At 34.9% G+C, this 72,089-nt stretch overlaps 3 protein-coding genes across 4 annotated transcripts; 2 read left to right on the top strand and 1 right to left on the bottom strand.

The window, feature by feature from the left end:
- Positions 1–26,427: 26,427 nt before the first annotated feature.
- LOC140744010 (uncharacterized) lies at positions 26,428–36,148 on the top strand. Its single transcript, XM_073075444.1, has 4 exons — positions 26,428–26,601; positions 34,070–34,149; positions 34,304–34,381; positions 35,310–36,148. The coding sequence occupies exons 2-4, from the start codon at positions 34,092–34,094 to the stop codon at positions 35,825–35,827; spliced, it is 654 nt and encodes a 217-aa protein (XP_072931545.1). The 5' UTR covers positions 26,428–26,601; positions 34,070–34,091; the 3' UTR covers positions 35,828–36,148.
- A 5,394-nt stretch (positions 36,149–41,542) lies between these two features.
- LOC140744009 (dynein intermediate chain 3, ciliary) lies at positions 41,543–43,682 on the top strand. The gene has a single exon (XM_073075443.1). The coding sequence runs from the start codon at positions 41,682–41,684 to the stop codon at positions 43,431–43,433; it is 1,752 nt and encodes a 583-aa protein (XP_072931544.1). The 5' UTR covers positions 41,543–41,681; the 3' UTR covers positions 43,434–43,682.
- A 9,517-nt stretch (positions 43,683–53,199) lies between these two features.
- Positions 53,200–70,016, bottom strand: LOC140744008 (outer dynein arm-docking complex subunit 4). 2 transcript variants are annotated; one of them, XM_073075441.1, is made up of 14 exons: positions 69,864–70,016; positions 69,140–69,209; positions 67,677–67,770; positions 66,376–66,533; positions 63,566–63,718; positions 61,909–62,115; positions 60,851–61,153; positions 58,795–58,931; positions 57,974–57,998; positions 57,617–57,711; positions 57,337–57,361; positions 54,795–54,962; positions 54,099–54,250; positions 53,200–53,376 (listed from the first exon to the last, which is right to left on the bottom strand). In XM_073075441.1, the coding sequence occupies exons 1-14, from the start codon at positions 69,929–69,931 to the stop codon at positions 53,226–53,228; spliced, it is 1,806 nt and encodes a 601-aa protein (XP_072931542.1). In that variant the 5' UTR covers positions 69,932–70,016; the 3' UTR covers positions 53,200–53,225. The 2 variants fall into 2 exon arrangements, with proteins under 2 accessions (XP_072931542.1, XP_072931543.1); XM_073075442.1 differs by lacking the exons at positions 66,376–66,533; positions 67,677–67,770.
- Positions 70,017–72,089: the final 2,073 nt, after the last annotated feature.

Raw genomic sequence — 72,089 nt, 5'->3', positions numbered from 1 at the left:
CGTGGTTAAATTTACACGGACCACATTTTGCGATCCAAATCGATGCACGAAACGGACCACATCACGAACAGAACGCAAGTATTAGCGACACATCATATCAGAGAGCACTATCTGTAAATATAATACACGATTTTGTAGTTACCACAACTCAGCTATTAGTAGCTGCAGCGTTGCTCTTCAGACGTAAGCACTGTTTGTCGACATTTTGTCGTTGCCCCGTTTGTGGTACGTGTGAATAGAAATTTAATATAATTCAACTTGCTAATACCATCTTATTGAGTTGTAACAATGTTTTCATTGTCTCCGCCAAAATAAGTTTTGGAATTTTATAAGGTAAAGTCAAAAAAAGTAATTATCTTGTTAGGCAAGTTGTATGGAATCTTTTGAGAAAAACAAGAAAGTTGAAAATTGTAATGTGATTGAATGCATAATAATTTGTCTAATTTACTGGTCAGTAAGTCTTTTTTATTATTATAATACCATCATCTTTATTATTAACAACGATGTATTTTTCATTATAATTAAATTAATTTTGAAGGTGGTAGACCCCTTTGTGGTTCGACTCCGGTGGCACCATCGCCACACCTATTTCTACCTAATAACAGCAGTGTTACGCGCTGCTGTGTTCCGTTTCGAAGGGCGTGGTAAGGGAAACATACTTTTTCGAGGCGTTCCAGTTTAGTCCTCAGGGGTAGCGGCGCATCTGTGGCCGACCTGTGTGTAGGAATATCTAATCCTATCTGGGGTTGATTACATATGTCCATGGGCGGAAGGAGCCACTTACCATCAGGTGGACTGCTTGCTCGTCTGCTACTCCTATATTATATAAAAAAATACTTGTTACATAATACCAATTTCAGTAGGTACTAAATTACATTTAGTACAAATATGTTATGAATTTTATGATTAAAAAAAAAAAATAATAAATCCGAATTCACATAAATTAAAAAATTCTTGCGTGAATTCGCATAAAAGATTCTAGATAAAATTCGCAATTCACAAATTCTAGATAAAATTAATTTTAAAATTATATCATAAGGCGCAGGTGTAAAAATTGATATTAATGACACTTTTCGTATCTTACATAAATTATCAAGTCGCTAATTTATGAGGGTCATACTCTCCGCAAGGCTACCTTTAATATTCTATGCCTCTATACTTATACCCACTTGACTAGGAATACTCCTTGTCGTATGTTGACCTAGTACCTCGGTCGAATTTCGCACATTGTAAATCATTATTTCCTAACGTTTCTGTATGGATATTAGGGTGGAGCGAAATTCCTTTTTTTTATTTTTGGAAATGTAATAGTGACGAAAAGATGTCTTGATGGTTAAAACTAAAGTGTGTAAAATATTATTCCGATCAGATACGGGTAAGAGCCTCCGCCAGGTCAATGAACTTTTAAAAATATACATTTTTGGTGTATACTTTGCAGATTACAGCTGAAGGTGTCTATAACTTTTTTAAACATTTATTATATTTTATTCACTTTATTTTATAGAGGATTAACAAATAAAAAAATAATAATTTTGAATAGTGTCATTATAAAAATACAGAGGGAGAGCATTTGTTGAGCAAAACTTACAGAGTAAGTCAATTTAATCGTTTACTTACGCCGGTGACTCATGTTTTCATGTCTTCTTTTTTCATTAAAATATGTTTGCATTATTACTATAATATCTTCTTCTCTCAGTACAAATACGTAACTGATGTATTTATATATTCATTTTTTGTTGAAATCGTTAAAATAAAGAAGGAATATTATGCCTGCGTACAAAGATGTTATGAAATTTTATCAATGGAAGAGACGCCGATTAAATTCACGACAAGAAATTCTTGCGAATCATCATGTACGGATATTGGAGGCGTAGTTGTTTCCAGCATATAATAAAGCTGACACGTAGACTCAATTGCTACTGAAAGTCGAACAAAAGTGAAGCAAAAGTTAAAAGCTTGCATGCAAAATACCTTAAACGAAATATCTTGTTAAAATATATTACAATACTTTCCAAAGAACTATTATAGAATTTTCGGACTGCAAGATAAGTTCCCTTTAATATACCTCCTTACAAATGCTAATATTTCGATCCATCTGGTTGTCCAAAAGAGAGAGAGGTACCCGGAAAGGAATTAAAGCTTTTTGTTGGATCAAAGAACGTCGCTGCCAATGATCATTGGAAAAGTAGATATCTCTACAACAAAAGTTTACAAAACACCTTAGAAACCAACTTGCCAACTTGGTACAGATATACTGTGTTCTTTAAAACATTGTTTTGTATAATATAATAGCAGATATTTCTGTTATAGACCGTCATAGGTTGCGTGGTGACAGGATAAATACACGAAAGAGTATTGAGAAGAAAGCTTTTGCTTCAGATATCGGCATAGCATTTTGACAGAAGGAAAGATTACTTTTTAAAATATTGGATAAAATATGGAAAAAATATAGGCAAACAGTCCTTAAAGAACGTATCTTGCTAGTAAGAGAACCCAGATCTGTTTACACCACTTACGCAGCTCTGATTCTGGTTTAACCAAAGGAATAGAGTGTGCCATCGTCGGCTATTTTGCCCATGCAATAATTCCTCAAGAGAATAATGTAACTATTGACTTTGGGGTAACTATCTATAATACCGATAATTATGGTGGGAGTTACTATTACAAGAGCGACTATACATCATTTGCTTTTCCACCATAACGGTTGCACTTCTGGACCGGGGTATACGCTGCCATATCACATCCAAACAATATGTGAAGTTATCGAGAGAGCTGTAAATGATGACAACAGATTCATCTACATTATTGTGCCCGAAATTAATCCATTAATTTAATAAAAAGAAAACTAGAGTCTCGATCAAAAATTACCAAATTTGAGGCAAAAACAGATTTTGGGGTATAATTATAATTTTTTTGTACCTACTTCAAAGCTTTTTGTTTATATGTTAATGGTCAATAAAGTTGAATCATATTTTCTTACCTTTGCACCTTTTTTGCAATTATTAAAAAAATATTTCCAATATTTTTGCAGCCTTTGTAAGTAAATAGCATTTTTTTACTTTTTATCAATTATTGACAGCGAGGCGGAGGCATAAGATGACATCCAAAAAATAAAAAAAAAATCACCGTTTAATCTCTTAGTATGATACATATTTCCCGCACTATTAGAACTCCAACGGAAAAAGAAAAAAAAATCCCATATAACGTCGCTCCACCCTAATGGATATGCTGACCTCTATTATTTATTGGCTTAGAATCCATAATTCTACAAAATAGTTTGACAGACAGTGTTGCTATTTACAGTACTCGTAGCACTACCATGAGTTGGCATAGAAACGCCACTATAGAAATTGTAAATAGAAAACTATTGTCATTTTGCTAGTGAATAACATAACTACTATCGTTACGGTATTTCTTGACAACGTCTGTCAAATTAATGACTCATGGGACCGAATTTGTATGGCAATAGATCATAATGACATTCGCTAGCGATTTGATTTCGATAGGTTTTTTACGTTACGAGTGGCTCACACTACGGAATTTAGTTCTACGAGTAACCACCAGAGGCGCTGTACAATTTTTCATACATTTATTTTACGCAGTCGCTAGCGAGTAATACTTTTGTAAACTCATGGTAATGCTACAGATGAAATTAAGTACACGAATCCCGTTAATTATGTAGACATCTAAATCTAAATCTAAATCTAAATCTATGACGTTACGTCCATGTTGTTTTTATTTAAAGAATATGCAAAATATTTTATGAGAATAAAATATTGTAAAAAGTTTAATATAAATGGAAAGCAAAGCAGTAAATTTTATTAGCAACTAGCTGACCCGGCAAACGTTGTGTTGCGATATAGGTAAATAAAAAAAAAGTGTGTGTGTGTCCAGCTACGACGCACGATTGGAGTTTACTCCTTACGAATGATAATTATGATATATATCGAATAGAAAAAAGGGTAGGTAAATGAACGCATCTGCTAAAATGATAAGAGAAACAAACATATATCTGTAATTATTCGGATTATTTATATTACTTCAATAATGCGTATTACATAAAGTATGTTACAAAATAATATAAAATAGCGCCATCTAGTGGCAAGTTTTATAAATTGTAAGTTTGCAAGTTTATCAATCTATGTATTTTGGTTCCAAATATTATAATGGTAACTTAATATAATTGTTTATATTAAAGTAAATTTTAATATAATATAATTATTTATATTTAAAACAATGTTAAACGTTTTATAACTTAAAACTTAATAATTATAATTTCTTTGCCATCTATAAAAAAAATATCCTTGTTGCAATTTACGGATGAAATTTATATGAGACTCAATAAACATGTTATTATATGTAATTTGGATTGTTTCTGAATGTTTTATAATTCTAGAATTCATTTAAAACGTATTGCTAATTTTATATAACTTATTTTGAACATAATTCATTAGCAATAATTCTGTAATAAATATTAAATAATACTGTTTTGATTTTGCCCGTTTATCGTTGATAGATGGTGCTGATCAATAATGCATCCATTTTTATAAGTTAAATTAATATATCAGTAACTTACAAAAGCCTCTTTATGTTAAAAACTTATTTTGCTAATATTATATCTTATTCAATTGCTTACTGATTTTATATGTTACTCTTCTTTAAAAACGTTCATAAAAGATTGTTAATCATATTATGGCGCCAATGTTCATATTTTTCACAGTGTTTATAAATGATCAAACCTATAACTTAATTTATGCAAAAATGTAAACAAATTAGTTAATGACGTTTTAATGTTTTATATATTGCTAATTATTTTTATTGTAATAATTACTTTCATATGGGATTTGAACTTACTGTATTTTAAATTAATAAAAGCACTCTTGATTCATATTTTGGTTTCCGTTACGCCTCAACTTTTCGTGTTACACTTGATTTTACTCCTCATAAAATTTCCGTACCGGGCCTTATAACTCAAATCGTTTCTTAAGGAGTAAACTCCAATAAACTCCAAAAAATGTTAAGGCTGAACAACCCTTATCACTTAGGGGTATGAAAAATAGATAGTAGCCGATTCTCAGACCTACTAAATATGCATATAAAATTTGGTGAAAATCGGTAAAGCCGTTTCGGAGGAGTACGGTAACTAACATTGTGACACGAGAATATTGTATATAAGATTTAACAATGACACAAAAGCTCTATGCGACCTGTACCCTTACCACGAGTTTTTACGTTTTGACAAATATGACTGTTTTGGTATTCGTTTACGTATTGGCCCATACTATTTCAAAGTCAAAACGTAAAAACTCCTGGTAAGGGTACTGAGTTAGCTGTCTAACTAGTACGCTAAATTGCGTACCTATGGAATAATAAGTGTATTTATTCTTAAAAATTATAATAATTGGATTTCAGTAAAAGGTCTTTAAAATTTCGTTTAAAAGTTCGAGACATTCGAAATAAACGAGTTAGCAATGTCATGTAATATATCATACTCCGCAATGTTGCGTACTTATACAACCATGAAGAAATCCCTCGGTACCTCATTTGAGCGGCATCATGCTTATCAGGAAACTTCTCGTGAGTAGAATTTCGCACATTATAAATCATTATTTCCTGACAAGCACGCGACGAGGGTATCGTTATCTATTTTCGTCCCAAATTAGCAGGTATAAATACATTTACATTCATATTTACACGTAAGATTGACTATTTCAGTCGTGTGAAAAGAAAGTGATAATTATAAACAAGACACTTTAAAAAAATATATATCACTTGCTTAAACGGTGAAGGAAAACATCGTGAGGAAACCTGCACACCTGATAGATTTATATAAAAAAAGTGTGTGTGTGTCAGCTACGACGCACGATTGGAGTTTACTCCTTACGAACGATAATTATGATATATATCGAATAGAAAAAAAGGGTAAATGAACGCATCTGCTAAAATGATAAGAGAAACAAACATATACCTGTAATTATTCGGATTATTTATATTACTTCAATAATGCGTATTACATAAAATATGTTACAAAATAATATAAATAATAATAATAATTGTGTTCAATGTACAGGCCAAAAAATCCAATTTTAGGATGATTGATTTCTTTCACTTTGAATTATAAGTTGTGGCAGAACTTCGTAATACGCAGGCGCGCAACACACACGTACAAACATACGCACACATTCAACTCTCAGACTGGAGGTGTAGTGAACTATACAGTGAGACTACGAAGTATCGCGCAAAGAGGAGACCCCGAGAATGAGATACGCTGTGTAATGTATTCCATCTCATTCTTTTACACGTTCAATACTACAGATCGGTTTGTCTCTTTCTACGTTACGCCTCAACGTGTTACACTTGATTTTACTCCTCATAAAATTTCCGTACCGGGCCTTATAACTCAAATCGTTTCTTAAGGAGTAAACTCCAAAAAAATCTCGAAAGGTATGTGAAGTCTACCAATACGCACTTGGCCAGCGCGGTGGACTATGGCCTTATCCTTCTCAATCTGAGAGGAGACCCGTGCCCAGCTGTGGGACAATAATGGGTTGATGATGATGATAAAACAGGAAACATTATGTATGCTGTTAGCTTTCGACTTTAAGTAGCACATACTAATCTCTTTATGCTTAAGGAGGCGAATAAGGTAATCTTGAGATAGGCAGAATTTGTAACTCCCGCCCGTTACGTACCGATTTTTGGTAAATACGAAATGGATAGACTAATTGGGCGTAACACATATGGTATAATTTTCTAGCATTGGACTTATAAAAACTGAGTTATAGAAATAATACCGAAAGTTTTCTATTTTTATATAAGTACACCTAACGATATGGCAGACGGGTTACCTGGTGAAAAGCAGTCACCATCTCCCATGGACATTTGCAACACCAGAATTGCAAAAGCATCGCCGACTTAAAAAGTAAAATAACTCAAATACTACTTAGTTAGTGGAGTTAGAATTTTATTTGTAATACTTTGTATTTACTTTATTCAGCTATATAAGTTAACCCTTCACGTAACAACATTACTCTCCAACGAAATTGCGAACAAGTCACAAAAAAACAATTTCTTCTGAAATAAGCCACCCTAAAGTTTCTGTCGCGTATCATCTGGTGTCTTATATAAGTTATAAGTTCTTGTCGCATTAAGACGAAAGACGACAACTTCGCTGGGACCTATTTCGACGCCATCTGTCTTACTATCGCGTTTTAGCACGCCATTTAAGTTTTGGTATAATATCTATTTTATGTCTTCGGAACTGACAATAAACGTTCAGAATAGTTTTGTTTCCATTTAAAGGGATGATTATAAATATTCCAATGAACAATTACTTTAATAAAAAAATAACAAAGTCAATATATTTTAATGAAACACTTTGTTCTTATTGTATGTTTATTCTAAAACATAATATTATTTTTTTCGAATGAATACAAATGAATCCAGAGAAGAACTGTTAAAATACGAGTAGTTTACGAATAATAATAGAAATGGTCAAATTTTGAACGAAACACGGATTTCATGCCTATGCCGTACAAACTTGCATAAGTTGCATAAGTCAGAACCACCTAGATGAAAATATTTGCGCTATTCTAATAAAATAATGTCTCCAAAATAGTGTGAATAGATATCTACGAATGGTCAGGGTATGACCGTAAAACTATTTGGACATTTTAAAGGTGGTAGAACCATTTGTGGTTCGACTCCAGCGGCACCACCGCCACACCTATTTCTACCTAATAACAGCAGTGTTAGGCGCTGCTGTGTTCCGGTTTGAAGCGTGTGGTAAGGGAGACAGACTTTTCCGAGGCGTTCCAGCTTAGTCCTTAGGGGTAGCGCCGCATCTGTGGCCGATCGCAGGTAGGAATATCTAATCCTATCTGGGGTTGATTACAGATGTCCATGGGCGGCAGTAGCCACTTACCATCAGGTGGACTGCATACTCGTCTGCTACTCTTATATTATATAAAAAAAAACATATATACAACATACGACATCTTCAAATTTAAAATTACCCTTAACATTTCGAAAGTTGATCTCAATAACAATTTTTTGATTAAATCTAGGATCTGGCTAATTGAGGTTGTACCGGTCTCGTCGATTATTACGTTCGTTTTACAAGAACCCTCTTGTAAAGTACCCCTTCTTTTATAATTTCCTGCCTAACCCTTGACTTATATAGAAGGCAAAGCCGACAATTCGTGACGATTCCTTTAGCCTGTTTAATGAATTAATTAAAAGAATTTAGTCATATAAAAGGAAATGGAAAAGGAAATTGGAAAATGTACATTAAATTGTCCATAAACACTTAAGCGTTAGAATGTAGTTAATTATTTCTTTGTCTTAGTATTTCTTAGTCTTTCTGTTTTACCGAGTAAAGATTAAAATTTGAACTTCTGCCACGTAGAAATTGACATTGACATTGAATTGAAATTGAATTTCGATATTTAATAAGCAAAACATTGGAGAGACTGATTTATTTATCAATAATTAGCGTTAGGCATTTGATTAAGCCCTCTTCACGAACGACGATCACGAAGTGCTACGAAAACAAAAACCGACCGCTTAAACATAAGTAGAAAAGGGGAGTAAAGTAGCCTATGCCATTCCCACAAATGAGACGAATTTAACGACACCTCGTATGTTATCCCTGAAGCTGTACATACCATACATACGCTCGAAAAACATTACCTTTCGCAGGCGGGTAAAAACAAAATAATAGAGCCCGAGTGCTACAATAGAAATGTCCAGTACTGTCCGATATTTTTAGTTGTACTCTTTTGGCGTATGCGTCAAAGTCCGCTTTAGTCCACGTGTCAATCTATTTCGTAACTTCGTTTTCACACCAGAAATACAAGGATCTGCATCCGAGCGAATATTGCTTCATAAAAATGCAATGATACACGGTAAAGCAATTACCGTAGTTTTGTGAACGTCCAAAATAGATCCCGTTCGAAACAGAGGAGTTTTTCATCGGAGACAAAGCTTGCATTTTTCAGTTTAATTTTATGAACTAAGTCGAATAAAATTAACTGTTTATTTATAGAATTTGGTGGACTTACAGCTGTGCGACTATATTTACCAAAGTTTAGTGTTGGTTTCTAAATTATTTTAAATATTATTAATAATGTTTTAAATAATTTAGAAACTGTTAAATTAGAAAATGTTAATAAAACTGTTACAGTAAACGTTATTGCAAGAATTTAAGTATAACTGTAAAATATTAATAATGTACTTAATTCTATTTGCATATAATAAATGGATTTATTGTTTGCTCATAGAAAAATATGAAATCATACTTAACCAACGTTAGTTATCTGCCAAGGTGGACGTGGGTGTGGGGTCTAATCTAATTATTATTTATTCAGGTCATATTGATATTATTTATAGTTTAGTCCAAAGTTATCTAGCGGACAAAGAATATTTTAACTTAGTTTGGGGGCATTTTAATAAAAGTGTCAATGATTCATGCCTATTTATAGACGTAAATTTTATAGTCTAATGTAATGTTTTCATTTAATTATTTAATACTTGCTCATATAAATAACTTAATGCCATAAAAGAAAAACAAAGACTCATAATGTGATTGTAATATTTAATTTTTCGTTCAAAATTGTTGTCAGTACTACCGTTGCGAAAATGCGAGTTCATTACGATCTCATAAGTTATGTAAGCTTACGTGCATACTCGTATACCTATATGTTTGAATCAGTAAAATATACGTATTTTTTAATTTTGGCAAATACATACACACCTATTTCTACCTATTAACCGCAGTGTTAGGCGCTGCTGTGTTCCGGTTTGAAGGGTGTGGTAAGGGAGACAGGCTTTTCCGAGGCGTTCCAGCTTAGTCCTCAGGGGTAGCGGCGCATCTGTGGCCGACCTCAGGTAGGTATATCTAATCCTATCTGGGGTTGATTACAGATGTCCATGGGCGGCAGTAGCCACTTACCATCAGGTGGACTGCATGCTCGCCTGCTACTCCTATGTTATAAAAAAAAAAAAAACATACCTTGATACGTTATCGTCGTCTCATTAAAACCACACTACTTAGAGTGTCTCTTTCCAATTATAAGAATGTCATTATAAATATTCTAGTTATTAGTATTTTACTTTTTATAAGGTAATGATTTAAATGTAGTGTTGTTTCATTAAGAAGCCTACGTTGAGTATTAGTATACTTAATATCGTTTTATTTTGTATAGAATAGAATATAAAAGGCGGTTTTGCATTTTTTTCTCTCATTATAAAGATCAATAAAGTTTATATAGTTCATTTTTAACTTACAACAAAAAATATTCTCAATTATATTCCTAACAAACCAGATTCTGTAAAGATTCTAATTTAACAAGATTACGCTAAACATAATTCACTTTGAAGAATCGAGGACATGTCCCGCGACGCTACACAATAGCCGAATGGTCCGCTGCACAAAAACGACATTCATTTTCTTATTCGAGATAATATTTTTCTTTACAAAAAGAACAAAAAATTGTTTAGTCGTTTACTAGGTATGCTGAAAATGTACTTACCGAAATTTATGAAAGGGATCTAAAAAGACCCTTCTCATATACATTTATAAAAAAACTTTTTGAAATACTCTGCGTACTTGTATATTACCGAGTACTTACATCAATGCAGTCCATCTGAATTGAAATGGTCATTGCCGCCCTAGCATAAAATCATGGACAAGTAAGACTGCAATACTAAGTCTGTTTGGTCATATGAACCTAAATGGTTTGCGACTTCTAAGGCTAAAAGGCTAAGTTTTAACGCTTCATTAGTATCTATCATATTTAAATAAGAACACGTAGCAGAACTTAACGTTGTTGTTATGAGGCAGATGGGATATAGTGGTTTAAATTAAGACATGTAAAGTTTCAAAACGATAGGACAATAAGTGCTTAGTAGGATAAAATATATTGTTTATATTTATTTAGATACTTCATCATCAACCCATTGATAAGGATTAGGTCATAGTCCACCGCACCGGCCAAGTGCGTATTGGTACACTTCAGATACCTTTTAGCTGATCAGAGAGACAGAGCCCTGTGACAGACAGCGAATAGCAATAGGGTTTCGTTTTTACCTTTTGAGTACGGAACCCTAATAAAAGCAACCGAAAACAATCTAAACAAGGTTACGACAATCCACTTATAATCCAGTACGATTACGAAAGACACAATTCTTCGTGTACAATCGGGGACAATACGGCTCTTAATGGTCCACTACACAAAAACATTCATTTTATTACTTGAAAACATTTATTTTATTCCCAGAAAACAATATAGAGATATTGTTTATGCCAATCTCAAAAGGCCTTCGTAATAAGGTATTTGTATCGCAAGGTATTTTAAATGAAATACAAATGTTATTTTGACTGTATATCTTCTGAATATATATAACTCAAAGGTGACTGACTGACATAGTGATCTATCAACGCACAGCACAAACGAGGACGGATCGGGCTGAAATTTGGCATGCAGAAAAAAAGGTAGATGTTATGACGTAGGCATCCGCTAAGAGAGGATTTTGATCAATTCTACCCCCAAGGGGATAAAAGAGGGGATGAAAATATTACTTCGTAACGCGAGCGAAGCCGCGGGCAAAAGCTCGTTTAATATAAAAAGAATAATATATCAGTTGAATAATATGACTATTTATTTTTAATAAGAGGTGGGTTTAACCGCTAAGAGATCTAAGACACATCTTATAAACGATAAATTTTTAATAGTCGGTTTTAAAACATTGTACTTTTAGACGGTCTTTGTTTGTTCATCTTTGAACATTTTTTTATGTATTTCATATTTTTAGATGGTACTATTTTTATTTGTTGAATCTTTGAACCTTTTTTATACGAGAATACATTAAAGCATTTAAATCAAGTAGGTAGATTAATTTGATACATATCTGAATAATATGGCTTGAAGAATACCTACAAAAATCTCTTCGACACAGTATTCTAAAAGAACAAATGTTTTGTGCTTATAAAGAAACAAGATAGCGTGTCTAATGAAAAGTTAATTGCAAGTCCCTCTGTCATGGAGGTACGTCCTCCGGGTGACGTAAGATTAGCATAAGTAAATTCGCTGTTTCGAGTAAGAATTCAAGAGTACCTATTCTGCTCGGACGCAATATTTACAAATGGCTATCTATAGCCCACAATGTGGTTGTAGCGTATGACTTTGATTGTTCAGAAAATCATATTTCAGAAAAAAATCTAAAAAAAAAACGTAGACAGCGTGCCTGCTAAAATTAGTGAAAACCTGTGTGAAAAACTATGAAAAACAGTGTTCTCTTTCATTTTATTTTAGTAACAGTACTAGGTATTAAAAAAATTAAAAAAATGTAAATCAAAATGATTAAAATATTTAATAAGTATAATTATTTATGAAATATGTGTCTTAATTGATGACTAAGTGCAACATATAATATTCATAGCGACTTATTAACATTAGTATGTTAATGACGCGAACCTAAATTATGCCCTACAAAATAGTCCAACGCGCTTCAAGCTTGAAAAACGTGTGTAGAAATATAAATGCAGTGAAAGGTGCATCAGTCTTGTCGCCGAAGTCGAAATATGAGCTTATTGTAGGAGGTGGCATGGGGTCTAGAAAGGAAACAAAATGTTATGCGTGTTGATGATCCTAGATCATCATTTTATACTAAAATAAAATGCGTGTTGATAATCTTAGATCATCATTTTATTTTAGTATAAAATGATGATCTAGGATCATCAACACGCATAAAATTTTGTTTCCTTTCTAGCCTTCATAGCCTAGCGCTGTGAATAAAGGAAAATAAACCCTTTCTACTCCTATGTCGTGTAGATAACTTAAAGACTCGTTGGATAAATATGCGACTGAAAGAGATACGAGTGTGTAGTTATTACAACTTTCCTCATTATTCCTTCACAGATAGCGTATTTCGATTAAGGAAATGAGTGAAGTCTAATAAAATTGTAAGAACAAGTTCTGAACGGTAACAGCTTGACGCAGAATTGCCGATACCTTTATTGCAAGCTTAATGAATTGAACTTGTTTAAAGTTTTGTATCTCGGCCGGATATCGGCATCAGATTCAAACGAGGGTCGGCTTAATGACAAAGAAGTTTGGCTTCGTTTTCCATTCCGAGTAGCTTTAATTAAAAACGGCTACAATCGTTCCAATGGAATGGAATTGCGAAGATATGAAGCTTAAGTGCTGGGATTTAATTTGACTTTGCTTCATCATCTGTTTGTAATTATCCCACTGCTGGGGAAAGATCTTATTCTTTTATGGAAGTGACATTTCCGAGGCCTTCTAGCTTAGTCCTTAGGGGTAGCGGCGCATCTGTGGTCGACCTCAGGTAGGAATTTGTAATCCTATCTGGGGTTGATTACAGATGTCCATGGGCGGTAGTAGCCATTTGCCACTAGGTGGACTGTATTCTCGCCACACCTTTCGAACCAGAACACAGCAGTGCTTAACACTGCTGTTATAAAGCAGAAATAGAAGGTGGTGCAGCCGGAGTCGAACCACGAAGGGTTCTACCACCTTCCAAAGAGGCTCAAGGTTACATTGTAACATGCTGTCGTAGCCTCAAGATAATATATTTATATATAATAATTTTAACTATTAATACAATTGATAATTATTTTTAATATGTATCTTAAATCTTAAAAGTCTATTTGTACGAATAAAATATGATTTGGATTAAATATTCATAGAGTCTCTATATAATCCAATTGTTCATAAAATAACTTTAATACAATACCATGAATAATTTATCAAGCAAAAGAAACGGATTTTTCTTTCATAATAGCATAAAATGTATACGTTTCGATAAATTGAAACAAATTACAAAAAGATCAAAGTTTGATATTTATTATTTTATTTCGCAAAGAGAACAAAATAATGTTGTTCTCAGAATTGTGCGAAATTTTTTCGCGAAATTGATAAGGGCGACAATAATTGACATTCACATTATTGCTTTTGACCTTTTAAAAGCAATCTGATCGAATATTAGGAATGAAAATCAAACGAAACAATCGAAAAATGGACTTGGTAAAAGCTTTTGTGGAAAGTTTGTCTGTTTTTAGTTAATTCTAAGTAAACGAGCATAATATTACGAGTTTTACTTTTACGTTTTCTGTTCTTTTAGGAATTCTAATTGGGGCACAAGGGACAAGTCCTATTTGAAGATGACCTCCATAGTATCACTTTATGCAATATATGCGAGCATAAAAAGCCAGTAGGGGTGACCCAACTAACTCTCGACCGCGCAAAACATTTCTTGGTTTAGTAGATCACATACACAAGTCGCGGGGCTATGCGGTCTTCGTAGTAAATATTAAACAATATACTAATAGTAATACTTTATTTTAATAATTATATCGGGACCTAATCATTTCACGAACAATAATACGCTTGATGATGTGTTTGTGTGTTATGGCGTAATATTTTTAAAACATTTGTTTTTTTATCTTGGAATGTATAATTTCTTGCGATTTAGTTTAGTTTTATTTGAGATCATTAAAATGGAATGTTAAGTTGCTATGCGCGGAATCTCGTCCAATAGTAATGCAAAATTGACAATTTGAATAAATCTTTCGAGTCGAAAGCGAGTTTTCAACTAAACAGATGCAAATAACAAGGAAGAATCCACTATTCAAGAATCAGTTGTTGTATTATAAAATGAATTAAAAAAAATGGCGAGAACTAAGTTGCCAGTTAGCTTTCTGCGCTTAGTATTTACTACTTAAAACAGCTTGCATTGAAAAAGAATGAAGCATTAATTAAAAGATTTGTTTCAAAGGCTTTTAATTGAATTTCAATGCAAAGTTCTGGAGTTAAAGATCTCCATTATTCTGCCAGAGAGCGCTTTCTGTTCCAACTGTTTGTTCTATTATGACGATAAATAATACCAGTGCCTCAAGATGCGCGGCTCTTTATTTGTCCAGAATATAAGAGAAGCGACACATTTTATCTATTACTAGCGTGGATAATGTAGCTTTTGAATGGTGAAAGAATTTTTAAAACCGGTCCAGTAGTTTTTGAGCCTATTCGTTACAACCAAACAAACAAAATTTTCCTCTTTATATATATTATAGTGAAGATCAACATTCCTAACGCTAAACGCTTTTTACACTCACAGCCCCTCACTGGGGTTCCCTGTATCGTGGGTATCGTGAACATATACAAATACTTAAACCCAGAACAGATATATAAATTTACCATCCAAATATCTATCAGGCCGGAGATCGAACCCGAAACCCTTTGCGTGTTTGACCGGTAAGGTGACCGCTTCGCTTCGCGGGTCGTCAACATTTTGTTACAATGTGGCTTATTTTCAATATTTTTAATATTTTTCTTAGAATTACATTTGGAAATGAGCATCCCGCTGATGACTACTGATTACTACTATAAGCATTTGTAATGAGCCCAAAATAGAAAACGTGCGCTGCCTAATGCGTCGCCGAGCATTGAGCGATGCGGCACCCAGTCTCAATGCTTGTCGCTACAGAGACCAGTTTTCAAAGAAACGGATTTCACGACGCAAATTACTATGTACCTACGGCGACGCCGATGTTTGCGGTGCGGCACCACGACGCCTATATACGTCGACTCTAACAATTTGACATCTGTTAATAGCAGAAATAGAATATCGATATACCAAACATGCTGTTTAAATAACTCTACATTTTAAAGGCTTTAAAACTACAGATGTGTATTAAAGATATTGTAATCCGTATAGTGTGGCGATGGCTTAACGAAACCCCAGTTGCCCGCCGTATTGTTTTCTCAAAAGGTTTCGTTAATGGTTGTCTTTGTTTAAGATCAATGATACGTACATTTGTTAACAATATCGATACTAAAGACGTTTAAAATAACAATTAGGTATTGAAGATGCCAGAGCTCTAGTTCAACTCCACCTTTATATAATTTGTATAACAGTATTGTAATGCGTTCAGTCTGATTTGTGTAGTAGTAGACTCAGACACTAATTTAATCTCCCAAGTTAGACCTCACGTAGGATTCTGGTCCTAATTGAGGTCCATTATAGATGTCTATGAGTATAGCATTGTCTACATAATATTAGGAAAGTTGCATACTTGTTTGCTAGATTCTACAAAATAAATAATAAAATATGTACAGTAACCTTACCATGAGTTTTACGTTTTGTCAAATATGACTGTTTTGGTAATTGTTTACGTATTTGCCCATACAATTTCCAATCAGCGCCCCTAGCGGATCGTATCAGAACTATAGTGCCTGTAACGTAACATTAAATGTCTAAATTGACAAAATTGCGCTTTATGTTTTGTCTCTCTTTTTTACGAACGATACGTTTACCCAGTCTACTGAAGCAAACGGAACAGATCGAGTAAATGTAACGTAATATTGTGGTATGTTTTGAAAACTCATAGTAAAGGTACAGGTTTGCTTAAGTCAATCTTAAAGGTTATGGAACTCTTTGCTTTGAACCATCGTTTGCCGTCTGCAGTATTAAGCGCTACTGTGTCACTGTTAAAAGGTCTGGTAAGGGAGACAAACTTTTACGAGGCGTATCAATTTAGTCTTCAAGAATACGTAAGCATATGACACGCAAATAAAACATCTATCGTGAGCCAAAGCTTACTATTTATGTTGAATTATACATTGTAATCATAACAAAATTGCAATTTCGATTAATTCTCTTTGTAATAATACAATACAATTCTTTACAGCTAACTTAATGCCTTTGTTACATAGTTTGCCTGTAATAGACTGAAGGTACTTGTACCATAAAGACGTCTATTCACTAGAGAACCTTCAAATGAATGAAACCTACCAGATACTATTAATAAAGCATTTATTCGCTATCTTTGTATGGGTTTTAGGACAACTATTGTCTGTTATCATTTACCAAGGACAATCCGTACTTGTAATATTAATTGAGATACAAATGTTAAAATTACGAAATGTTTAGTTATCCTTTGTTCTGTAATTGTGAAAGGACTGGAAATGTAAGTAATACTTAATTTGTGTAAATATATCGTGTCAATTAAGGATTGACACGATATATTTACACAAATAATATTATAAACCCGAAAGTAACTCAGTTTGTCTGTCTGTCTGTATGTCTGTCTCTTCTTCACGCCTAAACCACTGAACCGATTTTAATGAAATTTTGTACAAAGATAGTCTGAGACCCGAGAAAGGACATAGGATAGTTTTTATCCCGGAAATCCCACGGGAACTAGGGATGGCGATCTAAGATCGATTAATCGGAGAATCGATCTTTTGGACCAAAATTCGATTATTTTAATAGATATTAGTAAGGATTGAATCGTACACTATGCATTTAATTTTGTGATGATCTTTAGCAAAGTTGTTGTTCATGAGCCCACGAAGGTTTCAGAGTTGGTACGACCAATATTCACCAGATGGCGCCACTGTCATTCCAATGAAGGTACGAATTTTCAGTTTTATGTATGTTAGTATGTCATATTATTTTGTTTTAAACGCGGGAGAAGCCGCGGGCAAAAACTAGTTCTTATATATTATCGAATTTATTCCCTCAAGCAAAATACCTACAATGCATACTAATGGTAGTTTATTTTACAAATGCAGTATTAAAGAAATAGTACTTACAAAGGAGCATACAGTCCACTCGGTTAGTGGTCACTATTGCCCGTTGGTACCTATGTGTTATCAACCCTTAGTAGGATTGAAATCCCAATTAAGGCTAGCCATAGATGTGTTGCTACTTGAAGACTCTTTTTTATAATATAGGAGTAGCAGACGAGCATGCAGTCCACTTGATGGTAAGTGGCTGCCGCCGCCCATGGACATCTGTAATCAACCCCAGATAGGATTAGATATTCCTACCTGAGGTCGGTCACAGATGCGCCGCTACCCCTGAGGACTAAGCTGGTACGCCTCGGAAAAGTCTGTCTCCCTTACCGCATCCTTTAAACCGGAACACAGCAGCACCTAACTCTGTTTTTATTAGGTAGGTGTGGCGGTCGTGCCGCCGTAGTTGAACCACAAAGGGTTCTACCTTAACCTTAACTTTAACACTGTTAACATCCCTATAATAATATAGTGTTACTGAATAAAATTGTGTATAAACTTTAAAAAATAATAAGATTTAAAAACAGCTGTACTAGGAAAGTGATGCACAGGCGCCCCTGGTGGAATAAAATGTACATAATATCTATAGATATAGAAATACCTAATGCCGTGCATGTAAGAGATAAAATTTAATCTTGCGGCGAAGAAGCTTATTAAACTCCGATGTGGCTTCTTTAAACACCATTGAGGTCAAGAGTTACCCGAGATTATATTATACTCGTATTAGGCGCTTGTAACTTAAGCACTTTGTATCTATTTTAAAATAAAAATGCTTAAGAAAATTATACCTTTTTTAAGCATTTTTATTTTAAAATAGTTTTACTTTACTTACGTTACGTTTTACTTTAATTATAATTATTTCTGGAAAATAAAAATGATATTATTTTCAAAGCCATCGTTAGGTGAGGTTAGGTTTTACACATTTTTATGTAAGAAACATTAGCATCATGTCATCGAACTTGCCATGCTACCTCACAGACATATGGCTTCAAGTGTTCCTAGAACAAGTCTTGTATATCCCTGTAGTTCCGGGTCTAGAATAGGGCTATGGTATCGCCTGCCTGCCCGACCAACGGCCCCGGGTAGGCCGGCAGTATGTGTGGTCGCAGAGCGTCGTACGCACCAGACGGTGCGGCAAGCGGTAAGCTCACCTGGGCGGAGCCCGACGGGGCAACACGCTAAGAGGACTGCGGTTGCGTTCCTTTGGAAATCCCGGCGTCCTCTACGCACCGTCGTAGACGCCCACCGGGGGGGTTTTATTGCGGTAAGAGTCCCACATAACCCTGTGTCGCTCCCACGGCATCGGGTACCTTTTAAAGGTTTCCCCCTCATGAACAAACAAAAAGGACAAGTCTCGTAAGCTTTATTCGTCAGAACAAAAATATGCTTGCATACATATTTCAAATCACGGACAGATATACCCACGAATGCCAGCCGATGTCAATGCACATAAGAATTGCAACGCCGCGTACGTCACATGCCCCTAAAATATAAAGTAAAATAATATAGTAGAAGGCCGAGCTACATTCTCTACAGTCCATCCTTCGGAACGTAGTATTAAAGATTCCAAGAACATTCTAGCACACTTCACGAAAGATATCTCAGATCTCCAGCGCTTCACACCTACGGTCCCCAGCGTATTCAAAACGTGCCCATTTTATCACATAGATCTGAAGAACGGCTGACCTCATTTTTGTGCAGTAGTCTTTTGTATTTGTTTGTAGAGCCGACAATATTTTCTTTTGCTTTTGCATTCGTTCCAATTTGACGGAATGGTCGGGGAAATTCGGCGCTTTTCATTCATTCCTTTATAGAGACGGTGAAATAAAGAAACATTATTTTTACAGGTTTCTCATAAAATTTCTACTAAAAAAAATTAACAAAACATTACAACCGGCTTCTATGTCACTACAAATTAAAAAATAATTGCTATATAAATAATCGTTATCCAACGAAATATATTGAGCGCCGTCTTCAGAACTATGTACTAAACCAACATTTATTTAAATTATTTTTTACTTTGTAGTGACATAGAAGTCTGTTGTATTTATTGTTTTTTTTTTCGCCCTTTTTAGTGATGACATACCAACGTTTATATAAATATAAGTAAAAAAAGTACTTAATGAAAAAACTTACAAACGCACAAGTCGCCTTACGATTTTTAAAGTTCCTCTCGATTTCTCTTGTTTGCCATCATCAGACTCTGGTATCCTTATAATGGGATGACCTTGGAAATATCATTTTCCAACAAAAAAAATCATCAAGATTGGTTCATAAGCAACGAAATTATCCGCGAACAAACAAAGAAAAAAAAAACCTCCTTTGTTTGAAGTCGGTTAATAATATTATATTATAGGTCTTACTTAAGCAATTATCATTGTGCAGATATCATTATTATCTCTGAAAGAGAGTACTTAACGTTGATAGAACCGCCGAGGATCACAAAAAATAGTGTGATTAAATAAGCTTAGAGACACCCCAATGAATTGGAACGTATGGTAGTTCGTTGGCGTCAAGGCCGAAAAGAATGGCCATTAGGTTAATTGGCGAAAGGTCTCCCTTATCAGTTTTCCGCCCGGCCAACTGATTAACGATTTACGAAAATGGTTGCGGTTGGGACTTTCTGTAACCTTTATGAAAATCGAAGGGTTCAGTTTGGACGAGGCTATAGTTCGTGACAAACATATACTTATGCGCTACTAATTATGCATGATTTAATTATTATGAAACTACACTATGTAGATATTATAAATTTGACTGTTACATACTGAAAATGTATTTGATAAGAAAGAGGACATGAAACAAAGATTATAGACAGCGCGTCAATTAGCGGATTTTTAAAAAAATGTGACAGAAAGGGCCCTTTTGGAGTATATTTATCACTTACACATAGATAATGAATTAAAATATATGCCGCCATTTTTAGATTACGAGTACATACATACAGAGACATTACATTCCGCACATAGACACAGAGAAAATACAACTTCGAAAATCACGAGTACCTGTAAAATATAATGATACTATACTTTCTTATTTTAATTATCGCTTTTATGCAATTACTACATGGTTCGAATGATATTCAATATTTAAATACTAGGTACTTTCCAATGAACAAACAAATGGTATTTTAAAAATCCACTAAAGTTATTTACGCTTTTCAACGTTAAATGGATGGCATAAACAAATGAACTACGCTATTTGAGTATGCATTTCAGTGGATTAAAGTTTTAATTAAAAAAGCGATCAACCAGAATTTCAATTACCAGAAATAAAGAGCCAAAACCAATGAAGATTCAATTGCGGACTAAACTTAAATGGAACATCTAGCTTTAATCGTTTCAAACTATTTGATGAGTTTTAAAGTGGAGTCCTAAATTGCTTTTTCACGAACTAGGAACCTAGTTGAGTTCCTTTATATACTTAGTTCAGCGGTTATCTACTTGTATAGAATTGTGTAAGCGATGCTAATGTTTTTTATGAGCAAGAGAAATACAAAGATGAGCAAGAAATTATGTTGAATAATGCTTGTGGGAGTAAATACTGGATTATGATTATACACGGACTCTATTTTTTCGAATTAAAATACAGTATGTTAGGTAAAATATTAGTTAATATTTATCGAGAGAGGTCTGTTTCCGATAGTACCGTACATTACATGATATTGAATAAGTGCTAAAACAGCTACAGAAATACGCAATTAATGTAATTAAAAATATTGTTATACATTATTTTGATAAATAGTATTCAAAGATATAATTTTTGCAGATTTCCTGAAGTAAAATGAATCGTAAACACCAGAAAAAGTGATAATCTGTAGTCACCTTGATATAATTTAAGGCAATATGTAATAATGTTATGATAGGTAAATTGACACATACCCTCGACACTGACAAAATTAATGTAATTATTAAATCGATCATAATCATCAATATTATGTAATTTTGTGAGGGTATAGAGGTCACGTTACGTAACCTAATATAATTTTTGAGCCCTTGAAAAGGGACGTGGTATTAGACAATGGCCATAAAAAGATTCAAGGAAAAATCGCGAGAGACAAAGCCCCGAGCTTAGATAGAATTTGAGAAGGGTTACTGTAATGGACGTTTTTGTAAACGACAACCGTTTTAATGATAACGTTTATATTTTTATTACACTGATGAAGTAAACCAGAGTGGTATGGTGGTAGAACTCTCAAAGCGACTCCGGTGGCACCATCGCCACACTAATGCCTAATAACAGCAGTGTTAAATGCTGCTGGGTTGTAGTTTGAAGGGTGTGGTAAGGGAGACACACTCTTTCGAGGCATTCCAGCTTAGTCCTAAGGGGTAGCGGTGTAATATAGGAGTAGCAGACGAGCATGCAGTTCACCTGATGGTAAGTGACATCTGTAATCAACCCCAGATAGGATTAGATCTTCCTACCTGAGGTCGGCCACAGGAACGCCTCGGAAAAGTCTGTCTCCCTTACCACACCCTTTAAAACGGAACACAGCAGCGCCTAACACTGCTGTTATTAGGTAGAAATAAGTGTGGCGGTGGTGCCGTCGGAGTCGAACCACAAAGGGTTCTACCACCTTCAAGATTACAGATGACCATGGGCGGTGTGCGGATGTGCATGCAATTCTACTACTCTAATATTATAAAAAACGAGCTTGTAGTGCAACTGATGGTAAGTAATCACTACCATACCTGGACAACAGTAACAAACTCCATATAGAACAGGGGGTTCTACTTAAAACCTATCACAGATGCCACTCCTGAAGATTAAGTTACTCGTATACAGGATTTGAATTTACAGTTGTTAATGCGAATGATATCATTAATGCCTTCAATAGTCTTGATTCTAAGAAAACTGCAGATCTATGGGGGCTCTCCGTTAAAGCCGTTTCTTCCATTATCGGCCTTATTGCACCGCACTTGGCTTCTGTGTTCAATGCTTGTGTTACTTGTGGTGTTTTTCCTGACCTTATGAAACAAAGTAGAGTGATTCCCTTATTTAAATCGAGATGTAATACTGATCCAACCAATTTTCGGCCAATTTCTATTCTACCAACATTAAGTAAAATTTTTGAAAAAATTGTTTTAAATGAACTGCTGAAGTATTTTAATAAAAACAAAATACTTCATGACAACCAATTTGGTTTTAGAAGGAATCGCTCTACTGTAGATGCAGGGATTGAATTGTTAAAACATATTTATGAGGCCTGGGATGATTCGCGTGATGCCCTTGGTGTGTTTTGTGATTTATCTAAGGCCTTTGATTGTGTCCACCATGAGACACTGGTCAGGAAATTACACCACTACGGAATCAGGAACAAGGCTCTCAACCTTTTGACTTCTTACTTAAATAATAGAATTCAGAAGGTTGATGTAAATGTCCATTTCTGTTTTTAATTTATATTAATGACTTGCCCTACTATGTAGGGAATAATCACGAGATTGTATTGTTTGCTGATGACACTTCACTTTTATTTAAGATTAAAAGACAATTAAATAATTATGACGAAGTAAATAATGCTCTCTCGAAAGTTATCCATTGGTTCAACATAAATAATCTTCTTCTTAATGAGAAGAAAACTAAATGTATCAAGTTCTCGTTACCCAACGTGAAGCATGTTGAAACCAATGTGTTATTAAATGGAACGGTTTTGGATCCCGTGGAGTCAACTGTTTTCCTAGGTGTTACTATTGACTCCAAATTGCAATGGGGCTGCCACATAGATAAATTGTCGGGTAGACTCAGTTCGGCATATGCTGTTAAAAAAATTAGACTTCTAACAGATGTAGAAACAGCTAGAATAGTTTATTTTAGTTACTTTCATAGCTTTATGACTTATGGTATATTGCTATGGGGGTGCTCGTTACACCTAAATGATATATTTATATTGCAAAAGAAATAAATAAATTAATATATTAAAAGAAATAAATATTCTAACTGTTATATCCCAATACATATATGAAAACCTAATTTATGTAAGGAAAAATATTGATAAATTTGTAAAACGGTGTGACACGCATAATGTAAATACAAGGAACAAACATAACCTTTCTACACATGTTACTCGTCTCCACAAAATAAGTAATTCTTTTGTGGGTCAATGTATACGCTTTTATAATAAACTGCCTATCAAAATCAGAAATTTGTCAATTAATAAATTTAAAGTTATTATCAAAAGCAAACTTAGTCGTAAAGCTTATTATAACATTTCTGATTATATTAATGATAAAACAGCTTGGGACTGATCAACAACATAATTATTAGTTAATTAAGAAAATGTCAAAGTGTAGCGTATCGTGCTGAACAAACTTCTTTTTTTTTAGATAAATGTAAAGCAAGATACTGGAGCTAATGCTTTATTAATTATATGTAAAAATAATGGCATTTAAAAAAAAATTAAAAAGAGAATAATTAATTTCAAAATTAAAAAAGACAAACCCACTGAGTTTCTTACCGGATCTTCTCAGTAGAGGTCGCGTTCCGATCCGGTATAAGAAAATATTGTAACTGACAATTTGTAAGTGCCGCCGTTGGCCTATACAAAATAAATATATTTCATTTCATTTCATTTCATTTCATATATGTAAGTCAGCCGGCATTCACAACCGTAACAGGAACGCAAGAATTGCTTTATGCTATAAATATGTATAGATGTATAGCGACCGCCACTGATATAAATAACGTGAAGCCTTGATTAATATTATATGACTATGATGGAAACAGTGCTCGTATGCATACTTAATAAAATTCCCAGCATCGTAGGCATGACCGCTTGCCAAGTTTCAGCCGCATCTGCTACAGAAAAAACTCAAAAATATCCACACAGTAATCGAAATTGTTGGATATTACAAAAATATCTAACAATTTCGATTATTGAATGAAATTAATTCGTAATATATTAGACATTATTTTTACATTTGCCGTTATTGACTATTGTTAAACTGAAATTATGAATATCGTAACACAATTCATGTATATATTATTATGTATTTTGGCTTTCTATACTGCGTTTTCATATAAACTTTAACTATGCCTTTCATACTCTTCTCCGTTCAGAATATTCGTAAAAAGAGATCTGAAGTTTTCGCTTTACAGAGGTATAATATTAATATCTTTAATGTATGTATGTAATACGAAGTCTCATTTAATCTTATGAATGTGTCATAAACGTATTATAGCTATCATTATTATCAACTCAAATGCCAGCAAATGTCAGATCCCGACTGGTTATTCTTAGGATGAGAAGGGTTAAGCCACCGTCCACCAGGCCATGGGCACTGGACCCGAAAAAATCGCGAAGTATGTTTCCTGAACTGTTTTCCTTCAGAAAGTGTTATATTATAGAAATGCTTCGTTATTAGTACCGTATGGGGGTTTAACCAAGTCCATACCATACTACCATTACCATATTACCATCAAACATATTAGTAGCGGATTATTGCAATGTAGTTTTAATCCTAACTTAATCTAACACATTTATCCGATTGCAATAAATAAACTGAAGAGAATTGTGAGTTTGATAATAATTTTCATACTAAGTGAGAATTTCATTCGAAGGATTTTTTTGTTATCGAGCGTATGTATGTATGTATGTATGTATGTATGTATGTGTTGTTAGGTACGCCCTGATGCTCAAATGTTTAACGGAATTTAACATAATATGAGGTGATGTTGGAATCGTATAAATTGTGGAAGTGACATAGGCTATATTTTTAAACATTCAGGTTTGTTAATTTAATTATATTACCTCGTGTAATGAGTAATTATTAATTTTATTTACGTTTTAAAAAATTTTCCACGCACCATAATAATTATTTATTTTTAATTTAGAAAAAGTTCGTGTGTCACAAATATTAAAACGTTGTTTTCATTAATTTATATTCTGGTAATAAAGAAAAATCTCGCTAATCCGCTTACCGCGAAGTAAGGTAGCTTTATGGAATACAATTATATAAAGAAATATTAAGAAAATTTGCTGTGATATTCAGGCCACAGCATTTTTTACACATCATTATGAATATGCGATTCGATCTGGATCTTGAAATTAAATAAAAATGTCTTTTAGTTTTTTATAAATAATTTTCTTTACAAATATCATTTAAATAACATTATAAATGATAACAAAACATAATGAATTTTTATGTAAAATAGTGTAAAAAAAATCCATTTTTATTACAATAATGTAACTGATGATTTAAAATCATTTCATTTCATAATAAAAACACGTAACCAAGTAATTGTTTATCATAAGCAATATTTTAAAATAGTTTATTTGCGAGATCCCTTATTTTAAGTCTGCTTCAGATATTATTAAAATTTTACGGTTGAACAGAATATTTTAACCAGTAATTGGTATCTAATTAATTTTGGAAAAATAAATTTCAAAGGCTTGCTTAACAAAAACATGTTGAGAAAAAACCTTTTCATTCAATAATGTTGAGGTTATTCAAATTAATTAACCCTTCAATAGTCTAATACGCGCCTACAGGCTTAGAAGAGCCTCACTGCATGAAAAGCCTACCTTACCTGCAGACAAGCAATACAAGTTTAAGCACAGTGGGTATGGGGTGGCATCGAGGGGTGGAAAGCGGAAGGAAGCTTTTACCAATCTTTTGACAGCCGATGTTATCGCACAATTGTTATACATTGTATCATTTCCATTGCGTGTTCAGTTGTTTGTTTCTTTCACGCAAGCGTACGAAACAAGCAATGGATAGCGCAAACGGGGAAGGAATATGTGAGTGTATGGAAAAAGATAACAGGGTAGAGAATATTGAGTCGGTTAGTACGAACAGTACGAACAGACAATCAGTCAGTATGGTGCGAGACTCCACAACGGGAGGACGTCCTCTGGGTGGATTCGGTCCCGAACATCGTTACGTAGAACAAAGTTTTGTGACTAATAAACCCTAACATTTCGCTCATTGCGAGACTACTTCATCTGGACTGAGCCTTTTATGTAGTTCGCTGTTGAGAGTACGTGCTTCTAAATTAGTTTCAGGTTTGTAATTTTTTTTACTAAGTTAGGAAAAAATATCTTCCAAAGAACAGATTTTCTTGCTTAGTGTTAGTGTTGTGGACTTCTAATCCAACATAAATAAACATAGATAACGAATTAAATATGAATATCCATAGTAAAAAAGAAACAAAAAAATTCCTGCTATTTCATTAATATCACGGTGTGTAATTTATTTTGATATTTTTCATCACCTGCCTCCGTGATGATTAATGATACTGATAATAAAATGGTAAATTGTACTAAACCTTGTTATATATTATAAATTGTATTTCTCGATATATTTTACAGTTTCTATAAAAATCCTTGTTAACGGCAACAGAAAAAAGATTAGAAATAAATATTGTGGGAATTTATCGACTCATGTTATGTTAAGTTCTTTGCATTTTTTTATGCATACTTAAACTCTACATAGTAGTTTCTTGTCTACGCTAAATAATAGAGTTAGAAATATGTTGGAAAGAAAATTACTCTTTCATTAAGTATATTCATATTTTGAATTACAGACATATATTTTAAATAAATTATAAATAAGACACAGTATTACACTAAAAAAAGACAGTATGAAAAATAATCATTTTTCGTAAACATAGAATAAAAGCATATTCTTCGATCGTGTGTATAAACTGACATAACATTTAATGTACTTATATACTATTGTATGTTTCTATTTAACCAGAATGTTAACTAATTACACGAAGTTATTTAAACATAACATGACATCAAGATATAATTCGTGGTACTGTATAGCACTTAAATCTAGAATATTTCTAGTCAATTCCAGACAAAACTAGGGTCGTTGAGGTTTAGATTGGAATGTGCTATGTCTGAGAATGTCAGCATCTAAATTTTCAGATTTAAACCTAGATTTTGCGTGTAAATTAGCTTTATGATACATTGAAAACAAGCTGACGTATAAGTGTTATTATTTTACTTTAAGTTTAAGTGTTAATTGTTTTACTTTAAGTTCTGTCATATTATTATTTCCTACTCTTTATTTGAAAAGATTTTTGCGAAGCTAATAGTATCCCATTTGGTGGATACGGCAATCTTTATTAAAAAGAACCCTTAAATCAAATTACCTATCAACGGCAGCTTGATCCTAACGAATCCTGATAAAAAAGGGTCATTACGTCACTTTAATTTATCTTGAAAAATTCTATCTTTATTTCTGGAATGAATATAGGCCTGGCATGCATTTAAAGTAACTTTATATTGTTTCAATGTTCTACATAACGTTTCACAGAGTTTTTTATGTACAGAGTTGTCGTTATAGGTGTAATAACATGTGACATATACACATACATGTACATTAAGTAACACTTCTTAGTATATTCGTCGCGTTCAAGTTTCTTGCGAAGATAGGTTTTAGGTTTTCCTTGGAATAATAACAATTGCGATAAATTGACATTTGAAAGTAATTGGTAAAACTCTTAAAAGTACTACTGCGATTCAGTAAGTGTAACAGACAACATTACTTAATCTTATTATTAGTAAACAAAGACAAATTAAAATTCGGAGAAAATAAGATTTAAACATTGAAAAAAATGAGGAGGCTATTAATTATTGAAATGATTTTTTCTCATATTCATATAACCATTTAGCCATTTCACATTAATTTTATTAGAGTTATGACTTTTTCTCGTAATTCTAAACGTAGTGTCAGTAGCCTGCTTGTTTTATCTTGTTATTTGCCTAAGTTACGGTTGGATATGACACATTGATAAAGTTGATATTAATGTACTTCCTAGAATTCCCAGAGGCAATTGTTAATTTGTTTATTCGGATTGTGGTATACATTTATTTTTTGTATGTTTTTTACATACTTATATGATAGTGCTTGTAATTCGTTGCTAGAAGTTTGAAATTCGCTCTTTTGTTTACCTTACAAGTAGCAACGCATCTATGGCCTGTCTGAGGTTTTTTTTTCTAATATAGTAGTAGCAGACGAGCATGCAGTCTACCTAGCGGTAAGTGGCTACTGCCGCCCATGGACATCTGTAATCAACCCCAGATAGTATTCGATATTACTACCTGAGGTCGGCCACAGATGCGCCGCTACCTCTGAGGACTAAGCTGGAACGCCTCGGAAAAGTATGCCTCTCTTACCACACCCTTCAAAACGGAACACAGCAGCGCCTAACACTGCTGTTATTAGGCAGAAGTAGGTGTGGCGGTGGTGCCGCCGGAGTCGAACCACAAAGGGTTCTACCACCTTCAACTTCCAGGTAAGACTGTAATCTTAACTGGAGGACATTAATCTGGAATTGATTACACAAGTTGATGGCAGTGGCTACCAACCAATGGCCTGCAATTTATATCATAAAATACTTATTTCAAGTACAGTATTTTAACACATTTTATGTACGTTTCAATCGATGTTTTCCTCAACTGGAATTGAATAACGTAATTCTCCCCTCAATAACTTGTCGATAAGTGGGGAGGTCCCTAATTGGCAGATTATGTAGGTACTTATGTGTCTTTGTTAACGCTTGAAAGAATCTTCAATTAGAATCTATTGATTGCGCTGATTGTAATTGGACAATTATATTGGATGATAAAATAATTGGATTCGATCATATGTAAACGTAGAAATGTGTTTGTTTTAATATAAATTATTTAATAACCTTTTATTACTGATCCTCCAGTATTCTAAGAAATGGGTTGTCAGTGCTACTTTCTTAAAATAATCTTAAAACAATAGCTATTTTATTTTAAGACATAGACATAGGGACATAGAAATGTGCTTAAAGATAATTATGATTATTTCGCTTAACGATTTAACACTCATAATCCCACACTTAGATTTCTCACGTCATGGGTGCCATGGACACACACAGAAACAAACTCACAAACAACCAGACCTAGAACAGAAATCTAATTTTATCATTTAGATGTTGCTTCGGATCAAACCCGACAAAAAACTTGTATTCCGTAAATTTCGACTTGTTAGAGTTAAGCTATTCATTATTATTTTGGCTGCATAATGAATCGTTTCGAGTACGGAGGCTCAGTTTAATTAACGGGATAGAGCGGGAATAAAAATATTAATTTGGCAACCGGGCGAGCTAAATTAAAAACAGAGCTATACTTTTTTCGTAAATATTACGAAAATGAATCATAACGTTGAGAAAAGGTTTAACGTTTCATAGGACTTAACATTTTTTAATTTTAAGCCATTAATTGTTTCATTTTCTTGTAGATATTAAAATATTCGAGGTAATAATTTAATCGTAATTAAATTATCTCGATCATGAAACAAAAACAAAAAACTATATTGTTCCGTGATTACGATATTATATCTACTTTTGTGATGGAAATTGGATTACAGAAAATTTTATGATTCCAAAATTATTATTTTTTTCTTATTGTTTCTATAACTTTTCCTGGATAGGAGTTAGGTATGTAATCAAATTGTAGTTAAGATATATTGTATCCCAAGCTTCAATACATACAATAAGGCTATATTATATTCAAAAGCAGGTTACACATAGTAAAACATAAATATCCCGGTGTTTTCCCTGAGGTATCGTGGGACATTTTTAAGGTTTGTACAAAAAGCAGCTTTAGTTACATTTATATACTGCACCTAGGCGTAGCTGTACTCGGTTATAGTAGTAGTAATTATAATGATGTCTTGATTAAATGGACACCATTTTTACTACGCTATGGAGTGTAAATCAAGATTTCTGTATAAAGCTTGTATTGAATCTTTTCAAAGCTTGTGCGTTAAAAAATTGATATACATGCATCTAACATCTTATATTTATTTTAATATATATAAGCCTCAGAAAGGGAATTGCTAGAGGAATACCTTCACAGAAAAATATTGCGGTCCTTTGTTGGTTTTAATTCCTTAGTTACCTCCTTTGACATCAACAGAAAGTTATAACAAACTACGTAGCAATTATCCTTAATTAATAATTATTCCTTTACTAAAACATTCAGAACGCTGTGATAATTACAGCTCTTGATATCTTTCAAAGATAATATTCCTCGGAAACCTTGAATACCTTCATGTGGCTTTTCTTATTGTAGCTATAGACATTTTTACAAAGGGTTACATTAATATGTATGAGAAGTAGAGAAACTTGTAATATAGGTATCAGGCTTAGATATCTCTGTGGCCGATAACAGTTGGGTGTAGTTAAATGCAAATCAAGTGAAGTTTGGAGGTCAGCAGAACCTTTGCCATTTTCATTTAAAACTAAAGCGAATATAATTAATGAGGGCGTAGGCATTTTATTTGGAACTTGGTAAATGCACATTAAATGATACTGTAAATGTATCTGGGATTTATTGTAAATGTATTTAAAGGTGGTAGAACTTTCTGTGTTTCGACTTCGGCGGCACCATCGCCGCACCTATTTCTACCGAATAATAGCAGTGTTAGGGACTGTTGTGTTATGGTTTGAAGGGTGTGGTAAAGGAGACATACTTTTCCGAGGTGTTCCAGCTAAGTCCTCAGGGGTAGCGGCGCAAATGTGACCAACGTCAGGTAAGAATCTATAAGACTTCAGATGTCCATGGGCGGCAGTAGCCACTTACCAACAAGTGAGCTGCATGCTCGTCTGCCACTCCTATATTATAAAAAAATCGTAAAATATTAAGTAGCAAAAGATCATGAAGTTAATTTTATGGTAAGTAGTCACTGCTTAGATACCTGTAATCAAAGCCATATAGAAAAGGGGTCGGCCACTCCAGAGGACTAATATCATAAGTAGCCTTAAAGATAAGTCAGCCGGCATCCACCTTCTAAATAGAAATAAGTATGGCGGGGTTTCTACTAAGTGGAACCATACTGGATTTACCATTTCAAATGAGAAAACTTATGTTTGTTGTCAAATTACGTAAAAACTACTACAGCAAATTTAATTCGCACACAAATAGACCATGACCTGGATTAACATAATAGGATGCTCTATCCCAGTTAAAGGTCCCTGTGGGACAATTTGCAATGTTCTTTTATTTCGATGTTTATCCCCTACTACGCCAAATGTCTACTTATTTAAACAAGGGCACAATATCCACGCAATAAGGTTCAAATCGATAAAATGTTATTTGGTGATAGTTAAGTTTATAATATAATCTCAAGTGCTCAAAATTTGCAGGAAATGGCGATTAATAATATACTGGTAATATCGTAAAGACATTAAAATTTATATAGCTATATGCATTATCACCCAAATGAATTAACATTTTGCACCACTTTGTTGTACTCTAACTCTTGTTGTTGCAGCTGTTTTTATGTACCAAAGATGGGCAAATTCCATTTCTAATAATTGGGTGAGATTTTTTTTTATAATATAGGAGTAGAAGACGAGCATGCAGTCCACCTGATGGTAAGTGGGTACTGCCGCCCATGGACATCTGTAATCAACCCCAGATAGGATTAGATATTCTTACCTAAGGTCGGTCACAGATGCGCCGCTACCCGTGAGGACTAAGCTGGAACGCCTCGGAAAAGTCTGTCTCCCTTACCACACCCTTCAAACCGGAACACAGCAGCGCCTAACACTGCTGTTATTAGGTAGAAATAGGTGTGGCGGTGGTGCTGTCGGAGTCGAACCACAATGGGTTCTACCTTCAAAGATGTTGTGGGGAATGATTTAGGTTTTAGGAATTTAGAGTTTAGTAATTTTTAAATTAAGCCATATTCACCATACTAACCAACAAGGAGTTTATGACGTCACAAGCCTTCGAAAAGTTTTTCCATTGTAGCAAATGATCACATATCTTTGTATAGATTTTCCCTTAAAGGAAGTGATCATTATTTCTAACAACTAGAGGAAAAATCGAAAAACCAGATGCCTCATTAACGAACAGTAAGTTTGGTATTTGAAATTCATATCAGAAAGCTGCCATTGCGTATATTCCGTTATTTCGCAAATACAATTTCTCATTTGCGATCAAATACCGATAAGTCAAATTTGAACACTTCATTTGTTTGCCGTTTCGCTCATAAATAAATAGCAATTGATCTCTAGGGTATATTTTGGCGAATTTAGTTCAAAGCATTCCTTTCTGAATTACAACTCATTATTATTAGAAGCTTTTGTTTGACTTGCCTGTTTAGTTCCTATGTTTGTGAGGGCCATCTTGTAACTGATATTTAAGCCAGAATTAAATCAATTATATTGATATTTAATATATTGATTTATATGAAATCCATTATTGGTTCAGTGACGTCTACCTAAATCGAATATGGCGGAATCATTATTTTTTATGCAACCATAGTATGCGTATGAGGGTTTTCTATGAAAATTCGTGGATACTATGATAAAAATACTATGGATAGACGCTTTAGTACTCTAACTAATCTCTCGTTCAAGTTTTATTGACCTATTTCAAAGCCATGTCAGATTAAATGGAAATTAGAATCGGTATGACTCGAAAGTAAAGGGAAAAGAGATAAACCAGGAAATAAATTAAAAAGGCAGATCCCACAATTCCGTAGCTGTCTCCATTGGAAGGTTTTATTAATCTAATTCACGAGGTCGCAAAAATGAATTTAGGGATATTCGGACTTAGTATGAATAATTAATTTGACTTTGAATACTCTTTAAAACTGCGTCACTTTTTTGGTAACGTAACAACTTCGAAAACTTATAATTTGTAACTACTCAAATCTAAATACATATATATATATATATAACTCAAAGGTGCCTGACTGACATAGTGATCTATCAACGCACAGCTCAAACCACTGGACGGATCGGGCTGAAATTTGGCATGCAGGTAGATGTTATAACGTAGGTAGGTAACGCTAAGAAAGGATTTTGATCAATTCTACCCCCAAGGGGATAAAATAGGGGATGAAAATATTACTTCGTAACTCGAGCGAAGCCGCGGGCAAAAGCTCGTAATTCATATGTCTCTACTTGCAATCAATAATAGAATAGCAGTATAGTTATGAGCTACATATGTAACATGTAATAATATAACATATTTGTGTAGTGACATCTTCGATAGGCGTATTAAAGCACTTTGTGGTGAACAAAAATCATGGAACTCGCATCATCGTCACCGAACGCCTTATGATAAAGGATGGAAGTTTAAATCCGTCATTAAAACTACTTTACAAACCAAAAATAATCAAAAACTAATAATCTAATAGCGACGATGTAATTCACAACTTCTTAGTTTTCACTTCCATCGGGAGTTCCCAAAAACTGTTAATTTTTTTTAACAAAGTTAAGCGATTACCTACTATTTCAAATTGTGCATTAGTTCTATATCAACATAACACCACCACACAATGATCAAAATAATAGAAGGATGTGTTAATTCCAAAAAAACTTTCAGAGAAACTGCGATATAATTTTTGCTTTAGAAATAGTTAACATCCAAATTAATTTGGTATACTCTATTCGTATAAATTGTTCTAAGTTACTAACTAACATCAAAATTTAATGTATTCTGGTATAACTTAGCTTGAATTTACTTGTTACAGATTGCCGTGTAGCAACAGACGAATGGCTAAGGCATCTATGCATATTGCATATTATTTGTTCCTGCTTACATTTTGCATAGGTGAGTTGTTTGAAGTTAAAACTTGTAAACGCATTTCGTGTTTGTCAATTAACAATTCACTTGATTTATGGATATACATTTGTAATAGTAGTTATTAATGATTTTTACGATGTTACAAATTATTAAACAATTCAATGAAATATTTTGTTAACAGATGAAGGTGACGGACGATGGAAGAAAGCGGATAGAGATATATTGCAACATGATATCAAGTTGTATAAAAAGATTGCAGGTAAATATGTAGGTCTGGAATACCTATATGCACACATATACACATACACACGAACATACACATGCCCGCACGGAGTGCGACAGGCAAGCACACCGACCTATACAAAGAACAAAGTAATATATGATTTTGCTACCAAATCGTTTTTATTGTAGTTATAAAACCAAGCTGACCTATATTATGTGTTAGTAAAATATTTTTTTCTTAATGTTATGTAGTTTCGAAGATACTAGTTGAATAAAGTTACATGTGATTTATTTTTCCAAAGAATGAGGCGATATGCGTACGAGTAACTTTACTCGCCGTCTAGGCCGACGCGGTCGCAAGCGCGCGGGATGGGACATCGGCAGTCGTAACTTTGTTCTTTGTGAGGCGACCCGTGCGCACGTCTTTGTTAGAATAAGCAATTGTTATTTTCAATACGTAATTTTATTATAAAAGTAGAATGGTTATGATTTCAGAATGAAAAACACGCAATCTTGGCTTTAATTAATATATTTCTCACACATTATCACATATAATTTTGGACACGATACCTATTTACATAAAACAAAGTTACATGTACACATAATGTTAACAGTTTTCCCAAGAATAAGGTTATATGTGTACATACGACGTAGACATTTCCATAATTAAACGTCACATGTGTACATAAACAGTCAAAAAAGAAGAAAATAAAACATTTTTAACCATTTTTTTTTTATAGAAAACAAAGGTAATTAGTATTTTACATGCTTGGGGAAAGACTCAATCCTCTAGAATAATTAAGAAAAATGTTAATGCTGATTGTGTGCTTGAAAATTTTCAAATGGCTCTCCTGAAAAGTAACGATTTTGCAGAAGTAACTTTGTTCTACGGATAGGTCGACACATACACGCAAACAAACATTAACCAATATATAGTTAATTAAATTAAATTTATTTGGTTACAGAAAGAGTTGAACATGAATTGCAAGAATATTACGATGAGTACGCTGGTGGTCGACTTCAGCGGTTTTATGCTATGAAAAGTGACTATGAACCTTACAAGAATGTGCCAAAGATGAATACAAAAGTAAAAGCAGAAAAACTGTTGATAAAGAAAGGAAATCCTTTATTACATAAGACAACTAAAATTACAAATGACATTCCAAGTTATAAAAATATAACCAATGTATCAGTACCATCAAATGAAAAAATAAAAATTAACACAGTAGAAAAATACCCCAGCCCAAAAACTAAATGGCCGAAATTTGAAGATATTTTACTAGCGATGGGGAAGAAATACGATTGGAAAAACGACCGCTGGATAAAAGTGAAAGAGAAAGTTAAGGATAAAGATGCTGATGTAGGTAAAGTTGACAATAGTGTAATGTTTCTTGAAAAGCATCACTTCAGTTATAGAAGAATAAAGTTAAATAGAGGCAAGAATAAGAGAAACGTTGTGATCGCTGTAACAGCTGTGAGATAGACCTTTCGTGAATATAAATTGACTGTTAATTGTGTAAAGCGCAGATGGTTCTATATTTTGTATATCAATGGGACCAATAACAATGAGGTCGGTATTCGATTGTGGCGTTAAAATAAGTATTAGTTATGCTAACCCAAATCCGTTCAACTTAAATATGAATGTTGCAATATTAAAATTTAGGTATGTTTTCATGTATATTAGGTCTCCTTAAAAAGTAGTTGTAAATATAACGTTCATGTTATGTTACTAAAAGTTCTACACGTAATAATTCCCCTTATCACAGCCATGTTGAGAAATAAACAGAAAAATCTTATACTCGTATCTATTGTTTTATTTAAATCTAAACACCTTCTACTTTAAAATCTCGAAATTTAGTAGATATAAATACTATTCTAAATATAGGTGACAAGTCATTTGTATTAAAGGAAATTAAAAATATTCTTTCGCAAATGTTAATTAAAATTATATAAACACATTAAAGTTGACGTTTTCTTGTCTGTTGATAAAGTCAGCTGTCTTAATGACGATGTTGTTCTAGTGCTCTGCATTTAAATCTATATAGAAATAGTTGAATTGCGTGTGTGTTGTTGTGAAGTGCTAAAGTGCTAGAAAATTAGGTCGTGTCTATCTTGTGAGTGTTAGGTGTGTGTAGCTGTCTCAGAGCTGAAATCATTCTCGGTCAAATCAACATAGTTGTATTAGGTTAGTGGTTTTTCGTTTACTATATTATATTAAGATAGATAATTCAGGCAAATATCTATTGCTTATGCTCACTTTTACTATACATCAACTCTTACAAATGCTTAAACCTCACACATAAAAATATATTAGGTTCATATTTCAGAAATTCTATTAAATTTGTCTCGACGTTTAACCAAAAGCGAAATCCAATTTCAAGCAAAAGCTAGTTCAAAGTAAAATAATAAAATTGTCTAGTTTCCACACGAAATGAAACAGAGGGGAGCGATCGTAAAGGTGGCAAGGTACACAATTCAGTTATTTTTCAACACCCCTCGGCGGTTGCCGGCGATGTGACGGTATAAACAATTCACAAACTATTTGTTGGGGTTATTCATTTTCGCACGGTTGAATAGCAAGCAAATATGGGATATACTCCTACAATATTCGAAGGAATGATTAATGGTTTGGAATATGATAGTGTAGTTCGATGAAATGTCTGTTACATAAAGGATGGTGTTATATATATACACATACATATAGTTTTTTTTATATATTTTTTATAATATAGGAGTAGCAGTCCACCTACTGCTAGAAGACACACTTTAATGAAGACATTGAATATGTATTGATTTTGTGCATATACCTAAAGATAAGGCTACTTGATTGAAAGCAGCCAACGTTGTCTATGGGCATTTGCAACACCAAAGGAGTCCACAATGCATCGTCGACTTTGAAGACGGCTCTTTGAGCCTTTGTGTTGCTTGAAGGGTCATAGCGGTCCGGGTATATATTATTAGATTAAATTTGAGTATTGAATAATTGTATCAAGTACTGATTATTCTTATCATTCTGCAAAAAGTCCTGTTCATTAAGTAATTTTAAAATGAAATTCAACTCTCTAACCTTTTCATGTTAGTCTAAGCTTTATTAAAAGCTTACCGTTAAGATAGCAACAATAATATGCTTAAAGTTGATGTAGATTATATTTTCGAAGAAACCATAAAAGTAAAATTCAATAAACTAGAAAATGGTCTTATTGTATCTTCTTGAATAGAAACAAAGCAAATTAAAGGGTTCTACCATAAATGTAAATCGTCTAAAGTTTCTTTATGAATTAAGTTTTTAATTTGGTTGTATTTTTCAATTTATTAGTGCACAAAATGTTTATAATGAATGTTAGCGTAATATTTTATTAACGTTGATAATTTGCACAGCGAAGCGGTCAGCCTAGCAGAGGGTTCTATCCGTGGCCCAGCAAACATGTATATTCTTATACATTTATAATTTTTTTTTTATCGTAACTGGTCACTGAACCATGAGTACTAAATTGCATCACTTCGTATAAGGCACAACTACATGTAGCAGTATTGGCTCTGGAATAGCAAATACGATAGGTATTTTGTAATCAACCCATAATATCCCACTACCGTATGGGTCTCTTATTAGTGAGAGTGGTTTAGGTCATAGCGCACTACGTTGGACAAGAGCGGATTGGTTGACTTTACAGAAGTTTGAAAACTTTATCTAGACGTGTTCATATTGGTTTACTCACTATCCGATTCTAACCTACGACTCCTCGATTGAGTAGCTGGTATTTCAACCACTAGGCTTCAATTAATGCTATTACCGTATTATCTGCAATTAGGGTACTGTTACGGTATACAAGTGTACCTATGTATGTAATAATAATGCGTAATACTCATTATATCCAATTTCACAACACAGATTCCATTCCACACCAATTATTTTCTCAATAAACATCTCAAGAGCTAGACAAAGAGACTTAGGGATCCGCTACACTTGATGTTAGCGAGACTGATCCAGCAAACTCACCTCTTGAACAAACACCCCTATTTGTTCGTCCACTGAGACCTGAGCAAACAGTAATATCCGCATCGGCTTGGATTGGACACCTTCGATGTCTTTGTTAACCACACTATGTAACTATCCAAGATTTTGTCATGGAATATACAGCTGTTTGTTTAGTATAGTTTCTTATGAAATATTTGTTGGTAGATAATAGCATTGAAGGAAAAGAGTTCTTTTAAATAACTTTTCAGTACTCGTATCCCTTTATGTTTAATCACGATGTGATTCGAAACTCGGACTCCTCGATTCAGTGACCGATTTTTCAACCACTAGTCCGTTCAATCACTGCAATTATTGTATTTTTTTATAATATGGATTAGCAGACGAGCATGTAGTACACCTGATGATAAGTGGCTACTGCCGCCCATGGACATCTGTAATGGACTCCAGATATGATTAGATATTCGTACCGGCCATAGTATTTATTGGTTACTACTTGCTTGCTCCAATAGTATTGGAGCAAGTTCTTTTAAAAAAGTTTCGAAATGTGTGCGAAGTCAGGTCATATTATAATGTCAGACCAAATCCGCACTTGGTTAGTTGGGTACAACAAACTTCGTATCATAAAGAAGAAAAAATCACATTGTCTTTGCGTAATTTATGAAAATAACATGATACGAGTAGTATGCTCACAACTCATTGCAATATTATCTGATGTCATTAAATAATATTTTCTTACAGTTCTGTCTATGAAATCCTTGAATATAACATTATCTTGTGTCTTTAGATAATGAAATCTCATCTCTCAGACAGTATTAATAACAGGATATTCTCCTCCTCTATTGCATCGCTACCTACTTTTATATAAAAACTACAAACAAACAATACATTCTAAGGTTATAAATTATTCTTTTCTAGCGTATCGACAGCACTACAAGATTAGTTCCGAAATTCGCAACAAGGGTCGAGATCGCGTATCTGGAGATCAATTTTTCATAAATATATTTCTCAAGCGGCCGAGATCCAGCAATTTATCACGGCCATATGTTGCGGGCTCAGGATGGGCATACAACAAAAATCACAGATTAGGTGCTTATAAAAAACAAAGAGGTACGTGATCTCCCTTCCCTACGTGACCTGAATGGTTTGCAGCGAAATGTGAACTTTATGATTTTTTTACGAGCTTGCCTCCTTGCGAATGGACTAGCGATTTGTTTTCTCCACTTCGCCGGTATAAAGGTTTCAATTTGCTGGATGTAATCGTAAAATGTACGTAAATAATTGGACATTGTAAAATGAGCAGTAAAATTTTAATATGCGTTGCTTTTCCGGAAGCTGTGTATAATTAAAACGTGAAATACTGTTGTGTACGGATCTTTTTCGGAATTTTGGAGATCCTTTAGCATCCGTTTACATGCATCCAAAAATAAACTGTGGTGAAAATAAAGACCTTTTACAATAGCTAAACGGGATTGATTCCTTAATTCCATTGAGCTGGTCATTACAACTCAGCTTAACTCCCCATGAAACCCGTGTTTGTTGTTAGCTTATAACGGTTAAGACCTCTAGTTACTTCTGATTCAATTAAGATTTCTTATTCTTAACTATACACGTTTTTATTATACTGTATGTTGTTTTTAGTTGTTAATATTAAACTGTTACCTCCAAATGAACATTGATTTTTGGATATATATATATGTAGTCAAATTTATCTAATACCTTCAAACGAGCTTCGTATATATATTTATATCAACGATTTCGGAAACGGCTCCAACGATTTTCTTGAAATTTTGTAATTAGGGGGTTTCGGGGGCGATAAATCGATCTAGGTTTTTCAGAAAATGTCGTTTAAAAACATATACGGTCGAATTGAGAAACCTCCTCTTTTTTGAAGTCGGTTAAAAAACACCGAGCAAAGCTTGGTCATACAGGTACTTATTACTTTATAAATTTTGAAAATTTTATATTAAAAATTCCATATAGGTAAAAAATCCGTTAAAAATGAGAACGCTCGTAAGATTTTAATGATATTTTCCATTACACTGGAAATAATATTCTCAGTAGAATGAACATTGTCTGTTCTTAACAGAAAAATACTTTATTTCTGCAGTTTCGCTCACCTACTTTTTAAATATTGAAATCTTCGCATCGTCGCCAAATAAAAAAATATTAATTGTAATCGGTTATTACACCTCATGTATAATGTATGTTATATCTTTTTAATTATTTTAATGATGTAGTATTGAAAATAACACATTAAATTGTTAAGCACTATAATATAGGGCAATTTACACAAATAAAATGAATCCAACAAAAGAATAATGATAAGAATAATTAAATAATTCTATGCTTATTTATTATCTATGTCTGTTTTAGTCAAAACATCATCATCATCAACCCATTACTGTCCCATTGTTATATACATTTGAAAACATGTTTCTACCGTTTAAACGAGTGATAATTAATTTCTAATACGCACATAACTTGGAAAAATCAGAGGTGTGTGCCAGGGATTTGAACCTCGGACTGTTCGATCAAGAGGCCGAGTTTCTTAACCACTAGGCTATCACTAGTTACTGAAAACATACATAATAGGTATCATTTATTAACGCACATTATCAATAAATAATTTCGTGAGCAAACTTTGTATACATTGGGTAGGTATTAGTAACGGGCGCAAATAATTAGTTTGGATGTTGTATCCAATTTCTGAAGAACAGTTCTGTACCCGGAAAACTACATCCCATTACTTAATGTCTTACACACCTGACAATAAGTCGACGAAGGAAAACGCTGTGCAAAATGAAAGTAGTGAGAACAAAGGAAATTATCTTGTCAGGAAAACAACGTGAACGGAGCGGAAGACAGATAATGAAATATTTTCATTGGATGGCTAGACCGTCTAAGTAAACATAAATATAGGTGACTTTGTCCACAGTAGAAAGGGAAGTTCTTAAGATTTTCTGTCACGAAAGTTTACTGTGAAAGTCAAGCAACAACAGAGTGAAATATAATAAATTAATAATCTATTACTTGGTGACCTTTTACGTGATATTTGCGCAGCAGCTATAAATCGAATATCATCACTCTGTTATTTTCGAATATTTTAATCTTGTAAAATATATTCCTACATTATCTCTTAATTGCTTATATTTAATCATCATAAAAGACGTTGTTGATAGATGTTCTAACATGTTGTCAATAAAGTCAATAAAAAAAAAACAATCATTCCTTAAAGTAAAATGAAAAATATCCAATCATTTAAAGCAAAAAAAGTTCTTATTGACGTTTGAACGACACGGATAGTCTTAACCTTACACCTGAATAGCATATAGTGGTTATTTTAAGATTAAATGCCAACAAAATGGCTACAAAGGAGCCCTCTTTGGTTTATTCTTACACTAAAATTCGTAATACTTTTGGAAGACAGCCCATGTTTTGTGAAACCCGACCAATTTTATTAGACACCATTGCGCCAAATATATCAGAGCAGAAAGAGTATTGCCTTCGGAATCCAGTAAATCGTGAAACACAAACGTCAGTCCACATATCAGAACACGATGTAAACACGAAAAGAATTTTTCATCGCGACCAAGGAATGAATCATTCTGAGGGAGGTTGGCCAAAGGAAATAAGTTGCACCGATGAAGAAGCTACCTCCAGATACAAGCGTAGGATCGAGCGAGATGATAATTATGTTGACAGCGTTCTAAGTCTGTACCCTGAATTCGTACACTATATTGATCAAAACAATGCAATCGAGATGTACAACATGTATTTTAAAGATATGCCACCAGAACAAGTTGTAGAAAAATCTTCCATTCGCGTTAAGAATGTTTTTAAAGATATGGAAAAGCGTCCTATTGGCTGTCTTGGTTGGACATACGAGGACGAGCCTAAATTAGTAGCAGGATACTGCGATAAAAAATTCCCTGTTTGTGACACTACAGAAGAAAATATTACGTGTTTCGTATGGAATGTAGAAATTCCCCATATACCATACGCTGAATTCTGTGGCCCTAGCGCTTGCTGGCAAGTAGCATGCTCTCCTGTTCATCCCTCGGTCATTGTAGGAGGACTTCGTGATGGCAGAGTTTGTATTTTTGATATTCGCAATGGCAAAGAACCTTCAATACTAAGCGAAATGCATTTAGCTCATCGAGATCCCGTGAGTTCATTATTGTATATACATTCAAGACTTAATAATGAATTCTTCAGTGCATCAACAGATGGACAATGTATGTGGTGGGATATTCGGAATATTTCGAGTCCAATCGATAAGCTCATGATATGCATTCGAATTCCGCCTGGCGAACAAATGAATTTGACGAATTCGGAGGGCGTGAGCGTATTACAGTATGATAAGTCGTTTCCTACTAAATTCCTCTGTGGAACGGACACTGGGTACGTAATTAACGTTAATAGGAAGGGTAAAACATACCAAGAAGTACTGAGTGCTATATTTGAAGCTCATAATGGTCCTGTGAAATCCGTTCACCGTAGTCCATGTACCTCGAAAGTATTTATTACGTGTGGGGATTGGAGCGTTAATATTTGGAGTGACGATGTTCATACATCACCTATAATATCTGGTATACGGCACCGACATCAAATAACTGATGTGGTATGGGCACCCCAGCGCGTTTCAAGTTACATGTCAGTTGGAGGTGATGGCAAATTTCGCTACTGGGACCTCCTTCGTAAGTTTCGTGAACCTGTTTTAATGTTGAACGTTTCAAAATATCCACTATTAAAAATGAAGCCTCATGATGACGGAAAGATGATCGCAATTGGAGATGCGAAAGGCTCATTGCATCTTTTATCATTGTCTGATAATTTAGTGTATTCTGGTAATAAAGATAAGCAGCTTATGACACAAACTCTGGAACGGGAGACGCGTCGAGAACATATCCTGGAAATTAGGATTAAGGAGATACGTTTAAAACTTAAAGCAGATGAAACCGCGGAACGCGAGTCTTTAATTGATGATGATAATTATGAAAGTGTTTTAAGGGATACTGAAGAAGAATATAAAAGAATTGTAAGTGAGGAGAGCCGTCGCACAGGATTGACTCCATCTTCTGGTGCTAAAAACCAGATGATGCGAAACCGATAAAAGGATATTTATCTAAACATAAACACATTTTCTTCTTTCAAATATTATTTTGAAACATGATAAAGGTATATTAAGTAAGATACTTAATTTTAGTATCAACTTAAGTTGGTGTAAGTTATACAGTTATGTTTCTCATAAAAAGCATAAGCGTAAGTTTTCCTTAAATAATTATAGATTTTTTTCTTATACTTATGTGCTACTTCTATTTGCTTATTATTGTTTAAAGTACTGTAAGATTATGTTATAACATATTATGTTTTAAGTTAAAATAAATGTTATTTATGTTATGCATTAAACTAGTTATTGTTTTAATTAGGGTTTCATTTTTAATCCTTGAATCTCAACTAATTAGGAGAATTTTATTCAACAACAAAACATAATTAATAAAGGACCACAAAGAAGAATAATTAAGAATAAAATTGGAATAACTAATTAAATAGTAAACTTTCATTGTATTTTAAGTGGTAGAGTTTTTGTATGTATTTTTTTTCATACATAAGTGCGTTTGTTTTTATGTAATGTAGGAAAACCTAACAATACAGAGGGGGTTAATACAACACATTGACATATTTTATAGAAATCTGTTAAAGCAAATTTGCTTAGATAGAGTATTAATAACGGGCGTTAAACAACAAGATGTAGTGTTCGATGCACATTCATTATTTATATGGAAAAAATCTCAATAAAAAATATCTAGGCTATATTAATATGCCAATTACTTACTTGATAATTTTTATTTAAAGTAGTTGAATAAATATTATTTTTCTATATTTTGATTGTTAATAGCGTACTTTAAAACTAGCATGAAGCGGGCAATCGCTCCAAACGACCAGGCACCCGCCGCGGGAATTTGCGTATAACCCACAGTAGTAATAGCGACGCTCAAACGAAAAATTCAACCTATTTCTACCTAATAACAGCAGTGTTAGGCGCTGCTGTGTTCCGGTTTGAAGGGGTGGTAAGGGAGACAGACATTTCCGAGGCGTTCCAGCTTAGTCCTCAGGGCTAGCGGCGCATCTGTGGCCGACCTCAGATAGGAATATCTAATCCTATCTGGGGTTGATTACAGGTATCCGTGGGCGGCAGTGGCCACTTACCATCAGGTGGACTGTATGCTCGTCTGCTACTCCTATATTATAAAAAAAAAAAAAAAACAATTGCATGCAAATCGGACAACTGCCGCGTGCGACCGCGCCGTCACCCGTAAGAACTGTTTGATCTGGTGCCTACGTCGCCTTTCCTTCATCACACCACTCGCCGAAGGATGAAGTCCATCCACATCAACTGGACCCGTGGCGGTCCTCCACGGTTCGGTTTGAACGTTCATTTTTGCCGCGTACGTGCAAAATGTGGAATGAGGTGTTCCCTCAGGACTATGACATGGGGCTCTTCAAGAGGGGTGTAAAAAGAGCTCTCCTTCAAAGCCGGCGTTGCATTAGCGACTCCTCTGGTGTTGCAAATGTCCATAGGCGACGGTGACAGCTTTCCATCAGGTAGCCCGTCTGCCTTATGGTTAAGTTACATATAAAAAAAAAGAAAAACCCGCCGCCTGCGGAGCGTTTAAAAACCCTATTTGTTTCGTCTGCAGCGCTAATTTTCAATACAAACACGCCAGCATTCACCCACCTTACGTTAAGCGGACGTCGTCAATACCTTAAGTATCAATTAACTGGTCTAGTTATTACACGGAAAAGCAATTAAATGCAATAATCCGATAACAAAGCTCATACGCTCAGGGTAGTTTTAAGATTAGTCTTGAATTGAGGCAATGGTTCTAGTTCTACGAGCTGCAATCTAAGAACAAAGTTGTAAGCCGCTTAGTGAGTGAGTTAAGCTCTAATTAACAAGCAACTGTGTCGAGTGTCGATTCAAGGATCACAAACTAGTAGTGTACTTCCTTGCAATGCGATGGATCGATTTGATGAATACTTGCATCCGTAAGAGGCTTACATCGAATATATATATTTTTTATAATATAGGAGTAGCAGACGAGCGTGTAGTCCACCTGATGGTAAGTGGCTGCTGCCGCCCATGGATATCTGTAATCAACCCTAGATAAAATTAAATATTCGTTTCTGAGGTCGGCCCCAGAGGCGCCGCTGCTCCTGAGGAACGCCTACGCTGGAACGCCTCGGAAAAGTATGTCTCCCTTACCACACTCTTCAAACCAGAACAGAGCAACGCTTAACCCTGTTGTTAAATGGTTATTTGTAGTTTGTTGTATATGTGCGAATTGTACTTAAATGAAATAGCTCTCATTATAGTAGACTGCAAAATGTATCTGGTATCTATTTCTATCACAATATAATCCTGATTTTTTTGTAATATAGGAGTAGCAGACGAGCATGCAGTCCACTTGACATTAGAAAGGTGCGCAATGAAATGTTCGAGGAAATATATTAATTACAAAAGTATTAGTCATACTTTCTTCACTGCCATGCCATGAATTGTAACCCACCTTCATACTAATTATTCTGTTACACAAATATTTTTAAATATTAAACAAGAAACAACGTGAACAAGTAACTTATACAATATGTCTTTCCCGCTCCCTACAAAAAAGGGATGACATCTTACGAGGACTTGTCTTTAACTAACTGTCTTCGGAAACATGTGACAAGGGTCTTTGTCCTTAGTGTTGCAGATGGTACTGTTTCCGCTACGTTAAAAGAAACCTTTTTGGCGACAAAAATCAAGTACTTTTTGCAATTTTTGTAATAGCCGCCATTACATTACAAAACTTTCTACACGCTTTCTACACTCACAGCCCCACACTAGGATTCCCTGTATCGTGGGTGCTATAGACACACACAGAGACATATACACAAACACCCAGACCCAGAAACGGAAATCTAAATTCATCATTTAGAAATCTGTTTGGCTGGGGATCGAACCCGGGACCTTCTGCGCGTCGGACCGGCATGGTGACCACCCCGCCACGCGGGTCGTCAATAATTAATCAATATCTTCTAGTTCGACCTCAGAATTATACTTTGGATTTAAGTGTCCTTTCGTACCTACAGAAATCTGTGATATAGAGTTGATTCTCCAATATGGGACTATGAGTGTAGAAAGCATCATACAAGTAAATAAACTAATGAACAGGCAAGATAAATATAAATTTTGGGTAAAGAAGTCTTTCTCTTCCCTTCAGCAATAAAAAATCAAATCATCCAAATTTTACGTAATAACTAATAACGCTACGTAGTATAAGCGTAACATTCTACCAGCTTGTAATAGTTACAGTAAATTTGCTTGCTCATCATCATTTCATCCCCTATTTTATCCCCTTGGGGGTAGAATTGATCAAAATCCTCTCTTAGTGGATGCCTACGTCCTAACATCTACCTGCATGCCAAATTTCAGCCCGATCCGTCCAGTAGTTTGGGCTGTGCGTTGATAGATCACTATGTCAGTCGCCTTTGAGTTATATATATTTAGATTTATGCCATATCTACATCATATCTAGTCTATGGTAATAAAAACACGCAACCTTCATAAATAAAGGTCTTAAGGTACAATGGGAGTTTTTTATTACAAATATTTTGCGTTGTCACCATACTTTTGTTAAATGTACTTACTTTGCGAAATATAAACTGAATGGAATCACAGATCCCCTTTTATGTTTTTTAATAATTTTGCACATAAAAATATAATTATCACGTGCTGTAATGGTGAAGGAGAATATCGTGAAGTTATCGTGAAGAAACTTTTACGCCTGAGAATCGTGAAAAGAAAGTTTTCTAACGTGTGTGAAGTTTAGCAATTCGAACTTGACCAGCGCTATACCTACCCGTGCTCAGCAGTGGGACAATAATGGATTGACGACAATAAAACCGATAGATAAATGGCATTTTTTCAAAGTAATACAAATTCGATCATCGATACAGCGATTAATAAATAATTAACTGATTTAAAGGTAGTAAAACCCTTTGTGCTTCAACTCCGGTGACACCACCATACCTATTTCTACCTAATAACAGCTGTGTTAAGCGTTGCTGTGTAATGGTTTCAAGAGTGTTGTAAGGGAGAAATACGTTTCCGAAGCGTTCAAGCTTAGTCCTCAGGGGTAACGGCGCATCTGTGACCGACCGAGGTAGGGATCTAATCCAATCTGGGGTTGATTACAGATGTCCATTGGCGACAGTACCTTACCATCAGGTGGACTACATGCGTATAACTCTTATAAAATAAAAATATACATTTCAATAATAATAAAAGTCGATCATTATAATTTATTATCAATTAACTAATTTAAATTTACAATCTCGGTTGAATCTCTATTCAACTATAACGCGACCACAGGGAATTAATTATTACTCCTACAATCTAGCTTTCAGGCTAATTGTCTAATATCAATATAATTACTCTGTGGCCATTACTTCCTAATGGAACGCCAGGAAGCGTGGTTCGCCTTCCATTTGGCCCCTTTGATCGTTTCTCACTATCAATTAATACGATTACGCGTACACTGTAGCAATATTTCATATCTTTGGCTGAAGATAACGATATACACTGTTGTATATTTAGGTGTGTCAATATACGTGTATATCTGGATGTAGTAGTATACTTTATAGTTTCATGGACCATCATAGACGCATCTATTTCGGCTTTGTAACAACAAATGCTATTGTATTCGATTTTGAAAGGTGTGAGGCAGGCCGATCCCTGGTAGGACTCAAATGCTATTGTGGGCTGATTACTAAAGTTCATGGATTGCAGAGATACTTATTATCACGTAAACTGTATGCTCGTTTTTCATTTGCAATGATTTACACACATAAAAAGTACGCAAACACCCAGAAAAAAGATCTAAATTCATCATTTAGATATCTTTGCCAGAGATCAAACCCGGAACACTTTGCCTTTTCGCGAAACCCTGTTTAATAAGCTAGTCTTCGATTGATCACATAATATGTAAAATGTAGATACGTTTGACATGTTATATTATCAACCAAGATATATTTACTAATAAAATAGAAAACTAAATACAAACACATATTCACTAAACAGTGAGTAACTGACTACTTAATACTAAAACTGTAGTAAATGCGATCACATCAATTTTTCAGTTCCCCACACACAACCTTAATGGTCTTTAGGATAAACATATTGCCTCGTATGCAAAATTTATAGCAAGCAATACTAGATTTGCAAGCGAAATGCAGTTTAGGAATATTGGGGTAAAGCCGGTAATAGTGTACCTACTGTAAGAATATAATCTCTTAATTTCGTAACTTATTTAATTAGCAAAATCGTAAATAAATCTTACTTTGATTGATTAATTTCTTGGCAATCGTTATGATATCTGACTTTTATGAAAATGTGACTTTCTATTTATGTAAAATTGGAACCCGAAACCTCAATAAAGCTAATAACTTTTAAATTAATGAGCCTTATTCAGAATCTACTTCAGATAAGAAGCCCAATATGGTCGAATTTTAATGATTAGAAATTACTAAGTGGCAAGATGGAATATATTTTGTTGCTTCTATAATAAGAAATATACTTTTATAGAACAGAGATTATGGATTTTCTTTCGCTGATTCTACTGCATAATCGAAATATCTTGTGAAGTGTTTGTAGGTTACTAACGTTTGTCCCTGTAGTTCCGGGACTAGAATAGGGTTACGGTATCCCCTACTTGTCTTACGACAAGGCGAGGGGAGGAGGACGTGGCGACTAAAAGGGGGCTTCCGGGGTTGCAGGCGGCAAGAGTGGGAGCTCGAACCGTCCAGTAAGCGGCCCCGGGAAGGACGGCGGTATGTGTGGTCACATACTGTCGTAAACACCAGATGTTGTGGGAGGAGCGAACGCTCCCCCAGGGCAGAGCCCGATCGGAACATCGCGCTTGGAGTTCTACAACAAGCGTTGAGGACGGCCACCGGAGGGTTTTAGTGCGGTAAAAATCCCACATAACCTGGCATCGCTCTCACGTCGTCGGGTACCTTTTGAAGGTTTCCCCCTCGTAAACAAAAAAAACCTTACTAACGTTAAAAATGTAAAAAAATATCGTGAAAAAAATAACTTCAAACTACTTTAGATTAAAGTAACAAATTTAAAAAATACAGTTCCTTAAATCTCAATTTATGACTTTAAGGTGATATAAAGAATAAAATATCACTTTATTATCATTGGATTTCAATAAATGTCTAGAAAACTCCGTGCAGGACGTAATAATGTTCCGATCTTCCGCTTAACGTTATCTCACGCTTCAAAGAACGTAGACGTAGTCTGAGGATGATATTTTATTAAATTTATTACAATCCCTGCACCATCGTATGAAGTTTATTGAATATCACTACAAAATGGCGATCGCTATATCCCGAACGCTTTTGACGACCTTATCATGCATTGAGGCACTTGGGATAATATATTTATAGAAAAATAATTGGAATCCTAATATGTGTTTCCAGTTAAAAATGTGTCAATAGATATGTATACTTTCACTATAAAACAATGCCCACATTTAATTACCGAAAGTGTACATAAGTAATTTTTTATCCAGTCTCTTAGATAATCTTGTATTAACGTAAGAAGCAAATAAGCGAGAAATATACAAACACATAAAGAGGAAACAATAAAATGTTGGATGTTGTGTTTCATGTGAATAAAAATGCATGAATTTTTCAACTCCGCAATTTGTTAAAAGAGGGATTTATACAACAAATATCAAGTGGAAAGGCAATCCCGTGCACGGATTAGCGTCCGCGCAAAACGTTATGTTGTGCTCAGCTTAACGTCATGTACAACTGAAAAATTAAATTAGTTACTGTTTTAAAAAGCGTGTTATTTTTAAGAGTATAAAGCCTTACCGATGTCCGAGTCCATATCATGGGGGAGCAAAAATATTATATTAGCTATCTTAACGCACGTATAAAAACAGAAACCAAGTACATTTACCAAGCGAGTTTGCAAAATTTCAGTTTAATCGGTAGACATTAAGTGGATTAAAATTCAGTTGCAAAATCTGTCCCTCATATACATACGAAACAAACAAACGAACAAAGCAAAGTAAATAAAACCTTGTAATAATAACCTTGTAAATGGCCACTACGATAATTCTTTATTTTCAAAACCTTAGTTATCAGACCAATGGAGAACCATTAATTAAATTGCTGAGACGCTGACGCAGAAAGCAATTCCCTATAGCTTATTGGATGTATCCTTGCCCATCCATCTCATAGTCAAAGCTGTGCTTGTAAGATGCATCCAATTACACGGAATAGCCACAAACGTTTCAAATGATATGTTCACATGCTATCAGATTCAAGATCTCTTCATTGGAATCGTTATGAAAGGGTACAGATGTCCTTTAATGAATGAAGTCTCTAGAGTAAATTGAAAGCTCGTAAAATAACGATATATGATTAGAAATTAAATGCAATTAATCTCCAATTCACGCTTGATACGAGTAAATACAGATACTCCCTATTGAAACATGCACCACACGTCACGCCGCTAACCAATTAACGTCCCGGGTGTCACGTGTCACGTGCGACCCGTGACGTCTCGTCAGGTGCCGTTTATTGAATGTTTTCAATTTCAACGTCATTGAATATGTTGACAGCTGCAGGCACATCTGCTACTCCTATATTACAAAAGAAGGTTTGCTGCAATTAATCTCCAATTCACGCCTGATAAATACAGATACTCCCTATCGAAACATGCACCACACGTCACGCCGCTAACCAATTGACTTCCCGCGTGTCACGTGTCACGTGCGATCCGTGACGTACACGTCAGGTGCCGTTTATTGAATGTTTTAATTTCAACACCATTGAAAAATGGCGAAAGCAATTAACGCTGTTGATGGAAAGAAATACTGCAGTTAGAAAAAAAATGCCGTAATTTGTTCACTTTAAATATTTATTTGAATTTTACGAACACGTGTTTAAATATGTTGATTTGTTAATTAATTTATTAAGGTATTTATTTAGATTAAACTATTCCCTTCTTCTTAGATTATATCGCCAAAAAGTTATAGTTATTTCGGAATATGAATAGAATTAACATATTGCTTTTAAATAAAATAACGTATAAAAATCCAAATTGTCAAGTAAAAGATATCGGCCTAAGAATTTATATATCAAATCAAGTAATAAGTAATATATTAGCTAAAATGTTCATTGGCGGTAGGTAGAACACACACGGTCCCTGTAGTCTCGGGAATAGAATAGGGCTACGGTATCCCCTGCCTGTCGTAAGAGGCGACTAAAAGGGGGCTTCCGGGGTTGCGGGTGGCAAGAGTGGGAGCTCGGACCGTCCAGCAAGCAACCCCGGGAAGGACGACGGTATGTGTGGTCGCATACCGTCGTAAACACCAGATGGTGTGGGAGGAGCCAAAAGTGCTCCCCCAGGGTAGAGCCCGATCGGGGCATTGCGCTTGGAAGACTCCGGTTGTGTTCCCTCGGAGATCCCGGAGTTCTCCAACAAGCGTTGAGGACGACCACCGGAGGGGTTTTAGTGCGGTAAAAATCCCACATAACCCGGCGTCGCTCCCACGTCGTCGGGTACCTTTTGAAGGTTTCCCCCTCGTAAAAAAAAAAAAAAAAAGGTAGAACACACACGAGCGATAACGGCTGTTGATGACTGTTGCCGACACGATATCGTTCGTATCCCTCCTTATCTCCTTCTTCTCGAGGGGGGAAACCTTCAAAAGGTACCCGACGACGTGGGAGCGACGCCGGGTTAAGTGGGATTTTTACCGCACTAAAACCCCCCCGGTGGCCGTCCTCAACGCTTGTTGGAGAACTCCGGGATCTCCAATGGAACACAACCGGAGCCCTCCAAGCGCGATGCCCAACGGGCTCTACCCTGGGGGAGCAGTTTTCGCTCCTCCCACACCATCTAGTGTTTACGACGGTATGCGACCACACATACCGCCGTCCTTCCCGGGATCGCTGGCTGGACGGTTCGAGCTCCCATTCTTGCCGTCCGCAACCCCGGAAGCCCCCTTATAGTCCCCTCTTACGACAGGCAGGGGATACCGTAGCCCTATTCTAGTCCCGGAACTACAGGGACAACCATTTTCCTAACCTACCACCGTAATAAGCGCGTTCATATTCCGCTCAAAAATGTACGACCAAAGCCTGAAATCAGCTCATTGAAAGTTATATTCATCCTTTCTGCTTCCTATTATCTGACTTGCAGACACCTAATACTCTGTTAAAATCATTAAATAAAATTTCAACGTATACAGTTATAACTTTTGAATGGCTAGTATGTAGCAAGAGAAAGTTACCCCATTAGCACAGTTAACTAGAATAAAATTGCTATAAAGTCGATTTGATAAAACGCTTATGCAACAACTTCTACCGTTTTAACGAAAGTTTAAAAACAAGTTTAAGCTAAAATGTATTACCAACTACTAATTGGCTAGGATTTTTAATGTTTGTTTGGCAGTACGTACTTTGGACGTTTAAAAAAGCTTTATTCGATAAATAAGTAAAACAAAATTATTTCCTCCAAAATTTATTTCAAGCTTTAAAACTCAGCAAAAACATACGTTTTTACAGTATATAAAATTTGATCAACACGTCTTGTTAACATGCAAAAGTTTGTATTCAATTACGAATCGTTATAATTACATATGTATTTTTAAATTCCTAATAAAAACAAATGTCTTTTTATATGTTTTCATATGTTAATATAATACAGTACTATTAAAGCAGTGTTTGTTTTATTTTTCTATTGTAAATATTATTTGACAGATTTTGTTGCCAGTACCAATTTAAGGTCGAGTCTCGATCTGATTATTATTAACAAGATTATCAGTATCGTAAAAGTGATTCAGAAGTCAAAATCCTGATAACCGAGTGTACGATTAGTTTTGTGGGAGATCCTGGCGGGTTGTAGAGTTCGTGGGACTATTGAAGCACGCCTGTTGGCCCCGATGGGGGGCACTGTCTCGGTACGCGCTCCTGGCATTACCGAGAATCGCCTGAAATAGATTGGCGAATAAAAGAAGTTTATCTTAAAACAATATTCTGTTTAACAAAGAAGTCGACAAAAAATAATGTCCAATAGAAAATAATAGCAAATCAGCTATCGCCTGCTAAACAGCTTCAACGTTCTCCATTTTCTATGGCCTTTCAATACCCCCTCTGTATTTCTCCATATAGCATACATTATAAACTGATAACATCTTAAACTAGCCTTAAATCTGAGACGAACATTATCTACTTCAAGATTTTACGGTGAATGCACAGGAAATAGACGACTGACCGGATAGAATCAGTGAGCAGATAATGCATTGTTCGATACAATATATGATAGAAAGGGAATACACATTCAATAAATTAAGGTCACTTTTTATACTATAGGAGTAGCAGATGAGCATGCAGTCCACCTGATGGTAAGTGGCTCCCGCCCACGGATATATGTAATCAACCTCAAGTAGCATTAGGTATTCCTGCGATCGGCCACAGATGCGCCGCTACCCCTGAGGACTAAGGTGGAACGCCTCGGAAAAGTATGTCTCCCGCACCATACCCTTCACACCAGAACATAAAGTGTTTAACACTGCTGTTATGCGGCAGAAATAGGTGTAGCGGTGGTACCACCGGAGTCGAACCACAAAAGATTCTACCACCTTCAAAACCAACTCTTTAAAACATATATTGCTATTGTTCAAGAGTAATGGGTTATTCTGAAACTATTCACCTTGAAACAGGTATAACTGACATCCTCCTAAAGAGATGTTCAGCGGCCATACGAAGATCGTCATCTTGCATGAGGCTGACCATGGCTTTTTCTCGTTTCTCCAGGGTCGCCTCTGTTGACGCTATCTCACCTTCCATTGACACGTTAACGCACTAGAAACAAACAAAGGGAAGAAGGAAAAAATATTTTCTAATGTAGAATGTTCTTCTGTACTGTGTGTTAATGAAATTTTGTTCAACACTCAATATTTAGTAAGAGAACTGAAAATTCCACTTCCATTACGGCTTCAAAGATATGAAAGTAGTAGAAAAATAATAAGAATACATAAATATATTAAAACACGCGTACCTCTCGCCATATGTGTGGGTAGTTAAATATCTAAAAAGTTAAGCAACTTTTACTGGTACGCTTGAGATTTAGATGTGTCATTTACGTGTTTAGGAAGGCACCTCGAATCTTAAATTCCCGTTATAATTATCACTATAACTATAATGGTAGGACAGCATCTGACGCGAGTGGGCCACCAATATGTATTTTACTTTACGAAATAGGACAGCACATTAAGGTTAATGTAGGTCTACCGTATTTGTACAAAAAAGTCGACGAAGAGTCATAAAGAGCATTTAACATTACAGATCAGTTAAATTGCATTTAACTGATGATAATGACGATAAAATCAATAACTATTATACCCACAGTATCAAAGAAGCTTGCAATGTCCATGTATCTGAAAGAGCGAGCCAACGCAGCGCCCTCTATGAGCGCGGCGCGCGCTTCTGGTCGATTATTCTGGAGCAAATGGCATCTTGCCAGCAAGAATGTGGCATTCAGCAACCAGGTGCGCTGGTCCGCGTTGCGTGCCTCGTAATTTGATTTTGGAATTTATTCATTTCGACAAATTTTCCAAAGATTTTTGTTCTTAAAGACATTGACAATTTGTTTTCGACATGTTTGATAATGGTATCCCAAAACTGTTTATTGTTAATGATTTAGCTTGATAACTTACGGCCCACACACGTTACGCATGTATCTATTTGTTTGTCTGCATGTATCTCCTAAATGGATGAACTGATGTTGACGCTGTTTTTTTCTTTAAAATGAGAGTTGATTTTTATTTGTCAAAATACGATGACCTTTTTTACCCAGCATGGGTGGTTTTTACAAAAAATATTTTAGTTTTCTTGATATTATCCGATTTGAAGTTATTCCAAAGCTCTTTATAAAAGTTGTAACTTTTCAACACACACATCATTCGACACGTTTAGACACATACATGTAATTCCCTTCAAATTACCTAAGTTTATTGGCGATTATTCCAACGCGACTGGCACTACGCCAGATGGTACGAGACTCTGAGCTTAATACGCTGATTTGAGGAAAACGCCACCATAATTTGATTTCAAAATCGATTTACGATTGCTTCAATAAAGTATCCGTAAGTAAAAACGTGTCTTTACGAAGGTAGAAATGGTGTTCCTGCGTATTTTTATTTAAGTTATCTGAGACTGGCTGGAATATTGCCAGTAAATTTATAAATAATGTCAATCCTTTGAAGATTATTTCTAATTTTACATTAGTTAAAATATTTTTATTAAAAAATTGTTTTATTAGCAAATCGTAATTAGTACTTGATACTATTTTTTTTTTAATTTTTGTAACTTTTAATGCAGTTATACTGATTGCAATAAAATACATTTACTTATATGACAGAGGTATAATAATATGAAAAACAAAATAATTTTTTGGAACACCTAAGAAAATACATCAGAGAATATGTAACGTCAGACTACGTTATGAAATCCAAGGAGGAAACACATCGAATAAATTGTTTAACTCGGACGGAATAGCTTAAGTGGAAGTGTATTTTTGTAGCATTATGTTACTGCTAGAGAGGTATTCCGAGGTGGAATCTAGCTCAGTTTGCTTAGTCGAGCTCAGCTCAGTTTGTTTCCGTGTAGACGGATCTTATGACGCTCTAGCTCCACCGAAGTAAACGACATTTGTATTTACTACAAACGACGTTCATGTAATATTGTTTTGAGAGCTTTCGTATTATTATTGCGTTTCAAATATGTGCTTGTTACTTTTTATTTAATTCAATTATACTGTCTCTACTTTTATTTATCTTATTTTATTATTTTAAACTTTTTAATACAGCGTAGGTATTCATTTCGCATATTTCTTTAACCATGTTTAACTGAGTCAGTATAAATACAAGGAGGGTAATATATAACCTAATCTAATCTTAATTGTTATCTATCTATCTTAATCATCTGTTACGCGGGAAGAAACCCACGCTAAGTAGTCGGTCAGAAATGAGTGGATTAACTGATAGTAACATCTAATCACAAACTTTTCCCATAAAGCTGCCTAGACTTGCTTTCCTAAATAGTTGCTTTTCAAAAAATATGACATTGAAACCAAAATAAATAATAATTTGTGTACCTACATTAACCCAAGTTTCATCAGACTGGCATTTCAAAGCGTAGAACCTAGTTCTGTGCGCTTGTTTAGTTTCAGCGTGTAATTGCGACAGCTCCTGTATCACGTAGCAGCGTTCGGAAGCGCGGCCGCTAACCAACAGCTCACGCTCAAAGGTTCATAGGCGACTGTGTTTGTGTTAGTCCACGTACGTGTCCTTGGCACATGACACGGGGAATCCTAGTATTGGACTGTGAGTGTAAAAGCGTATTTGCTATAAACATGTGTACATTAGCGTGACTCTCACCAGACTGGCATTTCAAAGCATAGAACCTAGCTCTATGCGCTTGTTTAGTTTCAGCGTGTAATCGGGACATCTCGTGCATCACGTAGCAGCGTTCGGAAGCGCGGCCGCTCACCGACAGCGCACGCTCAAAGGTTCATAGGCGACTGTGTTTGTGTATTCGTCTATGTATGTGTCCATGACACAGGGAATCCTAGTGTGGGACTGTGAGTGTAGAAACGTTTATAGTAAATATGTGTGCATTAGCATGAATCTCACCTGACTGGCATTTCAAAGCATTGGAGCTAGCTCTGTGCGCTTGTTTAGTTTCAGCGTGTAATCGGGACAGCTCGTGCATCACGTAGCAGCGTTCGGAAGCCCGGCCGCTCACCGACAGCGCACGCTCAAAGGTTCATAGGCGACTGTGTTTGTGTATTCGTCTATGTATGTGTCCATGGCACATGGAATCCTAGTGTGGGCCTGTGAGTGTAGAAGCGTGTACATAAGCATGTGTACATTAACACGAATCTCACCAGACTGGCATTTCAAAGCGTAGAACCTAGCTCTATGCGCTTGTTTAGTTTCAGGGTGTAATCTCGACAGCTCGTACATCACGTAGCAGCGTTCAGAAGCGCGGCCGCTCACCGACAGCTCACGATCAAAGGTTCATAGGCGACAGTGTTTGTGTATTCGTCTATGTATGTGTCCATGGCACAGGGAATCCTAGTGTGGGACTGTGAGTGTAGAAATGTTTATAGTAAATATCTGTGCATTAGCATGAATCTCACCAGACTGGCATTTCAAGGCGTAAAACCGAGCTCTGTGCGCTTGTTTAGTTTCAGCGTGTAATCGGGACAGCTCGTGCATCACGTAGCAGCGTTCGGAAGCCCGGCCGCTCACCGACAGCGCACGCTCAAAGGTTCATAGGCGACTGTGTTTGTGTATTCGTCTATGTATGTGTCCATGGCACAGGGAATCCTAGTGTGGGACTGTGAGTGTAGAAAGTAGAAACGTTTATAGTAAATATGTGTGCATTAGCACGAATCTCACCAGACTGGCATTTCATAGCGTAGAACCTAGCTCTGTGCGCTTGTTTAGTTTCAGCGTGTAATCTCGACAGCTCGTGCATCACGTAGCAGCGTTCGGAAGCTCGGCCACTCACCGACAGCGCTCGTTCTAGGGTCCGTAGCCGACGCCTGAGAATATGTTTTTAATTAACTTTGTACTTAGTGCTAATTACTTTATTGCATAACGAAGTAGATATGTTAAGTTACAAAGAGTATTCAGAATTATTTTACAAAACACGTTTGTTTTTTGGGTTACTTATCGATTGGCTATTCGTAGTGGTACTGCCAGAATGTCTGTATATTTAACTTCATGAATGAAAACTAAGACGCTAACCTATTACCTATTATTATTATTAGTACCTATGACACAAATAAAATGTCACTTTAAAAACAGAAGTAGAATTGGTTATTTCTAATTGCCGCTGTTTATATGAAATAATCTCTTATATGATACATGATCTTCATGCATATTAAAATTGCTTGAATTGCACGTATGCTTTGCACGCATAAATTATATTGCATGATAATTCAACTTGCCTCAAAAAGCCATGTAACCTATGTTCCCTAACAAACATCAATAGTCTATTAATAACTATAATATCTCACAACAGACTCATTATAGTCAATAATATTAGTTAGGATTATATAAGCTATTCCTTCATGCAGTAACACAATAAGTTTATAGGAATCACTTAAGGACATTTAGATAAGTTATACAGGCTCGAAAAGTGGCACATGAAATACGAGTTAAATGACCCATGTGAACTATATCTTTATCTCTTTTTCGCGCATTCATTTAGGCGTGTTATCCTACTTGTACTTCTTACACATTTTTCGCGATGAGTGCCATCAAAAATTGTGGATTGTTTTGTTAGTAACCTATCTACATTTTTTACTAGTGATATATCAATGCAAGGAGATTTACTTAGCGTCGCGCGGAGGGGCGGGCGGTCTCGATCGTAACACTGAATCGCGGCTGGGTTCCCGGGATATTGCGATTCCTAGAAGCACAAATGCTCTCTTCTCGAGATCTGCTTCACTCATTTGATCCCGTACTCGTTTCTAGGAAGAAGCATTACATAGGTATTTGTAAATATTATGAAATTCTGCGAACATTTGAAGACGGTAAAATCAATAACAATATTTTTAAGCTATTGCATAGCTTTTATCGCGGGCTTTGAGCGCGGCGACCGAATCGAGAAATTCCGTAACGAAAATAAGTAACACCTTTCAACAACTCGGTTGCCTGGATACTTGATATCCAACTATCTAGTCTCCAGGCAACCGAGTTGTTGACTGTCAATAGAAAAATATGGATATAATTGAATAAAGTATTATTTTACATTCCTTATTATTTTATTTGATATTGGCGACGAGATGTCGAATGAACTAAAAAACAATAAGGAAATACGAGCCACATTACGTGGGTTAATGAAACGAACCGAAAATTACATTTCGGGAATAGAAAAAATTTACATTGAAGAAATAAATATACGACTGAATTCTTTACAAGAAAATTTGAACAAATTCTACGCGATTCAAGAAAAAATTGAATGGCTTACAGAAGAAGAAAATTTAGAAGAGGAAATAAAATACAGGTACGAATTTGAAGAAATATATACAAAGCTAAAATTTAAATTTTTGAATGTACAAAAAGAAAATAATCGGCTAATACCTGAATGTTCTTTTATATCAGCAAGAGCGGAAGTTTATTTGATAAACTGTTAACTGTCAAGGCACGCTTGAGACGTACACCTAATACAACAGAGTTATCACCTTATCAGTTAATGTTCGGCAGAGAGGTAAGAACCTATATGCATGCCATATTTAAGAAATCCGCCCCACTATCCAGATTACATTACAATGCACCGCCAACGCAGGAGTTCGGACAAGGTGATAAGGTACAAGTCCGCAGTTACACCAACCCAAGAGTTAAATGGGAGTTCGGAGTCGTCATCCGAAGATTAGGTAGACTCCATTATGAAGTCAGAACTGAAAATGGCATACTGGTGCGCCGTCACCTTGACCAAATGCTGCCGGCGCCCCTGGTGGTGTAAGTGAAAATAGCGGTGGAGGACTGTTGGATATCAAGTCTCCAGGCAACCGAGTTGTTGACTGTCAATAGAAAAATATGGATATAATTGAATAAAGTATTATTTTACATTCCTTATTATTTTATTTGATAACCTTAATTCGTCAACTTGAACACAGATGGCAGTAATACACATTTTTGTATAATCCGTGCAGAAATCTTAAAATTGCGTGAAGTATATTTTATATTCCCATTATAAAATTCAAAATTATATTACCATATTATCCAAATAATATGTTTTATCAACATAAGCTATGTTGAATTCTGGATTGATAAAATAACGTAAAAGAGTGTTTGTTATTTTTAAACGTACAATTACAACTGACAGACTTGACAGCACAAAATCAAAACGCCATTATGATTTATGGTACAAATAATTTGTGTACAAAGTGTTTTAAATATGAATAAACAAAGTGCATTTATTAATGAAAAATGCGATGTACCTGTAACATTCGGCCAAATGTCACAGGCACATCGCATTGATCCATTTATATTGCTGGTTGTTAATACTTTATGTCACTTATTAAATACTTTTCTATTTTATATTTTAGAATGTTCAGTCTTGCTTGGAGTTATGAAATGTCAGCTGATATTTGCAATGTCTTATATAATGGAGATATTATGATAAAATTGTGGATAAAGGCGTATTAATGTAAATGTTGATGATTATGGAAGAATATATTGTATTTCTGGAATTCCTTCTGAGCGTTTTCATAGCATAAAAAATGCTATGCAATAGCTTTACCGCGGCAGTCTCCGAGTGCCACACGTATTTTTTTTTTAGCTATTTTACAAACCATAAAAAGAAAAAATTGTCAGTAAAATGTTTACTCGGTTTAAAGTAACTTTTTTCTTACGAATTGTTTGAAGCATAAGAAATTTAACTTACTTGATCCAGAAAAGCGTTAGCAACGATATCATGCAATGCCTGCAAGAAATTCTCTTTTCCCGGTAGCAAATTGCTCGGCTTTCTTGAAATTTGTTCTATTCCAAATTCGGCCAGCTCCAAGCACTTGGCCGTATCTCGTGTTTTCAGCATATCCTCAGCTGCTTTGACAAGCCGCTTCGCGTCAGTTACGTGTTGTTTCTGGGCGTGGTTGATCCTCTCTTTCCGTGCTTGGAAGAGCCGTGATCGGGCTGCATCTTCTGATGCCCGAGCTGCGTATAAGGGACGACGTTCTCGGAGTACTGTCTTAAAATAATAAAAAATGATTTTTTTTTATAATTTAAAAATCAGTTGAGTATGCGTTCCATCTGATGGTAAGTGGCTACTGCTGCCTATGGATATCTGTAAGGAATCTCAGATGAGATTAGATTCCTACCTGAGATTGCCTATATATGCGCCGCTACCCCTGAGGACTAAGCTGGAATGCGTCCGATAAGTATGCCCCCCTTAGCACACCCTTCAAACCAGAACATAGCAGCGCTTAACACTGCTAGTTACTAGGCAGAAATAGGAGTGGTGGTGGTGCGGCCGGAGTCGAACCGCAGACAGATTTACCACCTTCAATTATCACATTCATCCATATCTTACTTACAACAGCACCTGTGATTAACTTTATTGATGAGGCCTTATTTGGAATTCCAATTATACGAACAGATTTATTGATGAAATAATTCTTCACAATATTCATTTTCCATGAAAATACCTGATATTCATTATTTTCACATTTTAATTTTGCGAAAGAGATCCCAAAGTTCATATGTAATGTAGTGTGTATCGCTATTAACGTTTTATTTCTTATAATTAAATTCCTTCAAATAAAGTAGTAAAATGTAACCGCATTAAAATGGAAACCTCATTTCATTGGCAATTCAAAGGCATATTTAAAAGCATAATAAACTCACACGAAACGGCACATAACGAGGGAGATAAAGTTAAAAATGCAGGAACGAAAAATGTAAGCGAGGTAATTGTGAGCTGTTAAAGTGACAAAAGGAGTTTACTTGTCGCTTTTCAACATCCGCGAGAGCCTTATTAGCCAATTCGTACAGTCTCTGCGATCCCAGCTTGTTAGCTGACGCCAGCCTCTCGTCCTTGCATAACGCAGTGAGGAAGTGCTTGTCATGGGCCATTTGCTCTAAATATTTGGATGCCATTAAACGAGATATGCGTTCGGATTTCTGCTTTTCGACGCGCGATATTTCTTGTACCTTGAACAAAGTTATTGTGAATTTTTGGAAGAGGAATTCTTCCACTGGTCAGAACTAGCAATATTACATTTCTAGTATCTATTATAAAGAGGTAAGATTTGTAACTTTGATTGATTGTTTGTTTGTTTGTTAGGGCTAATCTTCGGAAATACTGAACCGATCATGAAAATTCTTTTACAATCAGAAAGCTACACTATGCACGACTGCTAAAGGATTTTTTTATTATGATTGAAAAAAAGTGGACGAAGCCGCGGGTACTGCTAGTATTACAAATACTAGCAGTACCCGTGGCTTCGCTTTTATATTGGAGACTAGCGGAAATTTACTAATATTGGTAAACTAATATTGATATCGTACACTATGTTTTAGATGTAGTAATTTTATTAATGTTCACCAAGTAACTATTTAAATCGGACCTCAATGCCGATTCGAATTTGGTTGAATGCTCTACAAATTGAAATACACAATGCAAATGGCAGCCCGCATTGTAATAAGTAATATGCATATGAGTACTTTTGTTTAGTGGTTTTGGAATAGATATTATATTGTGGTACGTCAATTTTGTTATTTTATGTAGTATGTGTGATTATTAAAAGTTAGCTTTTGTGGCTGACAAAATTAAAAAGTAGTCGATGAATGGAAGTATGGTTTCAAAATCTAAATATATATAACTCGAAGGAGACTGACTGACATAGTGATCTATCAACCGACAGCCCAAACCACTGGACGGATCGGGCTGAAATTTGGCAGGCAGTTAGATGTTATGTCGTAGGCATCCGCTAAGAAAGGATTTTGATCAATTCTACCCCGAAGGGGATGAAATATTACTTCGTAACGCGAGCGAAGCCGCGGGCAAAAGCTCGATTATAATAACGCTGTACTTGAAAATAGTTGTGATCTTATATTCCTACAAATTAATGTTTTAGTTTGATTATTTAATTATCTAGATCAGGTACAGGCACATTAAACGTGGTCTAGTTTTGCTAGTATAGGAGGATAAATAAATCGCGAGTTGTACAAAAGATAGTGTAGAGAAAAGATGTTAAATTTCAATATGTAATAGAAGGATTTTCGAAAAATATTACCCTACAACTTGAGAATAACGGACTAATCTTCCATATGAAACGCATACCTATTTCTTCTTCATACTTCTAATACCGTCGGCATTGACACAAATCAAAGCAAGGGGTTACTACTATCTCTTAACGCAATATTATTTTAATCATAGTTTCAGTTTTTTGGCAGGAAATTTAACTTTTTAAGCAAAATATGACAATTTCAGTTGGTTTTATACAATGGATAAGCGAAAAATTAATAAGGGTTTAAGTTTGTTCAACTGTGTATGACGGAATATTTTACTGTTTTAAGGAGAGAATAAAACTCTCCTGAACTATGATGGCTTTTAAAAGATGGTGGTAGGCCCCCACATCAAAACATTGTATTATCTTACTTGATGTGTAAGCTGTGGTTGAAATCTGCTTTTACGTAATGGAATTTTAGGTGCATCGGAGTCTATCGTATATTCCTTTAGCCGATTTGAACGTAAAAGTTTTGCCGTTGCAGACAAAACCTTTTCCGCACTTGCGCCAGCACACTCGCGTATCTGAAATAAAACTTAAACTTTGATTTAGAAGGAATGGATGTATTTAACGTAACGGCATGTAGTGTTATTTTTAACTTAAACTATAAAAACCACGAAGGAATGTACAAAGTAGCCTTTGATAAAATCGTAAACTCAACCGTGATAGTTAGAAAATATGTGTTTTTTCATAGCGAAAGGTTTAATTTTTCTTTAATACCGCTTCACTTCACTTTACACTAAGCATATTACTACCACCTCAAATCATAACTTAAAATTCACGTAAGCAACGTTACGTATAGAAGCTAGTACCTACGAGTGTAACCAATACGTTTTGCTGCAATTGTGATGTTTTCTCTTTAGAAGCAATTTATTTTATTTAATTAATTAAATGAAACGGTCAACTTCGAGTAGTATGTAGTAAGCAAGTAAGTTTTGTAAAATAGAATAGAGTAGAATAGAAATAAAGCAAGTAATATAAATTCTCCTGAGGTATCCCCGGAGCGCTATGACAAGGAGCTCTTCAAAAAGGGTGTAAAAAGACTTCTCCTTCAAAGCCGGCGATGCATTGTTGAATCCTCTGGTGTTGAAAAAATCGATGTTGACTACTTTCCACCAGGTAGTATGTCTGCTTTATCATTAAACTTAACTAAAAAAATCACATTCACAAACAATAAAATTAGATTAAAAATTGCGTTTGTAAGAATGTGACTTGTAAATGAATTCGAAAGTTCAAACGAACTAAATTGAAAAGAAAATTGCATTTTAAAATTCGTTAGCAAAATTGAAAACGTGTCGTGGCATTCCATTTGGAATTCGATGTTTGAATTATTAGTGGTTCATGCACGTAGTCACGTGTCTTGTTATCTGGGGATTACCCCAGTAGATACTCATATACGTATTTATGTACATTCAAATAGAATTTACAATTGATTTAGTGCTATTCAGTCGAATACGAAATGTATTGCGTCGTTTAGATAAAGGTATCCGCATAGCCCTCTTATAGACGTGGAATCAATGAATATTTTCTAAAACTATTGTATACTAGGATTTCGGGAGTTGTCAAACTTAGCTTCACATAAAGACAAGTTTTAAGTTTTTAATTATAATTTATTTATGCACATGACAAAGGTTTCTTGATCTGGCGGCCGTAATGTAGACGACAGTAAATAAATTAATTGGATTACTAGATTGCTAGTATTAATTACTCAACCCCTATCAAATTGATAGTCTAGCATATTTAAACGTAATAATTTGTAGTGCTACTCTACCCTTCTCACTCACTTAATTACGGACCTTCAAATATGATGTACATAGCTACTATTATAGCGTATTCATCTAAAACATAGCGATGTCCTATATTAAATAAACTTGATATATGGCTGTCTATCAACGTCTTTAATTTTGTATCATCCGCGCCAAACTGCTAGTCCGCTCCGAATATAGAAACGACTCGCGTCACAATAGCAAATTGCAGATATTAGCGGGACGAAGACAGCGCGGGACCCCCCCGGCACCCTCCGCTTCCGGCTCTTGCCCACGGGTATATAGCTGCGTTAGTGTGCCCTTACGTTACAGAATATATGCTTACTAAACCTGCGCGCAACAACTTCAGAGCGGACCAGCAGTCTGGCGCAGACTATAGCATTATTTATACCAAAGGAAATTTATTGTAGGATAATTATTGGAAATTTATTGTGGCTTATCACTTTCTAAGCCAAGGGGGGCTTAGTTTGTAAAATTGTTTGGCTCTTTTCGTATAAAACTGTTTATTATTTTCTAAACTTCGCGAGGAAAGTTGCTTGATTCTTTAGTCACAGAAATGAGATAATTTTTAAATGCCACAGCTGATAAAAAATTAGGATTCTATTTAACTGATATAGAGGTTACACATAAAAACATTATTATTACGACAATGAGATGATATCTAAGTTGCAAAATACGATATCATTCTAATATCATTGCTTTATTATAAACATCAATTTATATTTTGTGTAATTGTCATCATTTTGAGCACTACTTATTCGACTCAACCCTTTTTATAAATCTAAACGAAAGCTTTCAAATTATTTTTTAATTATCTATTATCTATGTTTACTTTTAATGTTTAAATAAAAACATAGTACAAATGTAAGTTAATTTTAAACTGAACAGGAGTTTTACCTGAAATCGATATCGTATGCTTGTATGAGACATTCAACTTTAACCCTCGAGGACCAAGTTTGAAGCCTCATAAGTAAGTTTGTCTTACACAATTTCTGCTTTAAAGCACCAGTGTAGCTTACTACCTACTACATTGTATACGTGTGTGTGTATGTGTGGATGTGTATGTGGGTTGCTAAGATCTGGTTTGAAACAATATTAAAGGTGATAGAATCCTTCGTGCGCCGACTTCGTGCACCACCATAGGAACCAAAAAACAGTATTAGCGCGGATGTGTTAAGAGTAGTTGGAGCCATATTTCTGTATAGCATTCCAACTTGATCCTCAGGAGTAGCATTTCTAACTTATCTCTCTGTCTATAAGGTCTAATCTAATAAGCTTATATCGCTATAAGAAAGAGACATAAATACTTCCTTTATCTTTGCATTTATGACTTGTTGCGTCGTGATGTAAGTATCGGTATGAAATGTATATCTTTATCTTTTACTCGTATCTTTACATTAAATCTAAGTTCTAACCGTTTCCTCGGCGCATCGGGCACAATCCGCAAAGTTAGTCGGCAGTCGCCTCTCCCTCTGGCCTCTACACGCCAGCACTAGAGCGCGCTCAAAGGAGCACTTCTCGTATTCCGTCTGCGCCCGCATCTGAAGGGCTGTTAGATTTTCTGGCTCCAACTCTAACGAAAGCAATTATCATTTAGTTTTCTAGAAGCCGAAGCTGTGATTAGTTAAATTTAAAATGCGAATGCGACTTATGTAAATCTGGGGTTTCTTGCATTTTTCCATATTTTTGTTAAGTTATAATAGTACCTACGTCAAATATTTTTTGTAATCGAATTAAAAATATTTAAATTCTCTATAAACAACAGAGTAAGATACCATAATAATATATAATTAACTGTTTATTTTTCATTTTGGTGCCCATAATAAATAGGTGGATGATTTTTTTTTATTTAGTAACGGATAGGTTAAGTTAATACAAAAGTTTCACTTTAAGTTCTAAAATTGAAATATATGAAGTATATAAATACATGTACAAATAAAGCTGTGTGTGATGTGGACAAATAAATCTTATAAAAATGCATTCTTTATGAAATCTGTTACTTTAATACAAATACGGACACTAGAATATTTAACGTCACAATAATGTTTAGTTATTTTTACTTTAAAACATGACATTTAAAACAGCCAGTTCAAATTCGTTAACAAAATATTTTTGTATTCTCAAAGGCAAAATGATAATTTACAAATCTCGGTTTGCTTGACAAATTAGAGCACAGGCGACTAAAAGCAAAGGTAGTCGCGATTCACGCCCTACTAATCGCGACAAACTTTGTACATCACAACATAAACAGGCGTATCTCGTTAACTATCAAAGAAATTGAGACTTTATTCATTTCAAACAGAGTTGACTTTTTAGTTTCATCAATGTTTTGTAAAGACCAGTGTTTCCAAAGTAAGCGTAGTAATGGTGGAATATACATGCGTAACCAAATCAAAGCATAGAAGATACAGCAAAAGCAATGGACATTATAGAAAGAAATAATTTAATTTGGGATAAGACATAAACCCATCACATATTACATATCTATTATTTTTGTATTTGAAAATTTTAAATAAAATACTTTATTTTACTTTATCTGTGGCTATTTAATCATAGCAGATTAATTAAAACGGTCCGCCGTTGCTTAATAATATTAATAGAGGTGCAAGTTTGAGAAACAATGCGTAGTCAACGTACTGTGTACGTTAAACGATGTATAGTAGACGTGACATTATAAACTTGAGTTCTAATGGAATATGATTTATTTTTGTGTTACCGGCTGCGCGGGCTGCATCGGCTAAAGCACCGTTGTAATGTGTTGCTTTAGCCCTCGCCAAACTTCTGCCGAGTAGGGACCGTACGTCTGAATCCTGTAAACAACCACACTCTTGATATGAGGCTGTTAGAACCAGAGTAGCCTAACTACAAAAAAACGATTTACAATATGGAGAAAAGTAAAAGTGTATAGTCAGCTCTGACGTTGTTTCAAGGAGGTGTAGTCATACAATTTACTATGGCGACGCGATTCATTTCTATATTCAGAGCGGACTAGCAGTTTTACGCGGACTATACAACATTTTTAAATTATGAAAATACAGGTAAATCAAAAAACATTAAAATGCGGTTAAGACACTCTGGTTCTAGCAGCCTTATATGTAACTTTAATATTTAGCAATAACGTGTATATTGAACGGACTTGTGTACAATATAATCATTATAATCTAAATATCTTAGATTTGTGTACCTTGCCAATGACTAATAGTAGTCAGACTAACAAATAGACAAACAGAAGTATGTAAATACTTGTAGTTCGGAATGCATTATAATATTAGTGGAAAGTAAGCTTACGATGTTTTCAATAGTAACTAGTTACAGCCATTCAAAGACGACCGAAAACAATAATTGAAGTCTGAGGTCGACGACAGTTGCGTTGCTACACCTAGAGTCTATGTTGGCTCGTGTGTTTCCTAGCTACACTATTCAATCCGGTACATAACTTCACATCAGCGCTCAACACCGATATTACTAAACAACAATAAGTATGGCACTCGTGACACAGGAATCGAAACACGAAGGATTCTATAATCTTCAAACTATTAAAAAAACAAAAATATTTATTGCAGTGGTTTTCACACGTTATTTATTATGTATTCAAAATGGTAAATGGAGATATTATGGTAAAATTTTACTACTTTAAAAATCTATGCAATGTTAATTTCTTAGAAAATAAACTAAGTAACTTTACTATCCATCTATTTACTAGCCGTCTACACCTTCGTTCATTGCGACAGTTTAATAGTACGACCCAGGCGCAGGCAAACATTATCAGCGTCTACATTCAGCTTAATTGTATGTTTACCAGTGAATTCAATTCGAAAATTATTTTAAATAGACTCAATAATTTTAGGTTAACTTTTAGCAAATTTAGTACTTTTATAGGGGTTTATTTTACTTGATTTCTTAGTCCGTATTCGAGAGGGTTATCTTGCAGCAGAATTTTACTCGTTAACTGTTTTTTTTAAGAATACGGAAAATAATATGACGTTGACAAAAAATTTTGAAAAAATATTTTATTTACATTTTTTTTTTAATATTAACTAAATTTAATAACTTGTCGACTATTTCATTAATTCCCAAGTGCAGAAAACTTTTTTAAAAGTTTATATATTGTAAACAAATATAAATTCGAATTTCTCTATCAATTTCGCTACAAAAACAGAAAGCGTACAAGAAACTCACGTTCCATCGCAGAGCCTCATTGTAGGCTAGAATAGCTTTCTCGAATTGCTCCAAGCGCTGCAAATAATTCCTGCAAGATGAAACTGTTATTGTCATAGTGTTGTGCCTGTTTCGTGCTAATTACCGAGTGCTCCTAACAGTTAACTATCTGCTTATCAGAGTGCATCTGTCGTGTAACGAACGTATTGTTAGTTGCATAGCTTATAGTTCTGAATACTAGTCTTTGTCCGCTTGTATTTGACATAATTAGGTACGTATTATATTCTGTTAACATTAAAGAAATAATAATATTAATGTAATACTGGGGTGTTAATATCTGCTTGCTAAGGTATGCACGGAAGGTTATGGCATAGCTCTTTAACAAAGTGCACTTTTTAGAAGACAGCTCTTCTTTAAAGCTGGCAATAGATTGACTTTATCGGTATCACATAATGTCCATAGGCGAACGGGGAATATTTTTTATTAAGTGCTCTGCCTTATCGCTAGGTTAAATTATATATTTCCGTCAATTGGTGGACGCACAGCCGTGCATCTAGATAAAAATAACATTACTAAAAGTTGCAAGTTTTGAAATTCTATAATGTATAGGTGTTTTGAAAATATTATTTTAATGTTTTAATCTACCAATCCACATTAGTTAGACCACCTTGCCTCTATGATTTACCTTGCCTTGACTAAATTGCCTTCCGTCTCAGTTTGAAAGATACCAATATAAAAATCTCACCCTCTGCTACGATACACTGTTACTACATTGCAAATGGGTCTCTCTTCGGGAACTAACTTCTTCCTCATAATTATTCGTTATAGTCGAGTTAAATTGTTCAAAAAATAAAATAAAGCCCTTATATAAATGCAAGTTTGACAAAATATTCTAATCACGGCGGCCATGGTGTTTTTAAGTTTTTTAATAAACTCATCAAATAATAATCTAATACAAATCGCTAGTAGATTGCTCGGTTGGAAGGACAATTTATTTTGTTTATTTTTAAAAAGCTGGTATTATAACGCTTTCAAAATATCGGGAAATATGTGGGGTTTGAGAGAAGAACTTTTTTAAACATATTTTTTGTAAAGCTTTAATTATAACGGTTTCAAAACATCCCCAAACAAATCCGAGATTGTGGTAACTTTAATATCATATTACAGTCTCACTACTACGACTATATCGGTCTGTTATTCAGAGGTCTCCAGGCTCATTTTCCGATTTAACATACATCTAACTGTTGACGCATTCCAAAACGCACTTCATAAAAGAAATCTCAGTTTGGAGTCAAAAGCGTAGAACGGGATTTTCATAGCCATACTCTCCAAATGTACAAAGGAATATTCATAATATTACTCTATATAAACATTTACCAAGAAATAAGCTACTGAGGTGCTAAGTGAGCCACTAATATAGGTGAGAGGGACCAAGTTGGCTATACAGGCAATAGGCATTTTGGGGTCGGTGTAATATATTATGTTGGAAGCTCCCGACCGCCTTCAATTAAGTATCGGTGAAGGTGCTATTAAGGTAACAGGCACCCGTTAAATTAATTGGTGATGGGTCAGAATTGTAATTAAATATTTATATTAGCTATTATATTTGACATTTGACATGTATGCCTCTTGGTTATAATCAATGTTAATTAATAATTGCCGATTATTATTAAAATTTTGGTAATTTAACTAGGCCAAAATTTACGAATGTTGCTAGGCGGAAATTGGTTGAGATTGATTTTATTAATAACGGGAGCTTGTCAAGTTCAACATGGACTTAGCTTAGATAATTTTTTTTAGCCACCAATTTATAACCCAACGAGCTTTTGCCCGCGGCTTCGCTCGCGTTACGAAGTAATATTTTTATCCCCTTGGAGGTAGAATTGGTCAAAATCCTTGCTGAGCGGATGCCTACGTCATAACATCTACCTGCATGCCAAATTTCAGCTCAATCCGTCCAGTGGTTTGGGCTGTGGGTTGATAGATCACTATGTCAGTCAGTCACCTTTGAGTTATATGTTCAGTTTATTAAACAAAATACAAAAAAGATGTTTAGAGAACTAATTCAACTTTCTAAAATTTACTTGAACGATTTCTGGAATTTCTTTGAACTGAAATTATAGTTTCCTCACGCGAACGAAAATATTCGGTCACCGTTTAAATCAAGTGGTAATATATTTGTAATAATAATGCACAAAGCTTTTAAAAATCAGATTAATCGTTTTCAAACCAGTGCTTCGGTAACCCTCAACGTAGCGTGAAAACGTAGTAATATTTCCAAAAGTCATTTGTAGTTTGATCCCGAACACAAAGACGGTTACTAAAGTTATCTGCCTTTGATGAAACTTAACCCCTTCATTAATAAACATTACTTGAATCCATCGCAACTAGATAAGTTTGTTCCTAGGAACTTATTCTGCTGGGAGCCGATATCCAATCATAGATGACGGCTGACTTGAATTTAGATACCAGTTTTGATCTAAGATATCTGGTACAAATGGCCTTTTAAGTACTTTGCTCACGCTCCACATGGGCTTCTTGTTAATATATTCCCGCTTTAACACGAATACAAGTATAAGATATGAAATATATTATCTATTATAATATTTTTTGAACAGGGCTGAACTAGATACAAAAGAGTTCTCTTATCGATGATAACCCAGCGACTCCGCTAATATTGCAAAAAATCATCATGAACTTGTGTACAGGAGTTCCTCATTTTGAGCTTGTACACAAAACTGCGATGCGTCGTCGCATCGTAAAAATTTGCGAGCTCCCTAAACGCATCGCAAGAACTTGCGAATTGATTCGCATCGCACATTCCTGCGATGTTTCGTCACAGTTGTTGTTGTTGGTCACCCTGGGAGACGCTATGCCACACGATATCGCATCGCAGCAATTCGTGTCGCAATTTTCTGCGTTGCGTATTCGCATCGCGTCGCATCGCAGTTTTGTGTACGAGCCCTTTATC

This window comes from Epargyreus clarus, unplaced genomic scaffold (genome assembly GCF_041222505.1).
Source record: "Epargyreus clarus isolate Ecla_fem2 unplaced genomic scaffold, WU_Ecla_fem_2.2 ptg000008l, whole genome shotgun sequence".
NCBI classification, from domain to species: Eukaryota; Metazoa; Arthropoda; class Insecta; order Lepidoptera; family Hesperiidae; genus Epargyreus; species Epargyreus clarus.
The sequence above is the reverse complement of the archived record's forward strand: the minus strand, read 5'-3'. Positions and strand labels throughout refer to the sequence as shown.

What these genes read in the sequence shown, in the direction of transcription:
- LOC140744008 (XM_073075441.1), bottom strand. Translation starts at nt 69,931, where the DNA reads ATGAGGAAGAAGTTAGTTCCCGAAGAGAGACCCATTTGCAATGTAGTA. An exon ending in ACAGTGTATCGTAGCAGAGG is followed by an intron (nt 69,210 to 69,863) that starts GTGAGATTTTTA and finishes TTCATCTTGCAG; the next exon opens with GAATTATTTGCAGCGCTTGG. An exon ending in CTAACGCTTTTCTGGATCAA is followed by an intron (nt 58,932 to 60,850) that starts GTAAGTTAAATT and finishes GCTTCTTCCTAG; the next exon opens with AAACGAGTACGGGATCAAAT.
- LOC140744009 (XM_073075443.1), top strand. Translation starts at nt 41,682, where the DNA reads ATGGCTACAAAGGAGCCCTCTTTGGTTTATTCTTACACTAAAATTCGT.
- LOC140744010 (XM_073075444.1), top strand. Translation starts at nt 34,092, where the DNA reads ATGGCTAAGGCATCTATGCATATTGCATATTATTTGTTCCTGCTTACA. An exon ending in CCTGCTTACATTTTGCATAG is followed by an intron (nt 34,150 to 34,303) that starts GTGAGTTGTTTG and finishes TTTTGTTAACAG; the next exon opens with ATGAAGGTGACGGACGATGG. An exon ending in GTTGTATAAAAAGATTGCAG is followed by an intron (nt 34,382 to 35,309) that starts GTAAATATGTAG and finishes ATTTGGTTACAG; the next exon opens with AAAGAGTTGAACATGAATTG.